Source organism: Zea mays, chromosome 3 (genome assembly GCF_902167145.1).
Source record: "Zea mays cultivar B73 chromosome 3, Zm-B73-REFERENCE-NAM-5.0, whole genome shotgun sequence".
Classification (NCBI taxonomy): Eukaryota; Viridiplantae; Streptophyta; class Magnoliopsida; order Poales; family Poaceae; genus Zea; species Zea mays.
The window spans coordinates 198,527,310-198,599,398 of record NC_050098.1 but is presented as its reverse complement, the minus strand read 5'-3'; the positions used below and the strand labels follow the sequence as shown (position 1 = coordinate 198,599,398).

The following is a 72,089-nucleotide window of genomic DNA, read 5'->3' as shown; positions in this document are numbered from 1 at the left end:
TTCTTCATAATTTTCTTGGTCTCAACATTTTGTGTACCTTTCTTTACATGGTTAGCTGAACAACAACTTCCATGATATTTTAAGCATTTTTTGCAAGTATTTGAACTAGAGGAGCTAGCATCAGAGTTCATTACTAAGGATGAAGTGGTGGTGGTCTTAAGAGTGTCAAGTTGCACTTGGAGTTCTTGACTTTGAACTTCCAAACATGATAAGTTTGTCTCAAGTGCCTCTTTGGCATTCGCAAGACCAATAATGGAGGTTTTTGCACAAGGGGGTTCACAATTTGTTTCCTCCTAGGTGACTTTGACTAAAGATAGTTCTTTAGTCAATGTCTCCAACATTTCATCCTTATTAATGATCAACTTTTGTAGCTCTAGGTTTCTCGCCTTTTCAAGGATGAGGAAGTCTTCTTGAGCCACGAGAGTTGCCTTTCTTTTTTTAGCTTCTCCATTAACTTAGTAATTATATTATAGCCATTTAAACCAAATTCATTAATCATTTTATTTTTCATGCTATGTTCATCACTATTACCATCAAAACTACTTGCATTAAATAAATGTACCTTCTCTCCTTTTTCCATGAGACAAGTAGGAGTCTCGAAGTCGTCGATGAGGTTGGTGAAGAGTCGTTGTCTCGATGTAGACCGTTGAATGGCAATACTTGCCACTCTCTCTTCATCTAAGCTTGAGCTTTCTTCATTAGAATCCCATTCTTCACCAATGTGTACTTGGCCATATTTCTTCTTTTTGTGATGGTCCTTGCTCTTCTCACCTTTGTTGTACTTGTCTTTCTTATACTCGCCTTCTTGATCTTTCTTGTTGGGACAGTCTGCTATAAAGTGGCCAGTCTTGCCACACTCATAATAGGCTATCTTATTGCCTTTCCTTTGAAACTTTTTGCTCCCTTTGGAAAACCTTTTGAACGTCTTGATGAACATAGCTTCTTCTTCATGAAGATCATCACTAGAGTTATCATCATCACTTGAGCTCTCAATGACTTTATTATGTTTGTGATCCTTGCTTAAAGAGGACTTCTTCATTAACTCCTGTTCATTTGCAACTAAGGCATTTGAATCCTATGCCTTTGTTGGGGCTTCTTTAGACTCATGATGTTGGATTTTGGCAAACAACTAACGAGGGGTCATTTTTTCATAATCATCCTGGTCTCTAATCATTCTTGTCAAACCCATATCTTTTCCTTTGTAAGCTCTCATGAACAATCTGGTGACCTTTGAATCATTCCAGTCCTCGCTTCCAAGAACCCTTATCTTGTTGACTAGAACCATCTGTCAATCAAAGTGTGACTGTAGTGACTCACCCTTTATCCACTCATACATTGCTACTTCACTTTCTAGGGACTCAATTCGATGTCTTTTTTCTTTAGGATCACCTTCATGTGACATCTTCAAAATACTCCAGATCTCACGAGCATCCTCTCGTCCCTACACTTTCTTGTATCCCTCTGCACTCAAACTTCCTTTAATTATGCTCATGGCTTGAGCATTCAAGTGAAGATCTTGCATCATCTTTGGGTCATCTCCTTAACAAACCTAGGCTTGCATACACGTACATTCACAATTCCCTAGAGACTTGGATGTACACCGATTAGATGAGACTTCATCTTATCGGCTCACTCATAATAATTCAACTCACTAAGAGTTGGAAGTTTTTCTGAGTGGTGCTGAAGAGAAGTTTGGTACAAATTATCTAGAATAATCAAATGGAACTTTATTGAATCCATAACTCTTACTCTTACTTGGTGACTCTTCAGTGTTGACATTCATTTTCCTCATTACCTTAGACATCAGGAGTTCAACCAAGTCGTCGTTGTAGTCGATCTTCTTGTTTCCTTTGTCTTCTTCCTTGACTTTTTTCCTTAATTCTTCTTCTTCGGCCTTTTTCTTGGCCTCGTCCTCTTTCATCTTGTGGAACATCTTTTCAGCAAGCTTCATGGTGATGTTGAGGATTTAAGGATCCAACTCCTCACCACTTGTCGTGGTCAACACTTCCTCGAGTAGGGGATCCTCGTTGTTTCTTGGAGCCGACATTATCATTTTCTCACACGGTTAAGCGCTATAAATGAGGTAAGAAGTTCTGATACTGTTGGGGGTCTTCTTCTCCATCGAAGGTCCCAAGACATAAACACCTTCGGCAAAATGCCACAAGAGGTCCGCCCTACTTCCGTCGAAGGTTCCCAAGACGAAGACCTTGGAAGGAAGCAGCAACACAGAATGCCGAAGCTCAGTAGCTTCGGCTCAGATCAAGCAAAGAAGGAAAAGACTAGATAGACCCTGCTAGTTCGAGATGCTTACAGACGATTGTTCAGGGGCATGAATGTAATTTTACCCGAGCTACGTCCCGTGCCTATAAATAGATGAACACCAACACCGTTCTGTTCATGCTGGATTGTAATCACTCTCTCGCATTCACGCCTTCGAGCAAGCCGAAGGTATCAATGTAATTGAAAGGGAAATGTGCCCTTGGGCCATTTCTAAGTATTTTGGTGATTGAGTGCAAACACAAGTGCTTAAATGTGAATTTATGCCCATGGATGAACAAAGTGCAAATCAAGAGTAAAGGTATGTTTCTAAGCCTTAGTACATTTGTTTTGTATACCAATATACTTGTCTAAGTGTTAGAAACAGAAAGAAGAAGAGGAGAAAAGAGGTGAAAAAGGCGTGGCTGTGTACAGCCAAGACTCAGCTCAGTCTGGCACACCGGACTGTCCGGTGGTGCACCGGACAGTGTCCGGTGCGCCAGGCTGACTCGGCGTGAAGTGGCCGCTCTCGGGAATTCGCCGACGGCGTACGGCTATAATTCACCGGACTGTCCGGTGAGCCAACGGTCGGCCGGGCCAACGGTCGGCCGCGTGATCTGCGCGGGACACGTGGCTGAGCCAACGGTCGGAAGGGGGCACCGGACTGTCCGGTGTGCACCGGACATGTCCGGTGCACCAACGGCTCCCAGATCTGCAACGGTCGGCTGCGCCGTTTAAGGAAAGAAATCGGGCACCGGACAGTGTCCGGTGTGCACCGGACTGTCCGGTGCACCCGACGACAGAAGGCAAGATTGGCCTTCCAGATTTACTCTCAACGGCTCCTAGCTGCCTTGGGGCTATAAAAGGGACCCCTAGGCGCATGGAGGAAGAGACTAAGCAACCTTAGAGCATTCTTGATCATCCACACTCAGTCTTTGCGCATTCGTTTGTCATTCCCAGTGATTCGAGCTCCGTTCTAGTGAGAACTCTGAGATAGTCTTTTGAGCTCGATTCTTGGTCGTGTGTGCGAATTTTGCTGTGGATTTGTGTGTGTTGCTTCCCTCCCTTACTCCGTATTTCTTTGTGAATCTCAAGTGTAAGGGCGAGAGACTCCAAGTTGTGGAGATTCCTCGCAAACGGGATACTGAAAGGCAAAGCAAAACACTGTGGTATTCAAGTTGGTCTTTGGACCGCTTGAGAGGGGTTGATTGCAACCCTCGTCCGTTGGGACGCCACAACGTGGAGTAGGCAAGCGTTGGTCTTGGCCGAACCACGGGATAAACCACTGTGTCATCTCTGTGTTTGATCTCTTGTGGTATTGTGTTTTGTTGAGACTCCTCTCTAGCCACTTGGCAATTATTGTGCTAACACTTAACAAGTTTTTGTGGCTATAAGTTTAAGTTTTACAGGATCACCTATTCACCCCCCCCCCTCTAGGTGCTCTCAATTGGTATCAGAGCCGTTCTCTTCAAGAAGGGACTAATCGCCCGAAGAGATGGATCCTAAGGGAAAGGGGATGGTGGTCGACAACAACGAGAAGGAGTCTATCTTCAACGAGCCGAAGAATGACAAGTCTACCGACTTGGGCTCAAGCCACAAGCGCAAAGATGGGAAGAAGAAGAAGACAAGGCGCATCAAGGAGATCGTCTACTACGACAGCGACGAATCCTCTTCTTCCCAAAAGGACGATGACAACGACTACAGGAAGACGGTCAATTCGAACTTTTCATTTGATTATTCTCGTATTCCACATAGTTCGAATTCGCATTTGCTTTCCATTCCTCTTGGCAAACCTCCACACTTTGATGGGGAGGACTATGGATTTTGGAGTCACAAAATGCGTAGTCATTTATTCTCTCTCCATCCAAGCATATGGGAGATTGTAGAGAATGGAATGAAATTTGATAGCTCGGATAGCCCTATGTTTATTAATGAACAGATTCATAAAAATGCACAAGCCACTACTGTGTTGCTAGCCTCTTTGTGCAGGGACGAGTACAACAAGGTGAGCGGCTTGGACAATGCCAAGCAGATATGGGACACCCTCAAGATTTCTCACGAGGGGAACGACATCACCATGCTCACTAAAATGGAGTTGGTGGAGGGTGAACTTGGAAGGTTTGTGATGATAAGGGGCGAGGAGCCAACCCAAACATACAACCGGCTCAAGACCCTTATCAACAAAATAAGGAGCTATGGAAGCACGTGATGGACGGACCATGACGTCGTCCGACTATTACTAAGGTCCTTTACCATTCTTGATCCTCATTTGGTGAATAATATTCGTGAGAATCCGAGGTACACCAAAATGTCGCCCGAAGAAGTCCTAGGAAAATTCGTCAGCGGGCGAATGATGATTAAGGAAGCAAGGTACGTGGACGACGCCTTGAATGGACCGATCAACGAGCCGCAACCTCTTGCTCTCAAAGCAACAAGAAGCAAGGAGGCGCTACCTAGCAAGGTGGCACAAATTGAGGCGGCCGGACTTAATGATGAAGAGATGGCTCTCATCATCAAACGCTTCAAGTCGGTGCTAAAGGGTCACAAGGGGCAGCCAAGCAAGACCAAGACAAAGGGGAAGCGCTCATGCTTCAAATGCGGTAAGATTGGTCATTTTATTGCTAACTGTCACGAGAATGAAAGTGACCAGGAACACGGGAGCAAGAGGGAAAAGAAGAAAAATTACAAGAAGGCCAAGGGCGAGGCACATCTAGGAAAGGAGTGGGACTCGGATTGCTCCTCCTCCGACTCTGACAATGAAGGACTCGCTGCCACCGCCTTCAACAAGTCATCCCTCTTCCCAAACGAGCGTCACACATGCCTCATGGCAAAGGAGAAGAAGGTATGTACTCGAGACGGTACTACTTATGATTCCTCTAGTGATGATGAATCTAGTGATGAGGAAATAGACTACTCTAGCTTGTTCAAGGGATTGGATAGAAATAAAATTGATAAAATCAATGAATTGATTGATGCATTGAATGAGAAGGATAAACTCTTAGAGAAACAAGAAGATTTATTGTATGAAGAGCATGATAAATTTGTAGAAGCTCAAAGATCTCATGCTCTAGAAGTTAAAAGAAATGAAATGCTTTCTTGTGAATTATCTTCTTGCCATGAGACAATTTCTAAATTAAGGAGCATTAATGATGATATGAATGCTAAGTTAGAGATTGCTAATAAATCCAATTCTTGTGCAGAACATGTTGCAATTTGTACTAGGTGTAAAGATTTTGACATTAATGCTTGTAGTAAACATCTAGTTTCAATTTCCAAATTAAAAGATGAATTGGCTAGTCTTAATGCCCAACTTAAGACTAGCAAAAGTGATTTTGATAAGCTAAAATTTGCAAGGGATGCCTACACGATTGGTAGACACCCCTCAATTAAGGATGGACTTGGCTTCAAGAGAGAAGCCAAGAACTTGACAAGCCAGAAGGCTCCCATCTCCGCCAAGGAGAAAGGGAAGGCCCCTATGGCTAGTAGTGTGCAAAAGAACCATGCCTTTATGTACCATGATAGGAGACAATCTAGAAATGCTTATAGGAGTTGTAATGCATATGATGCTTTTGATTCTCATGACATGTTTGCGTCTAGTTCCTCTTATGTGCATGATAGAAATGTTGGTAGGAGAAATAATATGCCTAGGAGAAATGTTGTTAATGTTCCTAGGAAAGTTAATGAACCTTCTACAATATATCATGCTTTAAATGCTTCCTTTACTATTTGTAGAAAGGATAGGAAGATAGTTGCTAGGAAATTAGGGGCAAAATGAAAGGGTGATAAAGCTTGCATTTGGGTCCCTAAGGAAATTGTGACTAACCTTGTAGGACCCAACAAGAGTTGGGTACCTAAGACCCAAGCCTAAATTTGCCTTGCAGGTTTATGCATCCGGGGGCTCAAGCTGGATTATCGACAGCGGATGCACAAACCATATGACGGGGGAGAAGAAGATGTTCACCTCCTACGTCAAGAATAAGGATTCCCAAGATTCAATAATATTCGGTGATGGGAACCAAGGCAAGGTAAAAGGGTTAGGTAAAATTGCAATATCAAATGAGCACTCTATTTCGAATGTGTTTTTAGTTGAGTCTCTGGGATATAATTTACTATCTGTTAGTCAATTATGCAATATGGGATATAACTGTTTATTCACAAACATAGTTGTGTCTGTCTTTAGAAGAAGTGATGGTTCACTAGCTTTTAAGGGTGTATTAGACGGCAAGCTTTACTTAGTCGATTTTGCAAAAGAAGAGGCCGGTCTAGATGCATGCTTAATTGCTAAGACTAGCATGGGCTGGCTGTGGCATCGCCGCTTAGCACATGTGGGGATGAAGAACCTTCACAAGCTTCTAAAGGGAGAACACGTGATAGGATTAACTAATGTGCAATTCGAAAAAGATAGACCTTGTGCAGCTTGTCAGGTAGGTAAACAAGTGGGAGGAACACATCACAGCAAGAATGTGATGACCACATCAAGACCCTTGGAGCTGCTACATATGGATCTCTTCGGACCCGTCGCCTATCTAAGCATAGGAGGAAGTAAGTATGGTCTAGTTATTGTTGATGACTTTCCCGCTTCACTTGGGTGTTCTTTTTGCAGGATAAGTCTGAAACCCAAGGGACCCTCAAGCGCTTCCTAAGGAGAGCACAAAATGAGTTTGAGCTCAAAGTGAAGAAGATAAGAAGCGACAACGGGTCCGAGTTCAAGAACCTTCAAGTGGAGGAGTTCCTTGAGGAGGAAGGGATCAAGCACGAGTTCTCCGCTCCCTACACACCACAACAAAATGGTGTGGTAGAGAGGAAGAACAGGACGCTCATTGATATGGCGAGGACGATGCTAGGAGAATTCAAGACTCCCGAGTGCTTTTGGTCGGAAGCCGTGAACACGGCTTGCCACGCCATCAACAGGGTCTACCTTCATCGCCTCCTCAGGAAGACTTCATATGAGCTACTAACCGGTAACAAACCCAATGTATCTTACTTTCGTGTATTTGGGAGCAAGTGCTACATTCTAGTGAAGAAGGGTAGAAATTCTAAGTTTGCTCCCAAAGCTGTAGAAGGGTTTTTGTTAGGTTATGACTCAAATACAAAGGCGTATAGAGTCTTCAACAAATCATCAGGTTTGGTTGAAGTCTCTAGCGACGTTGTATTTGATGAGACTAATGGCTCTCCGAGAGAGCAAGTTGTTGATCGTGATGATATAGATGAAGAAGATGTTCCGACGGCCGCTATACGAACCATGGCGATTGGAGAAGTGCGGCCACAGGAACAAGATGAACGAGTTCAACCTTCTTCCTCAACTATGGTGCATCCCCCAACTCAAGACGATGAACAGGTTCATCAACAGGAGGCGTGTGATCAAGGGGGAGCACAAAATGATCATGTGATGGAGGAAGAAGCGGAACCTGCACCTCCAACCCAAGTTCGAGCGATGATTCAAAGGGATCATCCCGTCGACCAAATTCTGGGTGACATTAGCAAGGGAGTAACTACTCGGTCTCGATTAGTTAATTTTTGTGAACATTACTCCTTTGTCTCTTCTATTGAGCCTTTCAGGGTAGAAGAGGCCTTGCTAGATCCGGACTGGGTGTTGGCCATGCAAGAAGAGCTCAACAACTTCAAGAGGAATGAAGTTTGGACGCTGGTGCCTCGTCCTAAGCAAAATGTTGTGGGAACCAAGTGGGTGTTCCACAACAAACAAGACGAGCACGGAGTGGTGACAAGGAACAAGGCTCGACTTGTGGCAAAAGGTTATGCCCAAGTCGCAGGTTTGGACTTTGAGGAGACTTTTGCTCCCGTAGCTAGGCTAGAGTCCATTCGTATCTTGCTAGCATATGCCGCTCACCATTCTTTCAGGTTGTTCCAAATGGATGTGAAGAGCGCTTTCCTCAACGGGCCAATAAAGGAGGAGGTGTACGTGGAGCAACCCCCTGGCTTCGAGGATGAACGGTACCCCGACCACGTGTGTAAGCTCTCTAAGGCGCTCTATGGACTTAAGCAAGCCCCAAGAGCATGGTATGAATGCCTTAGAGATTTCTTAATTACTAATGCTTTCAAGGTTGGGAAAGCCGATCCAACTCTTTTCACTAAGACATGTGATGGTGATTTGTTTGTATGCCAAATTTATGTCGATGACATAATATTTGGTTCTACTAATAAAAAGTCTTGTGAAGAGTTTAGCAGGGTGATGACGCAGAAATTCGAGATGTCAATGATGGGCGAGTTGAACTACTTCCTTGGGTTCCAAGTGAAGCAACTCAAGGACGGCACCTTCATCTCTCAAACGAAGTACACGCAAGACCTGCTGAAGCGGTTTGGGATGAAGGACATCAAGCCCGCAAAGACTCCGATGGGGACCGACGGACACACTGATCTCAACAAAGGAGGTAAGTCCGTTGATCAAAAGGCATACCGGTCAATGATAGGGTCATTACTTTACTTATGTGCTAGTAGACCGGATATTATGCTTAGCGTATGCATGTGTGCTAGATTTCAATCCGATCCTAAGGAGTGTCACTTAGTGGCAGTAAAGCGAATCCTTAGATATTTAGCTGCTACGCCTTGCTTCGGGCTCTGGTATCCAAAGGGGTCTACCTTTGACTTGATTGGATATTCAGATTCCGATTATGCTGGATGTAAGGTCGATAGGAAGAGTACATCAGGGACGTGCCAATTCTTAGGAAGGTCCCTGGTGTCATGGAACTCTAAGAAACAAACCTCCGTTGCCCTATCCACCGCTGAGGCCGAGTACGTTGCCGCAGGACAGTGTTGCGCGCAACTACTTTGGATGAGGCAAACCCTCAGGGACTTTGGCTATAATCTGAGCAAAGTCCCACTCCTATGTGATAATGAGAGTGCTATCCGCATGGCGGAAAATCCTGTTGAGCACAGCCGCACAAAGCACATAGACATCCGACATCACTTTTTGAGAGACCACCAGCAAAAGGGAGATATCGAAGTGTTTCATGTTAGCACCGAGAACCAGCTAGCCGATATCTTTACCAAGCCTCTAGATGAGAAGACCTTTTGCAGGCTGCGTAGTGAGCTAAATGTCTTAGATTCGCGGAACTTGGATTGAATTGTAGCATACATGTGGTTATGCCTTTGATCATGTTCATTCTGCATTTTGTTGCTTATTGTGGTGCTCAAGTTGTACAAACATTCCCTGGACCTCACAAGTCCTTGTGTAAGTGATGCACATATTTAGGGGGAGTTGGGTTACAACTTGACCCTTTGAGACTAACAATATGCTTGAGTTTGCTTGATTTAGTCTCGAAGGAGAATTGAAAGGGAAAAGGTGGACTTGGACCATGAAAGACTTCCACTGCACTCCGATGAGAGGGTAACTTATTCCAAGTTCATCTCATGAACTCTTATTGCCTTTGTATTCTTATTGAAGATTTCGGTGCGGCAATGGGGTTCTTGGGCCAAGATTAATCCCGTTTTGGTGCTTGATGCCAAAGGGGGAGAAAATAAAGGCCAAAGCAATAAATGGATCAGCTACCACTTGAGAGATTTGAAAATAGTAGAGTAGAACTTTTGGTTTGTCAAAACTCTTTCATTGTCTCTTTTGTCAAAAGCTGGCTTCTTGTGGGGAGAAGTGATGATTATGGGAAATAGGGGGAGTTTTTGAAATCTTTGATCGATCTCTTTTGGGATGACTCTCTTTATGCTTCAACATGTGTGTTTGACTTAGAGATAGAGATTTGAGTCTGATTTGCAAAAACAAATCAAGTGGTGGCAAAGGATGATCCATATATGCCAAAATTGAATCAAAATAAATTTGAATTTTTATTTGAAGTGATATTGCACTTGCTCTAGCTGCTTTATGTTGTGTTGGCATAAATCACCAAAAAGGGGGAGATTGAAAGGGAAATGTGCCCTTGGGCCATTTCTAAGTATTTTGGTGATTGAGTGCAAACACAAGTGCTTAAATGTGAATTTATGCCCATGGATGAACAAAGTGCAAATCAAGAGTAAAGGTATGTTTCTAAGCCTTAGTACATTTGTTTTGTATACCAATATACTTGTCTAAGTGTTAGAAACAGAAAGAAGAAGAGGAGAAAAGAGGTGAAAAAGGCGTGGCTGTGTACAGCCAAGACTCAGCTCAGTCTGGCACACCGGACTGTCCGGTGGTGCACCGGACAGTGTCCGGTGCGCCAGGCTGACTCGGCGTGAAGTGGCCGCTCTTGGGAATTCGCCGACGGCGTACGGCTATAATTCACCGGACTGTCCGGTGTGCACCGGACTGTCCGGTGAGCCAACGGTCGGCCGGGCCAACGGTCGGCCGCGTGATCTGCGCGGGACACGTGGCTGAGCCAACGGTCGGAAGGGGGCACCAGACTGTCCGGTGTGCACCAGACATGTCCGGTGCACCAACGACTCCTAGATCTGCAACGGTCGGCTGCGCCGTTTAAGGAAAGAAATCGGGCACCGGACAGTGTCCGGTGTGCACCGGACTGTTCGGTGCACCCGACGACAGAAGGCAAGATTGGCCTTCCAGATTTACTCTCAACGGCTCCTAGCTGCCTTGGGGCTATAAAAGGGACCCCTAGGCGCATGGAGGAAGAGACTAAGCAACCTTAGAGCATTCTTGATCATCCACACTCAGTCTTTGCGCATTCGTTTGTCATTCCCAGTGATTCGAGCTCCGTTCTAGTGAGAACTCTGAGATAGTCTTTTGAGCTCGATTCTTGGTCGTGTGTGCGAATTTTGCTGTGGATTTGTGTGTGTTGCTTCCCTCCCTTACTCCGTATTTCTTTGTGAATCTCAAGTGTAAGGGCGAGAGACTCCAAGTTGTGGAGATTCCTCACAAACGGGATACTGAAAGGCAAAGCAAAACACCGTGGTATTCAAGTTGGTCTTTGGACCGCTTGAGAGGGGTTGATTGCAACCCTCGTCCGTTGGGACGCCACAACGTGGAGTAGGCAAGCGTTGGTCTTGGCCGAACCACGGGATAAACCACTGTGTCATCTCTGTGTTTGATCTCTTGTGGTATTGTGTTTTGTTGAGACTCCTCTCTAGCCACTTGGCAATTATTGTGCTAACACTTAACAAGTTTTTGTGGCTATAAGTTTAAGTTTTACAGGATCACCTATTCACCCCCCCCCCCTCTAGGTGCTCTCAGTAATATTAATACTATTAAATATTCATATATGTTTTATGGGATGCAAACATAAATGAATCAATAAGATGCAGTTATCATCTTTATCCTTTCGCATTCCTATTCACATATTAAATAATGAAGGTATGTCCTTCTTGACCTTCGTGTGATGAGCATTATACCCATGTGAAGATAATGCTTCGAAAGACGAAGGTCCTTAATCTTTAACAATTGTGTTACCTTGTTCTTAATTCACGACATTTGAGAACAAGTGACCAACAGATACCAATTGAAAGTAGCCTAGAGAGGGGTGAATATGATACACCTACAATTCTCAACACAAACTTCGAACTTTTGTGAGAAACGACAGTTGAACAGGGGAGGCCGGTTCAACCATAATTCACCTGTTCAACTGCGAACTTAAATGAAATTTCTCAGATCTACCAACAATGACACATAGAGGAAGAGTTGAGTTAAAACCAACTAGATAGATCAAAGATATGAGATGATGAGAGACAATATCACACCCACAAAAACACACAAGGCACATGATTTTTACTGAGGTTCGGTCACACCACCAAGGTGCCCTACTCCTCGTTGAGGTGTCCACAAAGGGTCAGGTCTTTCTCAATCCCGTTCCTCGTTGCCGACCACACAGGTCAAGACGACCCCTTACTCAATTTGCCCACAAAGAGTTGATGATACAAAACGTTGTTGGGTTCATCCACAAATTTGGAGACTCCCAAGGCAAGATTACAAGCGCACAAGGAACAACATGTTCCAAGAACAAAGCGATCGCAAGTTAGAACGATTTGCACCAACTAGAGATAGATTGAAGAACTTGAGTCAAAACGCATTATAGAATCGAGAACTTATCTCATACCAAAGAATCTTCCTACCGATCGAAGGGGGAAGGACTTAGGGCGCGAGATCAAAGTTGAAGTGCTTTGAAATGAAGGAGAGCAACCGTCACAGGGTTTAGGTTTGAGTGTCTTAGGGTTTTGAAGTGGGGGAGGGTTTTATAGCCCCCACAAATCAGATCTGGCTGATTTTGGGCGACTGCATAAATCTCATTTGAACCAGCCTTGATCCCCGTTGAAATGGTATTCAATAGAGAACTCTCTGTAAATTTTCGGTTGAACCTGAATTTCAAATTTTGGTTGAACCTAAAATTTCCAGAGAAGAACATGATGAATCCCGGTTGAACCGGCATAGAACCCGGTTGAACCCGTATGCACAGAAAAACTCAGATTTTGAAGGGAGAGGTGGAGAAAGCAAATGTCGACTTCACAACTTTTGAAAACAAGAATTTTGAAGTGGAGAAACATAGTTGATACATACCATCCTTACCTCACGAAAGAACTAAGCATACGAAGATCCCTATTACTAAGATAGGACAATCAAAACACTTGGGAATCTTCGCTAGAAATCCTGTAGATCTTTACTTTTCATCGCTTGGTTTCCTGTTAGCTCATTTATTTCATTCCCGTGCATCCTTTTTATAATTTAAAGCTGACATACACTAGGAGCAAACTCATTAGTTTATTTTTATTTGTTTTGTCCATTAATCACCAAAAACCGCAAGAGGTTGATTTCACACACAACCACCAAGCGACAGTTTTGTGGGTTTTGCCTCAAAACATGGTAGCGCAATTCTAGAGGGAACTAGAGGCAGCACGTGGAACAATCATAGAGGGTGCATCAAGACAAAGCAACTCCGTGAAGGGAGTGTGGCAGTTAGATCATCAGGACGAGAGTTAGTCCATTTTGTGGTCCATTTTGCCCTGGCTGAGTGAATAAGCTCTATATCTAGGGGTAGTTTAGGAATCTAAAACCCTATATAAATAGATAGGAAGGGATACACCAACCATCTCTCTAGCTTTTGTCTTACTCTCTTTTTATTTTGTTAGGCGATCCTTATGTGCTTTGTGTTTGCTGCATCGAAATGCTTGCAATTTTGGGAAGTGTGGACTTAACCACACCATGTTATCTGGTAAATCCATGTGCAAGTCTGATTGGTTTTGATGTTGATGTGTTTTCCCTCTTTAAGCTCTTTTGATTGGTCCTTTTGAATGGATTCTTGAAATTTGAGTTTGTGAGGGATTTTTATTTGGATAGAGACTTGATAAACAATCCTAGAATCATTGCCACCTCTAGTATGGGATGATTCAACTCGTACACAAGTCTCTAACGAAATTGCACTTCTTTGAGAAAACCCCAATTGGAGTTCAAATTTTATGATCTTATTCTCTAGATTTGATCTTTTGGTGCTCAAAATTTTGGAACATATTTGAACTCTCTCTTCTCACTACTAGTAAAGTTTTATTCCAATCAATAGATTTTTATTGAGTGGCAGTGTTGCAAAGGTTGAACGACACTGTTATCCCCCTACACTACCGATAGAGTATTGTCGCTCTAGTTTAAGAGGTTTTTTATTTGCCTCTTCCCATATTTTCTAGTGTCCATTTTGTTATTCAATTGTTTTGAGCGCCATTTGTTCTCAAGAACTTGTTTAATGTATCCAACCATCAACTGGTTGAGGTGTTCTTGGTTTTCAAACTTTTTCAAGAACTTTTTGTGTTTTAGAGGTTTGGGCTGAATTTTTAGAAATCAAGCTAAGATTTTCTAAGCGCAAAGAATTTTTATTGGCTTCCATTCACCCCCTTTGGTCACTTATTTTGATCCTTCAAATGGTATTAGGGTAGGTTAAGGATCATCTCACCTTAGTCAGTTATTGATCTAAGAAGGCGACATAGAATGTGGTGTTGGCAAACCACCATTATTAGATGGGTTAAATTACTTATACTAGAAGTTCTGGATATCAGAATGTATTTATAGCATCACCTCGTAGGTCTAAAAAATTTGCCTCAATGACACATGTGTGGTCTTATAGGTTCAAGTGGTGGCACAGTCCTGAGGAGCCTATGAGGTCTTACCATTCTTCGTCTTGGTGTCACCCCAAGAAGGGGTGGCATCTACCATCCCTAGTTAGGTAGCATGGGGAGCATGCCACGCTGACCCTTAAGCTCATGCACACTTCTTTGCTAGAGAGAGAAGGTCACCAACATCCTGGACGTTGCATGTGGCTAGCTTATCCATCATCTTCTCATCTCATGTGCCTTAGCAGAAAGTGACGATGATGGAGGCCATGAAGATACATAAGATGGTGTTTCTCACCCGGTAGAAACACTACATGATGGCACACAATGTCTTGTCAAGCTACTGTTGGATCATGGAGGTATAATTATGTGTCGTGCCGAGAGTAAGTGCACTTAAAGTTAGGCACAAATTGCTGGTAGAGCTCCTCCCAAGACCAAATAGAGGTATTGGGAAGATTCATGAGCCAAGATCAAGCAAGGATGGTCAAGGTCGTATGAAAGTAGTTTGTCATCACCTTTTGTCTCCATCAATGATGAGAATATCTGTGGTGTAGATTTGGAGGAACTTAGTGGGATTTATAGCCCCATGATCCCAACGTATGTCTTTGGTAGGTGAGGGTGGAACTTTTGTGGTTGCGCCACTTGGAGGAGTGATGGTATAAGCAACATGCCCCTAACACCAATAGGGTGGACCAACTGAGTAGAGTGACTTACAAGTGGAGGTTGGACTTGATGGTGTGGTAGGGTATCGACCCCCTTGTTGCAACGGCTTCCACACAAGGGCTCTATAATGACCCTCGTGTTCAATGGACCATGTTGTTAGTGTAGATGGCACAATAGGTCTTGATGTTGGGGTTGAATGTCAGACCCGGTTTTGGAAGGCAAACCGAATGCGAACCATGTACATGCCAGGATCAGAACTCACGTACACAACGACTACATAATTGGACATCATCACACAATGCTCAAAATAAATAGCGGAAAGGTACTTTAATTACATCAAGATGTCCAAGACATCCACAGAGTCTAACACATAGCCATAGTCTTCAACATTAATATCAAAGTGCGGAAAACAAAACGTAGAAGATAAGCCTACACAGGCAGCTGACTGGGGGTTTGCCACTAAGAAAAACTAGAACTCGTCGTAGTCCTGGAACTCCTCAAAGTCCTCCATGTTGCCAGCATCTCCTCCTAAGCACTGAATACAGTGGGGACAACCTGGGGTGGGGGTGGTTTGTAAAGCAAGGGTGAGTACACATCAACGTACTCAGCAAACGCCCTGTTTGGCTAAAGTGGACTAGCTGTATGTGGAGTTAAGGTTAAGCAGTTGATTTTAGTTGGTCAAGTTTTATTACTATAAGTAGAGTCAAATTTTAGTAATAAACCCAGTTATTACCTAGAAGCACTCCCTCCAAGAGGAAATACCAGAGATCAAAATTATAACCATCATTGCTAACCATCGTCATAAAAGTAACCAAAGTTCTTCTAATCAAAGGGGGTCCCAAGGCCGCTCTTAACCGTGAGCTCGGCTGATATACCAGTTTCTAACACTCTGCAGAGGTTGCACACTTTACCCACGAGTTGTGTTCCCTTCCTAGCCGGGGATGTACATACCCGATCGTCACTACCGAGGTGAATGGCCAGGGATACACTACGTATCCTTTACAAAGACTGCCCTGGTGCATAGTTGTTCGTTAGGTTTCGCCAGTCATACAAACGCAGTACACCTCCCCAAGGTGGGTGACTAACAAAACCAAATCAAATGAACCTCTGCACCCCTCCTTGGCAGAGCGAGCACCACGCCCTAGCCCCCTTTGACGGCCCTCAGGCAAAGCCAACTACACCCCAGGTTACTACTCCCAACCTGAGATCCACCAATCTTGTGTTTCCTGTCCTCCATCCCCCGACGCTTCCTTTCAGTCATGATTACTCTGTTGATCAAATGCTGAAAGGTACGGAAAGTGTGGTTCATCAGCTGGTAGTGGAGGGGATCAACCAATCCTCTCAGGAAGCGGTACTACCTCTTGGCATCCGTGTTGACATCTTCTGGGGCATAACGTGACAGGTGCAGAAACTTGTCCCTGTACTCACTGACAGACAAGGGAACTTGGTTCAAGGCGAGAAACTCCTCGTTCCTCACTATCATCAGTCCCTCGGGCACATGGTAGCGACGGAAGTTGTCCCTGAATTCCTCCCAGGTGATGGCTTCAGGGTTGGCATGGGTGGCGAGGTAAGACTCCCACTAAAACTGTGTTGCTCCCCTTAGTTGTCGAGGACCATACAACACCTCCTCACAATCGTTGCACTGGGCAGTGTACAACTCACGTTCCACGGTACGTAGCCAATCTTCGGCGTCCATGGGATCAGCAGAATGGGCAAAGACAGGAGGATGGTGTCGGTGTTTTGGGTCCGACCGCACACCCGGGGTTGCCCCTCAAGGTGTTTTTAGGAGTAGGACGGTGTCAACAACTGTAGCAAAATGGTTCGTGCCGATTGCACGAGGGACAGTGGACAAGGTTTACAGGTTCGGGCCGCTTAGAGATGCGTAACACCCTACGTCCTGGTGAGTATGCTTGGTGAACGAGGTTACAAGAGAGCTCTCTGAATTGAGAATGCAGAGAGTTGATGTGGTGGCTAAGTAATAGGGCCGATCGTTCTGAAGGGGTGCCCCCTAGGCCTTATATACTCGACCGTGGGGCAATACATGTGGATATGATAACAACGAGTAGCTAAAAGATAGCGAACTGCTTGAGTTTATCTCCATGTAGTTCTGCCGACTTATCCTCGCATGGCTCCGTTGCATGGGGGCTCCAGCGCGGGAAAGTCGGATCTCTGGTGCGGTCACTCGCTCGACGTTGTGGGCCGTCCGGGTTTGCACCAATCCAGCCTCATGTCGATCTGCTTTGCTAGTTGTCTCTCCCCAGGCCCACGAAAGAATGACCTTACGATTTATTGGGCCCTTGGGCCTTTCGTGAGGTCTTTTACTCTTTTAGTGGACCCGGGGGATATCTATCCCCCACAGATGGCCCCTCATGAATTCTGCCCGCTTGTCTTTGGGCACCTGTGGCATCTAGATTTGCACCTGAGGTTGAGGTGGGGGTGGCTGCTGCTGCACCTGCTGCATCGCTGCTAAGGTTTGACCAATTGCTTGGACTGCTTGAGTCTGCATCAGGAACATTTGCTCAATGGTCATCGGTGGTGGTGGTGGCAACTGCTGCTGAGCTGCATCTTCCTAAGGTGCCTGCTGTTCTGGCTGAGCACGCCTTGCACCTCTGCGCCAGTTCTTAGACATCTGTAGAAAGCACACACACATCAGATCTGACTCTACAGTCTTTCCGCATAAGAAAAGATGTATAGAAAATCTTCACAGCACTAAACAATTGATCATCTTCACTGACAACTTCTCAGATAAAGAGGAAAGTGGAAATAAATGGGTTACCCAACTAAATAACTGACTTTATTAATAACTACACCAAGTTGCAAGGGATACCCACACCTTGATGACAATCATTACAAAGATCCAACTTCATTACATGTTCATCATGACAAGCATTCCAACAAATGATAAGCAAACTAACTCTAAATAAGACTGACTAAGACTAAGATACTGAATTAACATTATTACAGACTCTGACTCTGTCGATCTATGGATCCAAATCTATCTGGGTCCTGCAGTCAGGGGGTTACCATACTCGAAGCGACCATGGGGTGGTGAGCGGTAAGGGTGCTGAATCCCGACAGGGGCGGGAGAACCACCATCTAGATAGTGGCGTGTTGCGCACTTAGCACGCAATTCCGCAACCCCCGCCCAAACCTTGCCCAACTCGTCAAGGGCGTGGTCCAGCTCGGTGTTGAGCACGGCGGCCAGGTTGACCATGTTGTTCAGCCTAGGATTGCCCTCACCAATAGGCAAGACAATCACACTTCCAGCACTGCCGGTCGAACGGCGAGGGTAGTACTTTAGGTCAAGGCCATCAGCCACCCCGCTGAACAACGAGCAATACTGAGAAAGTGCACATCATGCTGCATCTTGCATGGCTGCCTCGGCAATATCCCTCTTAGTGGTAGAATAGTGCTCTGAGAAGGCCTCTGCACCCCGGAGATCATCGTCCGGATGGCGCACCAAGCAAGTAGCCTCCCACTGGTCCGGGTATAACCCGCGACGATGCTGGTAGACTACACAATGGTGCTCGATGGACCAAGTGTGTCGGTCGAAGGTCTGACGCAGTAAGGTGTCAAGAGCGTCATGGAAGTGACACCCACGAGCGGCGTCACGAGTGATGGGTCTAGCGATCCACCCCTCCGGCTCCGGCTCCTCCAAGAACTCCGTGTTGTGGCTCGAACTGCCACCAGCGTCGTCGTCGTCTCCGTCTCTATCAGGGTCTCCTCCAGCAGTCGGGATGCCCTATGGTGGTGTAGGGGGAATCTCTGGCTGAGGTGCAGGGGAAGGCGGCCTCCCAGACTCCACCTCTTGCTGAGGCGAGGGGGAAGAGTCCTACTGCTCCTGCTCCTGGCGTCGGTGCTCCTGCTCCTCGTGCAAGCGACGATGCAGTCTCTCCAGGTGACTGGACTAACCTGGCACCGTGCAACACAGTGGACGCTCCGCCAGGCGAGAAGGCAAAAAGGGGATCACAGACTTACGTGCAGTGCACCTAATACGAGCCATCTACAAAAGACATCGTAAGCACAAGAGTGAGAGTAGAACTATAAGACCAAAAGGTAAATAGAAAGAAAAGTGAGACAAAATCTTTTGTGAGATAAGTAGATAACATAGAATTGGTCAAGATGACCAACTTCTGAAAGGACACTAAGGTCAAGGTAAGCGTAGAGGTCTATTGTCCTTAGTGCGACCATTCTAGTCTAGGTTAGCGGTCCTACAGTCAGCAAGGCTTTGATACCACTTATGTCACACCCAGTTTTGGAAGGCAAACCGAATGAGAACCATGTACGTGCCAGGATCAGAACTCACCAACACAGCGATTACATAATTGGACATCATCACACAATACTCAAAGTAAATAACCGAAAGGTACTTTAATTACATCAAGATGTCCAAGACATCCACAAAGTCTAACACATAGTCATAGTCTTCAACATTAATATCAAAGTGTGGAAATGAAACGTAGAAGATAAGCCTACACAGGAAACTGACTGGGGGTTTGCCACTAAGAAAAACTAGAACTCATTGTAGTCCTGGAACTCCTCAAAGTCCTCCATGTTGCCAGCATCTCCTCCTAAGCACTGAATACAGTGGGGACAACCTAGGTGGGGGTGGTTTGTAAAGCAACGGTGAGTACACATCAACGTACTCAGCAAACGTCCTGTTTGGCTAAAGTGGACTAGTTGTATATGGAGTTAAGGTTAAGCAGTTGATTTTAGTTGGTCAAGTTTTATTACTATAAGTAGAGTCAAATTTTCGTAATAAACCTAGTTATTACCCAGAAGCACTCCCTCCAAGAGGAAATACCAGAGATCAAAATTATAACCATCATTGCTAACCATCATCATAAAAGTAACCAAAGTTCTTCTAATCAAAGAGGATCCCAAGGCTGCTCTTAACCATGAGCTCGGCTGATATACCAGTTTCTAACACTCTGCAGAGGTTGCACACTTTACCCACGAGTCGTGCTCCCTTCCCAGCCTAGGTTGTACAGACCCGATCTTCACTACCGAGGTGAATGGCCAGGGATACACTACGTAGCCTCTACAAAGACTCCCCTAGTGCATAGCTGCTTGTTAGGTTTTGCCAGTCGTACAAACGCAGTACACCTCCCCAAGGTGGGTGACTAACAAAACCAAATCGAATGAACCTCTGCACCCCCCCTTGGCAGAGCGAGCACCACACCCCAGCCCCCATTAACGGCCCTCAGGCAAAGCCAACTACACCCCCAGGTTCATATAATTAATCAGCTAAGGGGGTCCCATTCCACCCTCATGGTTGCACTGTTATCCCGGGTGGTCGCTCCACGAACAGGTCCTTATGGAGAGGTACTCAGGAAAATGGCCTGAGCCCCTTAGAGTATCACAATATCATCATCGGATAACATCATCATATCATAAATAATCACATCATGTTCATTGATTAAGTTAAAGCAATAGCATAAGCTAACCATGATTAACCCAAAAAGGTAAATAAGGATAAGGTAAATACAGATTAGTCAATCCTTAGGTTTCAATAACGTAATGCGGAACAATGAATTATAAGTAGATAGGGCATAATGGGTTAGAGGACACTTGCCTTCACCAGGTTGTTGCTCAGGAAGATCTTCAACAACACACTCACGAACCACGGACTGCTCGTTGTCTAATACTATTCATTTTATTGAGACCTAAAAGTTAAACCAGAGATTAATTCTTATATTACACATTATTAAACTCACAAGATTAATCATACTTTTATCTCTAGGGTTTTCCTTTTTATCTATTTATTAAGGGAATAAATCAACATACACACTAACTTATAGTCTAGGTATAAAAATTAAAGTGTACAGACTATAGATGAACATAATTTATTTGGACAGAGAATATTCTTATGAACATTTTGCAATTTGAACCACTAAATTTGGAGTTCATATGAAAAAGATATGAAATAAACAAGTCTTGAAATTTAAAATATGAAATTAGGTCTAATTCTGTAATAATTTAAAAGCACTGGGGGCTGCTTAAAAGAACACAGGGGCCTGCGCGCAAAAACCATGGACATCGAGTTCATTTCCTAAACCCCGAGGGTCTCTTAATCAAAAATACACACGAAGGGGTATCAAACGATCTCAACCATCGGATCGCAGATCAACGGACACGATTAGATCCCGCGGACACGCGCGCGGACGCAGGCGCGCAGCGAGCACTGACAGGTGGGCTCGGGGTGTCAGCGAACCAGGGCGGGGCTGACAGGCCGGGCCCAGCGACAGGGGCACGGGTGAGGGAGAGAGAGGAGAACGACCGGATCTAGATCGGAGGGCTGAGATTAGGTCTACTCTGATTAAATCTAGACCACCAGATCTCGGACAGACGCTCGGGATCCAACAGCTGATAGCCGGACACGGGCGCGGTGGCGTCGCTCGACCCCACGGCGAAGTCTCGCCGAAGACGAGGGGGACGTCCACTATGGGGCTCCAGGGGCTTAGGGAGAGGGTCAGCGTGTTCAGGGCGACATGGCGAACTCGACCGTGGGTACCACGCCGGCGCAGGGCCACCGGGGAATGTGGGACACAGCGAGGCGGGCTAACGGCGGTGCGGATCAACTCCGACGAGGAATTGCGCAAGCACAAGGACAATAACGAACTAATTAAGGGCATGGGACAATTGCTTACCACAAGCGCGAACTCAGGAGCGCCTGGAGGACGGCAGGGAGGCAGGGAAGTCTCGGGTTGCAGCGGCGGGCTCCAGCTGCGCAAGAAGTGCTCCGGTGAGCGCGGACCAGGCAAAACATAGAGGGAAAGGGTAAACCGAGGGGTGTCCCAAGTAGCTGACGGCGAGGCGGAACTCACCGAGGCAACAGACGGGGAGCAGGCTCGACGGCGGTCGCAGAACGGACGACGGTCTCCAGTGAGCGGCGACAGAGCTTGTCTGGTCGCGTGCGCAGGGCAAGAGAGGGGGCGAGAGAGTTCAGCTGAGGGCGCAAGTGAGCGAGCAGCGTGTGGCTTCTAAAGGGGCACGGGCTCGAGAACGTGGCCGGAGAACGCGCGGTCGTGGGCGGGAGGTTGGGGACGGACTGACGGGTGGGGTCCGCGGGACAGAGAGAGAGCGGGCGCGCGTGCGAGAGGAACGACGCCGACAGGACTGGCCCACTGGGCAACGAGAGGGAGAGAGGGGAGAGCGCGCGCGGGCGAAACAGGCTGACAGGCGGGGTCAGCGCGGGCGGGCGCACGGGCGCGCGAGAGCGGTCTGGGCCTGCTTGGGCTAAGTAGACCGAATTGGCCTTTTTCTATTTTCTAGGGATTTTCCAATTGCTTTTCTATTTATTTTCTCTAGGGTTTTCAATTCAAATTCAAACCAAGTTTCAAACTAATTCAAACATGTGCAACAATTCAATGGATATTTAAGTTCAACATGATGCAACATTTCATAGCTCATAATGTTTTGGAAAAAATAAATAATTAATTCCCTCCCTAATTAAACCAAATATATTCAAAACAAAGAGAGAGAGAGAGAAACTAGAGAGACAAGAGTAACACCTGAATTTGGTTGATAATTAGAAAGAAATTTTATACCCCCAAATTCGAGGGCCCAGAGATATCTCGCCCAAGAAGAGAGGGACAAATTCCATCTTAACTGACCATGCCTCACAACATGCTTTCTGATAAACCCAAAACTACCTTTATAACTACCCAGTTACGGAGTAGTATTTGATAGTCCCTAAGTAAGTCAATTCACGTCTTGAGAACATGCGACAATCTCAGGTCTAAGGATACAATATACATGTTGCAAAAATAGAACTATATTACAATATCTCACGTTGGGTTGGTCCAGCATCACGTCATACATGGGCCCACATTATTAGTTTAACATCTCCATGTCCATGATTTGTGAAATGTAGTCATCAACTAATACATGTTCTAGTCATTGACTCTGACTAGGGACATCATTTAGAATAACCATACAAGTAAAGAATCTCACAAACAATTCACATAATTGCTAATCAATACAAGGTGCCTTTCATGAATATTCAATTAAACAATATATATCACGAATACAAAGAAATATGCTCATCTCTATCATTATCTCTAGGACATATTTCTAACAACACACACAAAGAGAGAGCCTAGACCTAAGACCACTAGATTTGGGCGTTGAAATGGTAGATTACACACATGATTTTATAAAGGTGTAGGCTTGAGTGTAATACCATACGTCATATGTTTGGATAATGTTTAGATGTAAGAGTGGGCATAGATTACACGCTCAAATGATATTGATCCTGCCAAAGGAGAGTCCTAACTGTCGCTTACGATGTCTAATACAAGGCCAAACAAGGGAGCTCCTTTTGTTTAATAACTTGACTAGAACCAGTCCCTTTTATGCTGCTCTACACCTCTCTTTTATAACATAAAGAATGAGAGAGTTATATTTCTGCACAAATGGAGGGCTCCATCTAGCAGAGGTCCAACTAATACTATCTTGTCATAGTGTGGAGCCGTACATGGTGCACGCCTTTGATGTGCCACAATGTTGAGCATGTCGCGTCGTAGTGTCAGGTACAACAGTCCACCATCGAGTACGACGTAGCTGATATTGTATGTTAGCCACACATCTTTTATAATACTTGCAGGTACACTTGCAGCCCTACGCGTGGCTATAGTGACTGTTGTACTCTCGAGCACCATATAGTGTTTGCTGGTACACTTGTGGCCTCAAGCATGGTAATAGTGATATCTTTTGATTGTAATATTTCCCTTCACCATAAAGTATGGGAGTTTTATCTCAATTGTCCGGTGTCGCGAGCTGACTTGGTCAGGGAGCACGTGGTACCGGGACCGTGTCGCCCGGGGCGGTGCCATCTCGAGGGCGTTTTGAGGAGTGTCGGGGACCTTTGTAAGGTTTGGTTTTTAGGTCCATTAGCCTTCCTTTCACTATAGACACTCTCATAGTCCCTTTGTTGGAAGACAATGCTTCGCTTGTTTTGGGGCCATTCAGACCTGGATTTCCTGCCACAGAGGAACCTCACTGAAACATAATAGAAGACTACAATAGAACTACCCTACGACACATGAAATATGCATGGAGGCCTAGTGTTCTCTGTGTATTCAAGATAAATCAAATGAAGGATGAAGAAACCTATTGGGGGACAAAGTCACATTGTAAATTCACTCAACCTGCAGTTGTTTCCATTCGATAGTGTTGTCTTTCCAAAATAACCGTGAGAAGATGTATCTTGGTAATAGTGCATTCAATTTTTTTGAACCAGAAAAATGGCAGATGCTTCTCCACTGTTAGATCAACCATGGCAGTGAAAACTGGTGATTTATGGGAGTAGAGGTTTAGATATCTAAATCCACAGAAAGCATATATTTTTTTCTTGCATGTAAAAACACACATAGCAAACTGATGTCTTTTACAGATATATTAATATATACTAGCAGAGTGCTCGTAAGCTGTATAGTTTCCATTTATGTTTAAGTACACAAATACATGTGTATTCTGTTAGCTAGGTGGGTGTGAATGTAGGTTTGGAGCCAACAACTATGGTTTGAATCTCTATGTATACATAATTTTAGCTTTTTTACCACTTAGATGTGGGGAGCACAAAGACACTGGGTAAATGATGTTTTATATAGTAGAGAAGAGATGCCAAATCTTTACTTATTTTGGCTAAGGTTAAGAACCAGTAAACTTTAGATCATTTTAGCTCAATTGTATCAAGGGAAGTAACTATATGCAAATAATATTAATATATATGTCTAATGTTTTGGCTAAAGTTAAGAATGAATAAAACTTTAGACTATTTTAATTTAATCATATGATATAAAGTTTGTTAAGATCAATTAGACTTCATAAATACTCTTATTTTTTATTTAAAGTCTTGAAAGTTAAAGTGATCTTCGCTTCGTCCAAAATTAGTATCCATTTTATCTTTTAGTTTTTATGTCTATATTTAAATAAGTGATGATGAATTTAGACGTATATATAAAACATATACATTAATTATTAATTATTGTATGACTCTATTAAAGGCTAAAAATAATTTTAATTTAAAACAGAGATAGTATATAATTTAGACATTGGCTCCATAAAACATGTCTATTTATTGTGGGAAAACTGGAAACTACACATTCGCCACTACGCCCTCACCAAGTCGGCAACGACTGCTATGCAAGCAGTACTTCTGTGCAAGCGTGCAAGTAAACCATATGATCCATTAGATCGTGATCCAACCGTAGGTCACATTTAACCATGGTTATTAAAACGACATTTAAACGTCGTTTAAACTATAAAACACTGATAGAACAGCGAAATGCTGAAACATTTTACACTTCCTCGTAAAACGTCGTTTAAACGTCACGTTTTGACGTTTAAACGCGATATATAGGTAAACGCCACGTTTCGAGCGTTTAAGTTGCCTGCTTGTAAAATTTGGCCCAGCCCAATTAGGGATTCCGCCTAAGTTACAATTTTGTGCTTGACGACCTTGACATGGATGATGAAGAAGAAACAAACAACAGTAGTGGCCGTGGTGATGAGCAAGACAAGGATGATGTTGGTTTACATGATTTGGATGATGGTTATTGAGTGCTTGAGTAACACTTGTGTGCTATGGTTGTGGACATCGCATTCTATTTTAGTTGATTTTGTGCTATGTTTGTGATTGTGGACTATTAGACATCTCATTCCACTTTGTTTGTGGTTGTCGACTTGCTATTAGTTGAACTTTGTGTTATTGTGGTAATGTGGTTGTGGATATGTCATTTTATATTATTATGTGAACTTATGTTGGTTGTTTGGTATCTGACTTTATATAATTGTCTAAAATTATGATATATTGAAATTTCCCTATGTTGTTTAAAACTACGCTTAAACTTTGTTTAAACCGTTTAAAAGCTAAAACTCCACCCATGAGCGTTTCAACGTTTCGTCGTTTTAATAACCATGTATTTAACACTTAAACCCTTCTACCACCAACTCAATAATCTTTATAAAAAAATCCCTAACAAACCATGACTATATATATGGTTGGATCGTAATCTAATGGATCAGACGTTGCCTACCAAGTCACCTCTTTGCCCGGTTGGCCGCCGCGCCCAGTGGCCCCCTCCTAGCCTACCGCTCCCCGATCCAATCTGTGCCGTCCGTTCTCCCGCCGCAACCTTCGTCTTGTCCTCAAGGCCGGCGGCGGCCACTGCCCGCCTTACACCATGAAACCACCACGGCTCTTTCCCCTCCTCCGCCGCCACCTCTCATCCGCCGCCGACGCCACCGCCGACGCCGCGGAGCTTTCCAGCGCGCTATCCGTGGCGCCCTCCTCAGATGCGAAACGCGATCTTGCCATCCTGCTCCGCCGCCTTGGCGGCCGCGGTCTCGCCTCCGCCCTCTCGTCCCTTCCGGCTCCGCTTCCCGCCTCCTCCGCCCTGCGCCTCCTTCAGCATATTCTCTCCGACACCCACGCGTCCGCCTCCCGCCACGCCGAGGACCTCCTGTCTCCTCGCGTCTCTACGCTCCTCCTACCATCGCTCGTCGCCGATGGCGCCTCGCTACCGTCCGCGCGCCGCCTCATCTCACGCCTCCTCTTCTTCAACCCTCTTTCTGTCGCCGCAGCGGCTATCGCGGACTCCGACTGCACTGCCACAGCGGACCTTCTCGTCCGCGCCTGCCTCAACTCGCCTGCCCCCGGATCTCTGTCCTGTGCCGCCGATGCCTTTCTCGAGCTTTCCACACGTGGTGCATCACCGTCCATCAAGACATGCAATATCCTTGTCGAAGCCCTAGGTTGTGGTGGCCAACTGGACCTGGCCCGCAAGGTGTTCGGAGAAATGCGGGATGGCAACGCTGTTGCTCCTGATGTGTACACATACACGGTGATGATTAAGGCACTCTGCAGGGCTGGAGAGATTGATGCTGCTTTTGTGATGCTTGCGGAGTTGGAACGGTCTGGTATCCAGCCGACGGTTGTCACTTACAACGTGCTAATGGATGCATTGTGCAGGAGTGGGAGGGTGGAAGAGGCCTTTCAGTTGAAGGGGAGAATGGTTGAAGGCAGGCTGAGACCAAGCATTGTCACATTTGGCATCCTGATCAATGGTCTTGCAAGGGGCCAACGGTTTGGTGAGGTTGATGCAGTGCTGCAGGAGATGGAGGGTTTTGGGATCACCCCCAATGAGGTTATTTACAATCAGCTGATCGGTTGGCATTGTAGGGAAGGACATTGCTCAGAGGCGCTTAGGCTGTTTGATGAAATGGTCTCAAAGGGGATAAAGCAGACAGTGGTGACTTACAACTTGATTGCGAAGGCTCTGTGCAAGGAAGGAGAAATGGAACATGCTGAGCAGATATTGGATGAGATGTTGTTGGCTGGAATGACGGTTCATTGCAGCTTGTTTAATAGTGTGGTTGCATGGCATCTTCGCGGAACTGGAAGACTGGATGTGGTGCTAAGGCTTATAAGAGAAATGGTTGCGAGATTTCTGAAACCAAATGATGCTGTGATGACAGCTTGTATCCAGGAGCTTTGCAAAAGAGGGAAACACGAAGAAGCAGCTGAAATTTGGTTCCTAGTATTGGGTAAAGGTTTGGGTGTCAATATTGCAACATCCAATGCGTTGATTCATGGGCTTTGCCAAGGTAACAACATGAAAGAAGCTACTAAGGTTCTAAAGGCTATGGTGGATAGCGGGGTTGAATTCGATAGAATCACATATAATATAATGATTCAATTCTGCTGCAAAGCCAGTAAAATGGAGGAAGCAATACAACTTCGTGATGACATGATCAAAAGAGGGTTTAAGCCAGACCTCTTCACGTTTAATACTTTCCTACGCGCTTACTGTAATTTGGGTAAGGTGGAAGACATCCTTCACTTGCTGGATCAGATGAAAAGTGAGGGTCTTAAGCCAGATATTGTGACATATGGTACCATAATAGATGGTTACTGCAAAGCGAAGGATGTGCATAAGGCGAATAAATATTTGATTGAATTGATTAAAAATGGGTTAAGACCGAATGCAGTCATCTATAATGCTCTTATTGGTGGTTATGGTAGGAATGGTAGCATTTCTGATGCAATTGGTGTTCTTGACACTATGAAGCATAATGGCATACAACCAACACCAATAACTTACAACAGCCTTATGTATTGGATGTGTCATGCTGGTCTTGTTGAAGAGGCCAAAGAAATTTTCGCGCAATGTATACTAAAGAACATTGAGCTTGGTGTAATTGGCTACACAATTATAATACAAGGTTTTTGCAAAATAGGAAAAATTGATGAAGCTGTGATGTACTTTAAGGAAATGCATTACAGGGATATACGTCCAAATAAGATGACCTACACCACTTTGATGTATGCCTATTGCAAATGTGGCAACAAAGAAGAAGCTTTCAAGCTTTTTGACGAGATGGTGAGCTCAGGCATTGTTCCTGATACTGTTTCTTACAATACACTAATTTCAGGGTGTTGTGAGGTGGATTCATTGGATAAGATTGTAGAAAGTCCCGCTGAAATGTCCTCATGAGTTTTGGAACAAGGTGGTTGTTTGTCAACGTTTTTGATAATGGATAACTACACCCTGGAGCCAGAGAAGCTGTGTCTAGTGTTGAATTATGTGTAACCAAGGTACCATCGAACATGTCTTGCACATTGATTTTTTGGTGGAAATTGATAAGTTAATCTTCCTAATGTTGGTTTACTGCTAATATATGTTGCTTGCAGTACCAGTTAGCAAGCTGACTGATTTATACAAAAGATGTGCCTAATTATTCTCATGACATGCAAAGAAACTATACTAATTCTGGCAGTAGTGTGTGTGTGAATATATATAAATGTTATTCGTCACCTTAGGTGATGATCAGGATGATCATCCTGAAATGACTTAACAAAATTAAGTTATTTGTGATCTTTGTAAGTCAATTTTTAAGTCTCACGGTAGCATATATATTCCATTTAAAATGGACATTGTAATGAATGTCTCACGGTAGTATATATATTGTATGCAGGAAGATGTAAGAAAGGAGACTCAAACTTTGAGCTTGATATATCACCCTAATGTCATCAGGTCTTAGCGCTCATTTGTTGTGGGTCAAAACCTTTGGGTAGTAGTGCTGTTCATGCTAGAAGGTTCATGTTTGCACCAAATGAAGGTTGGATATCTGATGGTTTTGAGGAGCCAGTTATTGCCTCTATTCTAAAGGAAACACTCAAAGCTCTAGACTACCTCCATAGGCAAGGACATATTTTCACCATGATGTGAAGGTTAGCTCTGTAGGATTTGTTCATGATCAGTTTTGGCACAGCTTTTTATCAACATATCATTGTTGCAGGCAGGATATCTTTATTGCCATCCCGGTGTAGTCAAGCTTGGGGACTTTGGTGTCTCTGCTTGCATGTTTGATAGGAGGCAAGGGGCTATGAATACATTTGTTGGAACACTGTGCTGGTAACTAAGTTTCTTTTCTATAAATTTCTTCTGGTAGTGGTTCCATAGAAATTGGTCAGTTTGTGCATAATTTGACATGCTTTTCTTATTTTACCTGATATTTAGGAATTAGGATGGCTCCAGAAGTTCTCCAGCTTCAAACTGGATATAATTTCAAGTATATGGTGATTCTACACGCACATGCTTAGTTCTGCTTGACAATTTGCATTTCTCGATAAACCTGAGATCGAGCAAACACTATGTTGGAATTTAGTTTTACTTTTTTGTGCTTAAATATGAGTGCAGCATATCATCAACATCAAGTTGGAACTTTTACTCTGCCCAGAGATTAGGTGATCACCAGATTCTGGTTGGTTCCAGTTTGAGGTTTCTGGGAAAACTTCCCTATTATCTTTTTTACTTATAATATAGCTTATATTTTACTGAAATAACAAAAATAAAAAAACCTGCATGCGGGGTAAGGCCGCCCCCACAACATTACATTAAGAAGATCTTCTCACGTAGGTCGACACCCCTCTCCCCCCGCGAACCCTTGCCCACCCATACACACAGTGGCAGAGGACGTAGAAAAATTTAGGTATAGCTCTACATTGTATAATATTTAGCATGCAACCAATTAAATTGTAGAATAAAAATACACAACATATATAGAACTAGAACATTATTTAAAATGAGAATAAATTGCTAAGAAACACGTGCACGGCAAATAACACATAATATAACGTTATACCGATAATTTTACTGGATACGTCTTGGAGACATAGGTAATTGTATTTGCTCATTCTTTTCTGAAATGCCTTCTTATATAATACTTAAAAGACGAGTTCTAACTTATATGATTTGTGATTGTTATCACATTTCTTAATTAAATGCATTTCCAATTAGGTATGGCTTGGGCTATATCCAGCCATAGTGGGTCCTCTGCCCCTGCATACACAGCGACACCATAGCCGATGTGAAAACAACTGCGACTGAAGCCAGATCATTAGACCTGTGCTTTGACATGGGACAGAAAAGGGGATTTTTTAACCACATCCTAAAATTTGCTCCAACGGGGAGTCGAACTCAGGAGTCAGGACCTAAGGAATGCTACTCAGACTAACTAACCAACTCATCTAGAATGATCATGTTTTTAACACGTTGACCTTTTTTATGTGTACTTTTACTTTTCATATTAGTTGCTATTGTAAGCGACATCTTCTAACAACTATCGACTCTTTGTACAGAGCTGATATGGTCTTTGGAATAACTGCACTGGAGGTGGCACATGGACATGCTCCCTTTTTGAAGTACCCTCCTATGAAGGTAATGGGTCATTTGGTCTTTGTAAATTAAGATTTTAAATCCTTTGTCCTTCTTGCTCTTATGGAATAGAGCAAGGTAATAATAGTTTCCAGGGAGCGTGGATGGTTGATGATTAATTGCATCGGTTTTATTTTATTTTGAAATTTTTATGAAGTGGCTTATTTCAAAGTTAGATTGCAAGCATATGTGGTCTTAATCATTTTGCTATGGGCACACTAGAAAAAGAGAGAAATCCTCGAATTTCTCCCAAGGGCACACATTCTTGTGAATACTTATTTAGACTTGCTGATTGACACCAGCTTGCTGAACTATTATAGGCGTCAGATAGTTTTATCCATGGAGTTAACTATCTAACTTTACAAACTTTCTGGCAATAACTATTTCCATAAAGTTCACCTAATCACGTGTGTGAATTCAGTGTTAACTGGTGATTTCCTTGGTGGCTCGGGTTCTTCTCATGACGCTCCAAAATGCTCTCCAAGTTGAATGCTTTCTGATTATAGTTTTCTGCCACAATCTTTCTATTCTAGAATTCTGTTTCAGTCATTATTTATACAGAGTCTGGTCTTTAGGTTAGATTACCGTGGTTGCACTTCTAATGAAATTTTTTCACTTGTAAAGTTGTAATCAGTCTTTCAGGGAAATGATTGCAATGTGCTTGGTGAAAGATCAAACAAAGGCCAACAGCCGATAAAATTAATTAAGCATTTTTTCAAGAATTCACAACCTCCAAAGCTAACTGTTAAGAGCTTTTTAACTGATTTGCCCCCTCATTGGGATCGTGTAAAAGCACTCCATTTTTGTTTCCATATACTTCTTTCGTATTTCTGTTTACATAATGTTTGTGATAGTTTTTCTTAGTTAATGACTCTATTTCCAGCTAAAGGATTCAGCTAGCTTTGAAGAGAATGCCTTCTTCAGAAATCAGAACAAGAAACACTTTTCATGGTTCGTGAAAGTGTACTTTGCCTTTTTTTTTCTCTACTCAAACTTTATTTTTTTCCTGAAGCAGGCTAGATGTGTCCATATTTATGAATCTTACACTTCATTTTATTTGGACCATGTTAACATTAAAAATTTGGCTTCAAAATTAATTTCATAAAGGATGTCAGTTATATATATATATATATATATATATATATATATATATATATATATATATATATATATATATATATATATATATATAATATGAGCAAAATGGTTGCTGTAAAAACAGAAAGTTAAACTGTGATAGTATTATGTCAATGGCCGAGTATGCTAGTATTTCCTTATGTTTATTGGTCAAACAAGGACTAGAAGAGAGTAATTAGGAACCATGCTACAAGATAAGACTCATTTGACAACCAATGTGATGTTAGTTTCTTAGGGATAAAATTGATGCTACAAAATGATCTCATACAAGCTATATGATGCAACTCTTTTTGTAGCAGATGACTGATAAAACATATTTTAGCAGAATCAATGGTTCATTCCTTTTCCACCACGGGTGAACCGAATTTCATTACTCATCAGCAACGGAATTACAAGAGTTTGTGGAATAAAACTGAGCCATCCTAGGAAATTGCCCAGTTGGGACTGGGATGAACGCAGAGGGTTCACCCAACCGGCACCACAACCACACCAACACAGCTGTACCAGACAATTCAGGCCCAACCGGCTCACATCACCAGAAACGTAAACACAGTTAACTACTTAACTACTAGTAACGATACTATTCTTATTACACGCCCATATTGGTGGTACCACTACACAGGCTGCAATCCAGACGTCAGAGCCTCCTGCATTCTTCACCAGACTTCGAGCTCATATTGCCAACCTGTTGTCTCTCCCATCCATCCTTCCTTGCTGATGAAAATGCAGAGCTATCTTCTTCAGCATCTTTGCTCCATGTTCCAGCTGCTAGGAGAAGCAATGGTTCATATTAAGGGCCTGTTTGGCATGGCTCCAGAGCAAAACTCCAAGGAGGAGCTGTCCAGAGCATGCCAAACACCCTAACTCCAGAGTTGTAAACTCTATGGAGTTTGAGCTGCAGTACAATTTTTTGGAGTACCTCTTTTGCTGCTCTGAAAACTCCAAAAAAGCAACCTAGTCATGGAGTTTTGAGTTATTTACCCGCCATTGCCACTGGTTATGAGAAACAATCTAAACTCTGGAGCAGAGCTGCTCCACCCAGAGTTTTAGAGTAGAGCTGCTCTGGGGTGGAGCAGAGCCATGCCAAACACACCCTAAATACCTATTTAGATTGTCAGGAAGTTGCAAACTTTTTTGTTCTGGGGAGACACTTCTATTCCCTGCAACCTTTTCAGAGAAGCAGAAATTTGAAGGCACAAACCAAGGGTGAAATCCAAAAGCTAAGCCCTTGAACACCCAAGATCTGTGACTCAATTATATAGATATGGCGATTGGCGCTCACATGACTATCGACTTCATTTCATATATAAACAATCAACTACATTATGTTTAGTTGCTTAGATATTACCATGGCTACTCACAAGATGTATTTTGCTTACTGTATTGTTTTGTTAGCACACCGTTATGTATTTTCATAGGCATAGACGCAATATTTACTTCCGTCCTTCAATCCACATATGTGATTTTCTGAAGGTTTGATGGTTTGTGTGACAGGGTGAGTGTTAATAAGGGGTCAGTGCATGAAACTTTGATATTGAGGATCTAAAAAGCCAGCCATCACTGGTAGGTTTTCTTCTATCGCAGTGACACTCTTGTTTGGGTACTCTAGTATTCACCCCAATCCACCTCAATACATGTGGATTGGGGTGAATACTAGAGTATCCAAATAAAACCTTACTCTATGTTCTGAAGTCAGTGTTTTTGCCTTACAAGTATGCTATATAACTTTGCAGATTTGCAATGATGATGCACCTGAAATAGAAGAACATGATGACACTGCTAGAATAACTGACTTCGATAAAGTTTGTTTGAGTCCTTTGTCTTTATTTTAAAAATGCCTTCGAGTCCTTTGTCTTTATTTTAAGAAATGCATTAGTCATGTGTACTAGGAATAATGACATAAATATGATGTAAGCTTCACAGAGTGATAGAAGAAATCATATATAAGATCATCATCTGTCACTAGGTGAGTACCCGTGCGTTGCAACGGGGACATATAATAACATAATAACTTATATATAAAATGTGTCTTATATTGTTATAAGAAAATGTTTCATAATTCATTTGTAATCCTAGTCATACATAAATTTTGTTATTTTAATTTAGCTGTTTCACTACTACATTACAACCACCAGTATCATGCAGACTTCGATATATGCCACGATTTGCATGGTCTCATCATTGAAGAGCACGTGCCACACCTGCCGGTAGAAGTTCTCTCGTACATTATCAGTCATCAGGTAGGCATCACCATACACGCTTGCTTAAACAAAAAAAACCAAATGTATATGTTTGCGAAGAGAATTAAAGGCAGGCTGGCACAAAAGCTACCCGACGATGACGAGTGGTCATTGCTGTCGGTCCTCTTCTGTGTCACCTCTGGCGCCAAGATGACGCCATAGTCCTTGATATAGTAGTCGTCGAACGCGCATGACATGGCGAGTACCGATGACTCTTGGTTGGGCTGCCAAACAAAGTGCACCCCGGGCTCATTAGCGAGGTAATATACCTAGCCCTTGCACCATCGGATGTGCTACTCCTCTACATACATCTTGTTCGAGGACACTCACACAATGTCAGCAACGGCCGTCGTCCCAGCGCACAAGAATTCATGGCCGATCAGTAGTGACTTACGTGGCAGGTTGAGCTTCAGGTGATGATGAGCTGGATGGTGTGACGACACCGTTGTCGGATGCGGTGCCCAGAACAACGCAAGAGTCGCCGGCATTGGTGACGACCATGAGGTCCCCCTGTTTAAGATGGACAACGCGTTGCAGCCGCTCTGGACCGCTCCAAGCGGCGGCTGTGGCGGAGCTTGCCGAACACAGCGATGCATGTGGCCACGTAGTACTGCTTCCAGAGGTCGAACTGGTAGTCGCCAAGCTTCTTCTCGTCGTCGATGAGCGATGCCAACGCAAGCGCCTCCTGGCAGTGGTGTTTGTTCGGGGTTTCCAAGTAAGAAACATGGATTCATCTTTAGCGTTGGTTTATGAAAATGACTCACAAGTCAAATCCATGGAAAAAATATTACGGAGAATAAATGTCACACATATAAAAAGGAATTTAAGTTGAAAACATTATTCAAACAAAAAGAAATTACATGCAAGGCTCTTCTTTAAATACTACTCCCTCCATCCAAAAATATAATTCAGGAACCTCGTTGATAATTATCTACCACTACACATTGTGCAAAAGTAGCAGGTAGGCTTTGGGAGAGATGTAGTAGATATTTTTACTGTAACAGATATTGACATAAACATACATTTGGTGTAGTGGTAGCTACGAGCACATTTGCTTGAGAGGTCGCAGGTTCGAATCCCATTGGGGCCACATTTGTGTTTTTTTAATTTAATTTTAGCTAGGCGTTGGATGCACGTGGGAATGAGATTTGCGGGGAGGGGGGAATGAGAAAGACAGTGACAGCCGGGAATGGGAATGACAGAACACCGGTAATGAGAATGGGCTTTGCGGGGAGAGGGAATGGGAATGGCAGAACATGGAATGGCAGCCTACCACGAGTAAAATTGTCGCTGCGTGTCCCAGCCCAGATGGGTTGGCGCGAGATGGAACACAAGGGGGGAAAACGCGGCTCGTGTTATCCTGCGCCAGGGGGATGCGCTTGCAGTAGGGAGGGTGAGCCTGTTCGTCAGCTCGTTCTCCCGCGCGATCCTCCCGCATGGAAGCCCTGGACCTTCCTTTTATAGATGCAAGGAGAGGGTCCAGATGTACAATGGGGGTGTAGCTATGCGCTAACGTGCCCGACAGAGAGGTGCCTGAGCCCTGTGTACATGCCAACGTGGCTGTCGGAGGGGTGCTAGAGCCCTGTGTACGCGGTAACGTGGCCGTCGGAGCAGCGCTGGAGTCCTGTAGAAGCACAACTGTCAGGGCTGCTGGGACCTTGCTGACGTCTCTTTGCTTCCGTAGGGGGCTGAGAACCGCTGTCGTCATGGACGCACGCGGGGAGCCATCATTACTTGTTACGGGGGCGATCCTGGATGGGACACCAGTCTTGTTCCCCCGTAGCCTGAGCTAGCTAGGGGTAGGGTAATGATGCATCCTCCGTGGTGCGGTCGGTCCGAGCCCAAGATCGGGCGAGGCGGAGACTCCTCCTGAGGCCGAGGCCGGGGTCGAGCGAGGACGCAATTCTTCCCGAGGTCGAGGTAGAGGCCGAGCCCTGGGTCAGGCGAGGCGGAGACCACCTTCCAAGGCCGAGGTTGAGGCTGAGCCCTGGGGTCGGGCGAGGCGGAGTCCTCCTTCCGAGGCCGAGGTTGAGGCCGAGCCCTAGGGTCGGGCGAGGCGGAGACCACCTTCCGAGGCCGAGGCGGGGGCCGAGCCCTAGGGTCGGGCGAGGTGGAGACCTCCTCCTGAGGTCGAGGCCCAAGGTCAGGCGAGGCGGAGTCTCCTGTTGCGCCTGAGGCTGAGCTTAGCTGTTGTCAGCCTCACCCTGGCGGGTGGCACAACAATCGGAGAGGGGCGAGCGGCGCTGTTTTCCTGTCAGGTCGGTCAGTGGAAGGACGAAGTGACTGCGGTCACTTCGACCTTGCCGACTGAGGCACGTGTGTCAGGATAAGGTGTCAGGCGATCCTCGCATTGAATGCGCCTGCGATACGATCGATTGGTGAGGCGATCTGGCCAAGGTTGCTTCGCTGCGAAGCCTGCCCGAGCTGGGCTTCGGGCGAGTCGAGGGTGCGCCCGTTGCTTGAGGAGGCCCTCGGGCGAGGCGAGAAGTCGTCTGGGACTACTGTTCCGGCCCAAGGCTGGGCTCGGGCGAGGCAAGATCACGTCCCTTGAGTAGACGAAGCCTTGACCTGAATCGTGCCCATCAGTCTCTGTAGCTTGCGCTGATGGTGGTTACCAGCCGTGTTTAGGAGTGTTGGGGTACCCCTAATTATGGTACCCGACAATAGCCCCGAGCCTCAAAGGGAGTGTTGGTACTCGCTTGGAGGCTTTGTCGCACTTTTTTGCAAGGGGACCGGCCTTTCTCGGTTACACTTTGTTCTGGTGGGTGCGCGCGAGCGCATCCGCCGGGTGTAGCCCCCGAGGCCTCGGAGGAGTGGTTTGACTCCTCTGAGGTCTTAATGCCTTTCGTGATGCCTCGACCGGTCTGGTTGTCCCCTCACGTGACCTGATTGTAGCCATGGTGCGTGGTCAGGTTCCGAGTTTTCAGGCTGGTTTGTTGACGCTGTCAACGGTTTGGCCGTAGCCGGGTTTGCGAGAGCAGCCCCCGAGCCTCTGCACGGGCGAGAGGACAATCAAGGACTGTCTCGACTTTTATCATACACCCCTTCGTCGCCTTTCCGCAAGGAGGAGGGGGGGGGAAGCGCCATGTTGCCCTCGGAGGGCGCCGAACATGGTGTCTCCAGTGAGTTGCTAACGGGTGACCCAAGTGGACTCCCGTGCTCCGTTCGATAAGGGTCGGCTAGTGGCCCAGAGACGTGCTCCAAAAGTACCTACAGGTGATTTGCCGGACCCGATCCCGTTCGATAGGGTCCGAGGGCTCGATGCCTCCCTCTGATGGGATTCCATTACAAAATCGCTCCTGCTGGTCTCAGAAATGTCCTAGGGTACCTCGGGAGCGTAGCCCGAGCCTCGGCCATGTAACGGACGTACCCAGAGTCATCCCTCGCTCTGCGTGCTCTGGGGTGGCTGTCGAACCCTTCCGAGGGGCCAGCCTTCGAACCCCTGATCAGTAGTGGGCGCGGAGCCCGAGTGCTCTAGGGCGGCTGTCGAACCTTTTCGAGGGGCCAGCCTTCGAACCCCTGATCAGTAATGAGCTTGAAGCCCGCGTGCTCTGGGGCGGCCGTCGAACCCTTTCGAAGGGCCAGCCTTTGAACCCCTGATCAGTAGGAGGGCTGGGGGCCCGCTTCCTTCGCGGAGAAGGATCCCTTTCAAAATATCCCCTTTCTCGATCCCTGTAGCAAGAGAGAGAAAGGGGAGGAGGAAAAGGATATGAATTTAAATGGCGTGGCGCACCTTTTTTGACGCGGTCATCATGGCGGAGGTGAAACGACGCCCGCTTCGCTTGCCAAAGGCGTCGCTCGCCCTGCCGAGGAGTTAATGCGACGGGACGGGCGATTCGCGGGGCGACCGTTGCGCGTGCGCGAGTTGTTCGAGGAACGGGCGTTTCGCCTTCGAGTTTGAATTTCGCGGTGGGTTCGGGCGAAGTGTTGAACGGATCTCGCCCGGGCCTTTATATACCCGGAAGAGGGGCCGGCGGTGGTTCTTTACTTTGCTGCTCGCCTTCTGCTTTGGTTTCCGCAACCCAAGAGAATAGCCAGAGAAAAGAAAACCGCGCACCTTGTCTCCTCTGCCTTCACCCCCTTCGTTTGGCGATGACCGACAGGGTGACCGTCGTTCCGCCGCACGATCCGTGGCCTTTCTCCACCGTCACGGTGGACGATCTGGAGGTCCTCGTCGCCGATGGTTTGCTCCATCCCCTCTCCAGTGACCCGCAGCCGGAGTGGATGGTCCCTACGAGCGAGGCCGACCCGACTCCGCCACCGGGGTATGTGGTTAGTTTTGTCTCCTTCCACGAGTGGGGGTTCGGAGTGCCAGCGAGTCGTTTCATGCGGGCGCTCCTGCACTACTACGGGGTGGAGCTGCACAACTTCAACCCCAACTCCATTGCGCACGCGGCCATCTTCGCGTCGGTTTGCGAGGGTTTTTTGGGGATTGACCCCCACTTGGATCTGTGGACCCATCTCTTCTCCGCGGAGCTTTTTGCCTTGACGACGGGGGAAAAGAAGGTCCGCATGGCGGTGCGGGCCGGTGGCTGCACCCTCCAGTTGAGGCAGGGGCGCGCGCAGCAGTACATCCCCGCCATCCTTGCATCTTCGAACAAGGGGTGGCAGCGCTGGTGGTTTTACCTCCAGAACGACGACGGAAGGCTCCTGTCGTTTTCTCAACGAGTGGTGACTGCCGCCGGCAGCAACTGGCGCTGGGGGGCCACGCGCGAGAAACAGGAGAAACTCCAGCCCCTTCTGGAGGCCTTGCAGAAGTTACGAGATGGGGGGCTCACCGCCGCGGGGGTGGTTGCCGGCATCCATCGTCGGAGGGTGCTTCCTTTGGCAGAGCGGCGGTTGCAGCTTTTGGAGATGAAGCCGGGGGTTGACTTGGAGGGTTTGCAGACGTCCTCGGCCTCCCTCTCCGCCGACGACCTCCGCAGGCGGGTAGCGGGCACGGTAGGGAGGCTGGATGCCGGCGCCCTTACCCAGCCTGTGATGCGTCCCGAGCGTGGGTACGTGCCCCTGGTGAGTGTCCGCTCCTTCTCCTATCTTGTGCCGGGTTGCCTTTGATTCTTACCGTCCGGATTTCCGTTCGTCTCCAGGGGTTCGGGTTTTACAAGCCCTCCCTGCCACCGGTCCCGGAGGACGCGGTGGACCGAGCCGCGCGGAGGGTCGCCACGGAGAAGAAGAAGGAGAAGAAGGACGCGGAGAAGGCCCGGGCTCGCGAGCGGATGCGGGCTCAGGATGCCTTGGAGAGGCGCCGTCGGAGGCAGGAGAGGGACGGGCTCCCGCGGGAGCCATCGCCGGAGACGCCTGACGACGACGATGATGACGATGATGACGAGGACGACGACATGGCGGCCCGCCTTGGCCTTAGCCCGGATCTGAGGCTGGGCCAGGGGTCGTCGAGCCAGCCTCCAAGTGGGCTGGCGCCGTCGGTATCTAGGGCCGGGACATCAAGGTCCCGGTCCGAGGAGCGGGGACAGGCTGAGGGGGTACTTGACCCCTTGGCCGAGGTAGTTGAGGTGACTCCGGGGAGTCAGGCCGATCCGCCTGTCCCCCAAGAGCAGTCGCCCGTGCCGGCTGTATAGGAGGTTGATCCTTGGGCCGTCGTGACGATGCCTGGGCAGGCCGTCCCTTCGGCGCTTCGGGCGCCCGAGGCGGGAACGGCGCCGAAGCCGGCAGCGGGACAATCCTCAGGCCCGAGGGGCCTCCCCGCAGGCACGATTGGCCTTGGTTCGGAGCGGGTAATTATCTGAGGATACCTCTGTTTTGGCTCTTTCTCCGCGTGTCCTGATCCTGCTTTATCTCTTCCTTTCAGCAAACAGAGGCAAGGTTTGGCCGGTCTGACCCCCCGGAAGGCCCTTAAGATGGTGCCGGCTTCTGCAGCCAGTGCCGCAGCGCGCCACGTCGATTGGCTGGCCTCCGCACAAGACGCCCTCGAGCGGGGGGCCTAGGCGGCACGAGTTGCCATGGGGCAAGCCTCCCAGGCTGACCCCTCCATCGGGGCAGCCATCGTGCCAGGGGAGGCTGCTGGTGTGGCCGCGGCCCCGAGCCCACCTGACGTGTTTCCGGCGCTGGCACCAGCTCATGCCGAGGCCGTCGCTGTTCTGCCCGTGGAGCCACCCGTCGCCACTGATGCTGGGATGGCTGAGGTGCCGCTGCTCGAGGTCGTCTCCGACCTCCCCAGTCTCGGCCATGAGGAGAGGGCGGCCGCTGTTGCCGAGGTTGGTGATCGGAAGCCCGCCTCCTTAGCCGAGAGGAGGCCCAGTACGTCGTCAGCGATGGTACCCGATGCGTCGACTGCAGGGGGTCCCAACGCCTTGGAGGAGGGGCGCGCAGAACCACGGCCCCTCTTGGGGAGCGGCGACCTTATCCCCGCGCGGCGCGACCCCAACGAGTGGCGTGGGCAGGCGCTCCGGTTCTGGACCTGTAACACCCACTTTGTAAATTGCTAGAAATAATACCAATAGAGAAACAATTCCTCTTTATGTGAGTTTGACCTTCATGCATCATCATATGTGAACACCATGTCCAAGAACAATTAATAAAAAGATATGCTACTAAATCATTGCATCATGCTGAATATTTTATTTTTGTGTGCATTTTGTAAACAAGAAAATATTAAAGACCAAAAAAGGGAAATTAAATCCTAAAAGAAATTCTTGAATATAGAAAAGAGAAGGAATATGAAAACATGAATAATATATTTGAATAAATATCCTCAAACCTAATACTTTTGATTGGACAAATAGGGTTTGAGAATGAACTAGTCACAAGTTTGAATTTAAATTAGTATTTAAATTTGAATTTGTGAAATAATGGAGAAAGAAGAAAATAAAAGAAAATAAAAGAAAAAGAAAAAGGAATACTATACCTGGATGGGCCAACAAACCTGAATTCGGCCCATTAACCCTTAACCTCCCACGCGGCCCAGCTCCTGGTGATGGCGCCGACAGGCGGGCCCTACATGACAGTCGCGCACGCGCTCACCGGCCATCTTCCCTTCCGCTGACGCGTGGGGTCCACTGGCAGTCACCTCGCGCGCGCGCCGTTTCACTTCCACCTGGGACCCGTCTGTCAGCACCATCAACTACCTCCGATAGTGGCGCTGCTCATGCGCTTCTGCTCGGAATCCGCGGTCCCGCCGTTGACCAAGCACGGCCGGGGTATATAACCCGATCAAGCCTCGCCTCTTGCTCAAACCTTCTTGTGCCGCCACTGTGCAACCCTAGCGTAGACAGAGAAAGGGAGTGCAGCGAGAGAGAGCGGGCGGTTTCCGTCGCCGAGGGAGCGCCGCCGTGGAGGTGCGGCTGTTGCCATCGTCCGACAAGGAGATGGGGGGAAGTGCTCGTGATCGTAGGATTTGCATCTGGCGGTAGAAATTAGGGGTCCTGTGACCGGTTCAGCCTGATTCCCCCTCGGCCGTTCGATCCAGATCGTGCGCGCTGGAATCAATCTGAGTATTTTAAATCCCGGTCGTTGATTGTTTGATCGACGACTCTGGGCGAGTACCGTTTCGATGATAGGGTAATGTAATCAGGGCCATAGGATCTAACCTGAACGGCTAGAATTCGGTCATACCCCTTCGCGCGTGCAATTTGCTAAAGAGCCCCCTGGTAAACAGATAATCAACCCGCCGTCCACTGCGCAGTGCGCCTGTGTCTCGGAAATCCTTGCGCAGGGACCCCTGGGTTTCTCTAGATTTGAGGCCCCGTCCAGAATAGTTTTAACCCGAGAATTTAAATTTCAAATTGATTTTCAATGTATAAATAATGTCTAGAACTTCAATAATTCATAGAAAATGCATATGAACTCCAAATTACTTCATTCCAGTTCCTAAAATTTTATAATTTTATTCTCTATCACTTAGAGCCTCTGTTTTGTCATGAAAACAGTAATAAATTTAATTCCTTACTTAATCCCATTTTAAACACATAAAACATTTGAAAATGCATAACTTAAAATCTATAAGTCCAAAAATTATGATTTCTGTTCCTAGAATTTTATTTTAATGTGTAGATTATTACTGTGTATTTTGCATATATGTTTGGTGTAATGTTAATTTTGCCTATACAATGCTTGTCTGTATTGCTACGACTAGCAGTGAGGTCACGAGTCATCTGAAGATCATCCTGGTACCTGGAATCTCAAGTCCTAGGCAAGTTGTGCCCTTGATCACTTCTTTTTACCCAGCCATGTTCTGATTAATCATAATGATCTGCATAGGTTAATTTTGATGGGACCCAATAGGTTACCCTAGTTTGATTATCTTTATACCTTGTTACCACTGAACTTTTTGGGTAGTACTTGCTGGTGCTTTATGTGGTTTTGGGTATGAAGATACATTACTCATGATTATACTTTTGTTATCCGTTGTTATTTATCGTTCATGATAAGATCATTATGTTAATTGGAACATGGAGCGACCACCCGGGAAAACAGTGCTACCACAGGGGTATAATGGGACGCCCTTGGCTGATTAATTAGGAAAGCTAGTGGAGGACTACCTTACCCGAAAGGGGCAAGGGCAGTAGGGGAGTGGTCAGTGTAGGGAGGCCCTCGGGAGGATTTTGCTGCGATGGCTGTCCTGCAAGGGATTCCTGCATTGGAGCTTCCTATAAACTGTAGCGGGTTTTCTGAAGCTAGTGGAACTTTGTAAAGGCCTCGTAGTGTTACCCTGCCTCGCCTCCTCGGTAGAGGTGTATGGGAAGTCGCGATCCCTTGGCAGATGGGTAACATGACTTGTGGGTAAAGATGCGCAACCTCTGCAGAGTGTAAAACTGGTATACTAGCCGTGCTCACGGTCATGAGCAGCTCGGACCCTCACATGATTAATTTATGGAACTTAAATTCAATTTGTCATATGCATTGCATCGCAGGTGATGTTGTTACTTCTGTTCTACTACTTAATTGGGTTGGTATTTACTTATACTTAGTAATTGCTAATAAAATTTTGACCAACTTTAAAAGCAATGCTCAGCTTCAACCATCTCCGTTGGTAAGCCTTACACTTCACGTGAGCTCCCACCTTTGGCGAGTTCATTCACATTATTCCCCACAACTTGTTGAGCGATGAACGTATGTGAGCTCACTCTTGCTGTCTCACACCCCCCCACAGGTCAAGAGCAGGTACCACAGGATGAGGCACATGGAGGATGCTGCGATGTGTTCGTGAGAGGTCTAGGTCGTCGTCTCCCAGTCAACTTTGGGTTGCTGGACCGTTGTCTCCTTATAATGTAATTATTTATTTATTTTGTATAGAACTCCTGTTATATAGTAAAGATGTGACATTCGATCCTGTGCCATGATTCATCATATGTGTGAGACTTGGTCCCAGCACACCTGGTGATTATGTTCGCGCCCGGGTCTTGGTACCCCGAAACCCGGGTGTGACAGGACCCGCGGCGCCTCAAAACCCCTCTTCGTCCTTGATGATGAGCTGGAGGAGCAGTCTCGGGATGAGCTCCGTGAGTATGACGAGGCGGCGTTGGGGTCGCTTCGGTCGACCATGGAGATCCTTTCCAGGGATGTTCCCAGGGTCCTCCAAGTAAGGATTTCAGGCATACCTTTCGCGTGACCAGGGCATTCTTTGTAACACCCTGCTTCCCTTCCTCAGGAACTGACGGATGTGAGCACCGCCAAGTCGCTGTTCATCTGCCACGAGACCGACGTCTGGGGTTCGCTGCGGTTCCTGAGGGCCGCGCTTGCCGAGGCTAATGAACGCCTCGCCCAACGGAGCACCGAGGTGGTGGACCTTCGGCTGCTCTGTGATGAGCTGGAGGTGGAGGCAGCGGCGGCGCAGGCAGAGGCGGCATCGGCACGGACGGAGGCGCAGCAGCGGCAACTGGAGCTTGGCCAGGTCATTGGCGAGCGGGACCAATCTCGGAGCCAGGCTGCCGAGGCTATAGGCCGGGCTAAGGCCCTTGGGGGTTAGCTAGCCGAGGTGTCTGCTCGGGCCGGAGCCCTTGCGGAGGACCTGGCCGTGGCCGTCGGGTCTGCTCAGTCCGCCCAAGCCGCAGCCTCGGAGCAGCGTGCCCGGGCTGAAGGTACGTTTCGGCCGCTTTGTGACTTCGATTCAGCTCCATTCTTCGACTCGTGTCTGAAGAATTCTATTCGGCTGTCTGCAGAGTTCGAGACAACTCTTAACGAGTCTGTCAAGGCACTTGCCCAGGCGGCTGAGCAGAAGGAGGCCGACCGCGTGGCCATGTCCGAGGCTATCTCGGCCTTCTGCCAGGTCTTTGGCCTCGATGACGTCCCCTCGGGTAGCTCCCCCCCAGAGTCGCCTGTGTGCCCTGGGCGGCCATGTGCGCATTAGACTCCACGGGGCGCTGCATCACGACGTCAGGCGGGCCTTCGCCGTGCTTGCTTCCCACTACGACGTGGATCTGGAGCGGGTCAGCGAGGGGTACTGTCTACCCGACAAAGATGAGGCTGCCTTAGCCGAGGTTCAGAGGCTTGACGCGGCCGTCGCGGGCCCAAGCGCTGTGCTGGCGTCCTCCTTCGAGGTGGAGATCCTTCCGCCCGCGTCGCCGTCTGGGGCCGGGCCAGATCTCGCCGAGGGTGGAGACGATGCCGAGGGTGCCGCTCCTCCCCCAGGCGATGTCTGATTCTGCTGGAGCAGTCTGTTTGGAGCATGCATGTGTTTTTCGCGGCCGCCGAGGCCTAAACACCTTATTTTCATGTTATAAAGCTGCGTTTCTCTTCCTCTTGTTTCGAGTATCCGGACTTGTTCGTCAGTAGCAGAATGGCTTATCCGAGCAAGAGTTACTTTTCGCGGAAGGTGACGAGTGAGGTATCCATATCCCGGAGGTGTGGGAGTTCCTCGGCTCGGTCGGCCTTGCCGCTTACGTGCACTCTTACTCGTTTTGCAGGATTCTGTTATCGACATAGTCGGAAAGCACGAAAGTCGTTTTGGTAGAAAACTTTTCCGAGGAAAATTTTGACGCAGAGGGGGTTCCCCCCTTCTAGCCCCCGAGGGAGGGTCGGGCTTCGCCGAGGCAAGGCTGACCCTTCCTTGACGGTTAGACTCTATTTGTGTATGTAAAGAGAACGTGGTATATGAACGACTTGAAACATCTTAAGGGTAGAAGCGACGTAGCTGTTGGATGTTCCAAGCATTGCTGTAGACCTCGCCTTGATCGTTGGCCAGCTTGTATGTCCCGGGCTTCAAAATCTTGGCGATGATGAACGACCCTTCCCAGGGAGGAGTTAGCTTGTGGCGCCCTCGGGCTTCTTGCCGCAGTCGAAGTACCAAGTCTCCCACCTGGAAGCCTCGGGGCCGAAACCCTCGGGCGTGGTACGTCGCAGAGACTGCTGATACCGCGTCGAGTGTAGTAAGGCCACGTCCCGAGCCTCTTCGAGCTGGTCCAGTGAGTCTTCTCGGCTGGTCTAGTTTCTCCGGTCGCCGTACGCCTTTGTCCTCGGGGAACCGTATTCTTAGTCTGTGGGCAAGATAGACTCGGCCCCATAGACTAGAAAGAACGGCGAGAAACCCGTGGCTCGGCTTGGCGTCGTCCTCAGACTCCAGACAACTGAGGGTAGTTCCTTCATCCACCGCTTGCCGAACTTGTTGAGGTCGTTGTAGATCCTCGGTTTAAGTCCCTACAGAAGCATACCGTTGGCACGCTCCACCTGCCCATTCGTCATGGGGTGAGCCACGGCGGCCCAGTCCACACGAATGTGGTGGTCCTCGCAGAAGTCTAGGAACTTCTTCCCAGTGAACTGGGTGCCATTGTCGGTGATAATGGAGTTCGGGACCCCAAAGCGATGGGTGATGTTGGTGAAGAACGCCACCGCCTGCTCGGACCTAATGCTGGTTAGGGGTCGGACCTCGATCCACTTGGAGAATTTGTCGATGGCGACCAACAGGTGCGAGAAGCCCCCGGGTGCCTTCTGCAAGGGACCGACGAGGTCCAGACCCCACACAGCAAACGACCAGGTGATGGGTATTGTCTGCAGGGCCTGAGCGTGCAGGTGCGTCTGTCTCGCGTAGAATTGACACCCTTGGCAAGAGCGCACAATCCTAGTGACGTCGGCCACCGCGGTCGGCCAGTAGAAGCCTTGTCGAAAGGCGTTCCCAACGAGGGCTCGAGGTGCTGCATGGTGGCCGCAAGCCCCCGAGTGTATTTCTTGCAATAGCTCCTGTCCTTCGGCGACGGATATGCATCGTTGGAGAATGCCTGAGGGGCTGCGGTGGTAGAGCTCCTTTTCATCACCCAGTAAGGCGAACGACTTGGCGCGCCGCGCCAGTCGCTGAGCTTCAGCCTTGTTGAGGGGTAGCTCTCCTTGGTGGAGATATTGTAGGTACGGGGTATGCCAGTTTCGATTAGGCGTGACCCCATTCTGCTCTCCCTCGACGCGCAGTGCCTCACCCTCGGCGGCCGAGGCCTGCTCGGGCTGGGCCGAGGCCTCCTCGGGCTCGGGCGTGTCGTCGGTCTTGACAGAGGGTAGATGTATGTCTCTGGAGAAGATGTTCGGGGGAACCGTTGTCCGCCCCGAGGCTATTTTAGCCAGCTCATCCACAGTCTCGTTGTACAGTCGAGCGATGTGGTTGAGCTCCAGCCCATAGAACTTGTCTTCCAAGCGTCGAACTTCGTCGCAGTAGGCCTCCATCTTCCGGTCGCGGCAGTGAGAGTTCTTCATGACTTGGTCGATGACGAGCTGTGAGTCGCCACGAGCGTCGAGGCACCGAACCCCTAGCTCGATGGCGATGCGCAACCCATTAACCAGAGCCTCACACTCGGCCACATTGTTTGATGCCGGGAAATGGAGGCACAACACGTAGCAGAGATGTTTCCCGAGGGGTGAGATGAAGAGCAGGCCAGCACCTGCTCCCGTTCTCATCAACGACCCATCGAAGTACATGGTCCAGAGTTCCGGTTGGACCGGAGCTGTTGGCAATTGGGTGTCGACCCATTCCGCCAGGAAATCCGCCAAGACTTGGGACTTGATGGCCTTCCGAGGAGCGAACGAGATTGTTTCACCCATGAGCTCCACCGCCCACTTTGCTATCCTACCCGAGGCCTCTCGACACTGGATGATCTCCCCCAGGGGGAAGGATGACACCATAGTCACCGGATGAGACTCGAAGTAGTGTCGCAACTTTCGCCACGTCAGAATTACTGCGTACAGTAGCTTCTAGATTTGCGGGTAGCGGATCTTGGTCTCGGATAGCACTTCACTGATGAAGTAGACCGGCCTCTGGACGAGCAGTGCATGCCCTTCTTCTCGTCTCTCGACTACGATCGCGCCGCTGACCACCTGAGTGGTTGCGGCTACGTAGATCAAGAGGGCTTCTCCCGCAGCGGGGGGCACAAAGATGAGCGCGTTTGTAAGGAGCGCCTTTAAGTTTCCGAGGGCTTCCTCGGCCTCGGGGGTCCAAGTGAAGCGCTCGGTATTCCTTAAGAGGCGGTACAAGGGTAGGCCTTTTTCGCCGAGGCGCGAGATGAAGCGGCTCAGAGCCGCAAGGTATCCCATGACCCTTTGTACTCCTTTCAAATCTTTGATAGGCCCCATGTTGGTGATGGCCGCGATCTTCTCTGGATTGGCCTCGATGCCCCGCTCGGAGACGATGAACCCCAGGAGCATGCCTCGGTGGACTCCGAAGACACACTTCTCGGGATTGAGTTTCACACCCTTCGCTCTCAGACACTTGAATGTCGTTTCAAGGTCAGAGAGGAGGTTGGAGGCTTTCCTCGTCTTGACTATGATGTCATCGATGTAAGCCTCGACCGTTCGGCCGATGTGCTCTCCGAACACGTGGTTCATGCACCTTTGGTATGTCGCACCTGCATTCCTCAAGCCAAATGGCATAGTAGTATAGCAGTACATGCCAAAAGGTGTGATGAAAGAAGTCGTGAGCTGGTCGGACTCTTTCATCTTGATTTGGTGATACCCTGAGTAGGCGTCGAGGAATGACAGGGTTTCGCACCCAGCAGTGGAATCCACAATTTGATCGATGCGAGGCAGAGGGTAGGGAACCTTCGGACATGCCTTATTTAGACCAGTGTAGTCTACGCACATCCTCCATTTCCCACCTTTCTTTTTCACAAGCACAGGGTTAGCTAGCCATTCGGGATGGAATACCTCTTTGATGAACCCTGCAACCATCAGCCTGTGGATCTCCTCGCCTATGGCTCTACGCTTTTCTTCGTCAAAATGGCGCAGAGGCTACTTCATGGGTCGGGCCCCAGCTCAGATATCCAGCGAGTGCTCGGCGACATCCCTCGGTATGCCCGGCATGTCCGAGGGACTCCACACAAAGACTTCGGCGTTTGCGCGGAGAAAGTCGACGAGCACTGCTTCCTATTTGGGGTCGAGCTCGGAGCCGATCTGGACTTGCTTGCAGGCGTCGTTGCTGGGGTCGAGAGGGACGGACTTAACCGCCTCAGCTGGTTCGAAGTTGCCGGCGAGGCGCTTCGCATCGGGCACCTCCTTGGAGAGGCACTCCAGGTCGGCGATGAGGGCCTCGGACTCGGCGAGGGCCTCAGCGTACTCCACGCACTCCATGTCGCATTCGTACGCGTGTCGGTACGTGGATCCGACGGTGATGACCCCGTTGGGGCCCGTCATCTTGAGCTTGAGGTAGGTGTAGTTGGGGACGACCATGAACTTGGCGTAGCACGGTCTCCCCAGCACCGCGTGGTAGGTTCCTCGGAACCCGACCACCTCGAACATAAGAGTTTCCTTTCGGAAGTTGGAGGGAGTCTCGAAGCAGACGGGCAGATCGAGTTGTCCAAGGGGCAGGACGCGCTTCCCGGGGATGATCCCGTGAAAGGGCGCCGCACCGGCCCGGATCGTGGACAGGTCGATTTCCAAGAGCCCGAGGGTCTCGGCGTAGATGATGTTGAGGCTGCTGCCTCCGTCCATGAGGACCTTGGTGAGCCTGGTGTTGCTGATGACGGGGTCGACGACGAGCGGGTACTTTCCTAGGCTCGGCACGCAGTCGGGGTGGTCGCCTCGGTTAAAGGTGATGGGCTTGTCGGACCAGTCTAGGTAGACTGGCGCCGCCACCTTTACCGAGCAGACCTCCCGGTGCTCCTGCTTGCGGTGCCGAGCCGAGGCGTTCGCCACTCGCCCACCGTAGATCATGAAACAGCCGTGGACCTCGGGGAACTCCTCTGCCTTGTCGCCCTCCTTTTTGTCGTTGTCTTGGCCTTTGCCACCTTCCGCCGGGGGCCCGGCCTTAAGGAAGTAGCACCGAAGCATGACACATTCCTCAAGGGTGTGCTTGATGGGGCCCTGGTGATAGGGGCACGACTCCTTGAGCATCTTGTCGAACAGGTTGGCCCCTCCGGGAGGCTTCCGAGGGTTCCTGTGATCGACAGCGGCGACAAGATCTGCGTCAGCAGCGTCGCGCTTCGCTTGCAACTTCTTTTTCGCCTTCTTCTTCGTGCCGCGCTGGGCGGACGCCTCGGGGACGTCTTCCTGCTGGCGTCCCTGAGGCTGCTTGTCCTTCCGGAAGGTGGCTTCGACCGCCTCCTGACCAGAGGCGAACTTGGTGGCGATGTCCATCAACTCGCTCGCCTAGGTGGGAGTCTTGCGGCATAGTTTGCTCACCAGGTCGCGACAAGTGGTGCCGGCGAGGAACGCCCCGATGACATCCGAGTCGGTGATGTTGGGCAGCTCGGTGCGCTGCTTCGAAAACCGCCGGATGTACTCTCGCAGGGATTCCCCTGGCTGTTGGCGGCAGCTTCGGAGATCCCAAGAGTTCCCAGGGCGCACGTACGTGCCCTGGAAGTTTCTAGCAAAGGCTTTGACCAGGTCGTCCCAGTTGGAGATCTGCGTAGGAGGCAGATGCTCCAGCTAGGCTTGGGTGGCGTCGGAGAGGAACAGGGGGAGGTTGCGGATGATGAGGTTGTCATCGTCCGTTCCACCCAGCTGGCAGGCCAGCCGGTAGTCCGCAAGCCACAGTTCCGGCGTCATTTCCCCCGAGTACTTGGTGATAGTAGTCGGGGCTCGGAACCAGGTCGGGAACGGCGCCCGTCGTATGGCCCGGCTGAAGGCTTGCGGACCTGGTGGTTCGAGCGAGGGGCTCCGATCCTCCTCGCTGTCGTAGCGCCCCCCACGCCTGGAGTGGTAGCCTCGGCGCACCTTTTCGTCGAGGCGGGCTCGACGGTCGCGGCGGTGGTGCTCGTTGCCGAGGCGACCCGGGGCTGCATGCGTTGCGTCCCGCGTGCGCCCGGTGAGTACCAAGACTTCCCGCATGAATCGGGAAGTCGCTGCACGATGCTCCGGGGGGCACCCTTGCCTTCGGGAGGTAGAGCTCTCGGCCCGTCGGACCGCGGCGTCCTCTAGGAGATTCTTGAGTTCTCCCTGGATACGCCGCCCCTCGGTGGTGGATGGCTCTGGCATCGCTCGGAGTAGTATTGCCGCTGCAGCCAGATTCTAGCCGACCCCACTGGAGGCTAGGGGCAGCCTTGCCCTGGCATCGTCAGCGATACGGCGCTGGACATCCCGGGCCTGATGACATGCTTCTCCGGCGAGCGCTCGGCCTGCCCACTCCTGCTCGATGTTTTGCCGGAGCTGCACAAGTTGTCCCGCTTCCTTATCGAGCTTGGCCTGCATCTCGCGGATTTGCTCGAGCTGTGTGTCCTGACCCTCCGCAGGGACTGGGACCACAGCTAGCTCCCGGAGGATGTCAACGCGAGGCGTAGGCCCAGGGGGATCGTCATCCTCCGGCATACCAAGGTGGTTGCCTTTGTCGTGACCCCCTAGATCGACGTGGAAACATTCGCGACTTGGGCCACAACCCTCGTCGTCAAGGCTGTGGCCATCATCGGAGCAATCGGAGAGGCAGTAGTCGCATGCGGTGATGAAGTCTCGCATGACACTGGGATTACCGAGCCCGGAGAAATCCCAACAAGAGTCGGGCTCGTCTTCTTCCTCGGAACTCGGGGGCCCGTAGGTCGAGACGGCCGTCAGTCGGTCCCAGGTTGACCACATATGGTACCCCGGAAGGTTAGGATATGCCTTTATGAAAGCGCTCACCGAAGCGGGGTCGCTTGGTGGATCGAAGCTGAATCTAAAAGGCATAGGGTGGAAAACGGATGGTACCTCTCGATCGATGGACGGTGACGAAGTCGCGTCGGGGTCGGACTGCACCGTCATCTCAGGTACGATGCTAACGCCCAGCAAGCCCTCCGCGAGTGTGCTGGCGTCATTTGTCCGCTTGGGGTTGGCACGTTGCGGGAAACGACACTCGTCATCGTCTCAAGCGCGAGGACAACGCCCGACATGTCCCTCGCTGGGGTGCCAGTGTCGTCGACTCGCTCGACAGCCGACGAGGTGCCGCCTTTTGCCTGGCCACGATTGCCCCGTCTCCTCCTCCTACGACGAGGAAGGCAACGGGACAAACCCGAATGCTGCTCTTCCGCCACGGGGGGAAGACATCGTTGAGTCCGCCTCCGCCGGGCGAGCTAACGGCCATCGTTGTCGTTGTTGCGCTGCGGGGGAAGGAGCACCATGTCGTAGCTGCCGTTGAGGGACATGAACTCGAGACTCCCGAAACGGAGCAGCGTCCCAGGCTAAAGAGGTTGCTGGAGACTACCCATCTGGAACTCAACGGGAAGCTGTTCGTCAACACACAGCAGGCCCCTACCTGGCGCGCCAACTGTCGGCGTTTCGACCCCGGGGGGTCCCTGGACCGACGAGTAAAATTATCGCTGCGTGTCCCAGCCCAGATGAGTTGGTGCGAGATGGAACACAAGGGGGAAAACGCGGCTCGTGTTATCCTGCGCCATGGGGATGCGCTTGCAGTAGGGGTTACAAGCGTTCGCGAGAGAGAGGGTGAGCCTGTTCGTCAGCTCATTCTCCCGCGCGACCCTCCCGCATGGAGGCCCTGGACCTTCGTTTTATAGATGCAAGGAGAGGGTCTAGGTGTACAATGGGGGTGTAGCTATGCGCTAACGTGCCCGACAGAGAGGTGCCTGAGCCCTGTGTACATGCCAACATGGCTGTCGGAGGGGTGCTAGAGCCCTATGTACGCGGTAACGTAGCAGTCGGAGGAGCGCTGGAGTCCTGTAGAAGCACAACTGTCGGGGCTGCTGGGACCTTGCTGACGTCTCCTTGCTTCCGTAGGGGGCTGAGAACCGCTGTCGTCATGGACGCACGCGGGGAGCCATCATTACTTGTTACCGGGGCGAGCCTGGATGGGACGCCGGTCTTGTTCCCTTGTAGCCTGAGCTAGCTAGGGCTAGGGTAATGATGCATCCTCCGTGGTGCGGTCGGTCCGAGCCCAAGATCGAGCGAGGCGGAGACTCCTCCTGAGGCCGAGGCTGGGGTCGAGCGAGGACGCGATTCTTCCCGAGGTCGAGGTAGAGGCCGAGCCCAGGGTCGGGCGAGGCGGAGACCACCTTTCGAGGCCGAGGTTGAGGCCGAGCCCTGGGGTCGGGCGAGGCGGAGTCCTCCTTCCGAGGCCGAGGTTGAGGCCGAGCCCTAGGGTCGGGCGAGGCGGAGACCACCTTCCGAGGCCGAGGCGGGGGCCGAGCCCTAGGGTCGGGCGAGGTGGAGACCTCCTCCTGAGGTCGAGGCCCAAGGTCGGGCGAGGCGGAGTCTCCTGTTGCGCCTGAGGCTGAGCTTAGCTGTTGTCAGCCTCACCCTGGCGGGTGGCACAGCAGTCGGAGAGGGGCGAGTGGCGCTGTTTTCCTGTCAGGTCGGTCAGTGGAAGGACGAAGTGACTGTGGTCACTTCGACCTTGCCGATTGAGGCACGTGTGTCAGGATAAGGTGTCAGGCGATCCTCGCATTGAATGCGCCTGCGATATGGTCGGTTGGTGAGGCGATCTGGCCAAGGTTGCTTCGCTGCGAAGCCTGCCCGAGCTGGGCTTCGGGCGAGCCGAGGGTGCGCCCGTTGCTTGAGGAGGCCCTCGAGCGAGGCGAGAAGTCGTCTGGGACTACTGTTCCCGCCCGAGGCTGGGCTCGGGCGAGGCGAGATCGCGTCCCTTGAGTAGATGAAGCCTTGACCTGAATCGTGCCCATCAGTCTCTGCAGCTTGCGCTGATGGTGGTTACCAGCCGTGTTTAGGAGTGTTGGGGGTACCCCTAATTATGGTACCCGACAAAAATGTTACCATGTGTTTTTCAAAAAAAGGAGAAAATAGATCACCTTATGTTGGATTCAGACAGTAAGACATGTTTAAGTGGGGCTGAAATGGTTCTGTATCGATCTATGGATGTGTCTCTGGATTTCCTCCACTGGATCCTTTTTTCTATCAAGTGAAACTCTTTTATTTTATATTTCACAGTTTTTTTACTATTTCTCTACTACATATTAAGGTTCTAAGGGTAGCCTGCCGTTCTACCGTTACGCAATCTCAGTCGTCTGTTGTGCCATTATGCAATCTAAGTCGTCAGATTTGCCCACCATCAGAACGATCCTGCGCGTCCAAACCAACGCCTCCATCCCCTGCAAGGCTGCAACCCCTAGCCACGATCCCTAGGGTTGGGCATTCGATTTTTTTGAAATTTCGGTTCGGTTTTAAAAAACTTCGGTTTTCTAGACATTAGAAACTAATCGGTTTTCTGGAAAATGAAAACCGAGAACTTCGGTTTTGGTTTTTTACTTCGGTTTTTCGGTAAAAACCGAATACCAAACTTATACTCAAGACAACACATACAACAAGTTTATATAATAGATTACACATAATTTTAAAAAGTAAAAATTATATAGGTACAATTATTTAGAGATACATCATACATCACATATAAATATGTGAATAACAATTTAATTGCTTCACACATTTAGTTCACATAATCGAAAAGTCAAATTTTAGAATTGTAAAGTTTGTTATTCGTTTTTTTGGTATTTCGGTTCGGTATACGGTGAAAACCGATTATGATACCGAAAACCAAACTTCTGAAATACAAAAACCGAAACCGAACCGAATTACCAAAAAAACCGAAATTTCGGTTCGGTTCGGTTTTCGGTTTATGGTAAAAAGGTGCCCACCCCTAACGATCCCTCAGCAACCGTAGCTCCGATCCCGTAGCCGACGCCCTGGCCTTGATTTCACAACGCCGCCGCCTGCTATGTTCGCCTTCAGCAGGCAACATCGCGCAGCAGCCTAGATGCCATGCCGCCGTGCGCCAAAAGAATGCGGGGTCCTTCGGCGCTGCCAGCTCCGACCTGGGTGCTGCCACCACATCTGTTTGCTCCTCTCGGTGGTTCGACGAATCTCTCGGCGACACAGCCATCACCCGCAACCAAATCTCGCTCCGACCGCGATCCCCACACCGCTCTCCCACGTCAGCCACCAGCCGACGGGATCTCGATGGCGAGCTCCGTGTAGCAGAAGGACAAGAGCAGCGCCACCAGGTCCCCAAACCATGTTATGATAGGTATAAAAGGTAAGATTTGATATCACTTTGAATATTTATTTGGATTGATGCAAATACTAAAGGTGTACTCAGCAGGTTGACATCCAAGTAGCACTCACATTCTTGATTTCTCTCTTAGCGCACCCGTATCCCGTAGTGCTTGTTTGAACCAAACCAAACTGCAGTGAAGGTCATATATAATCTAGACCAAAATAATTACTGCTCACGATATGTTCTGTTCTTCATTGCTATTTATTGATTGAGTAATGCATGGCCAGATTATGTTGTTTGGCCATTGCGAGACAAACTTTTTCTGCATTTCTAGGTCATATATGAATTCTTATTCATGGAGAACTCCCATCTTAAAGTGTTTAGTTTGCAGTTCAACCTTTATTGAAAGATGGCACTGACAAAAAAATTACTGCTAACTTATTCTGTCTTTGAATTTATCCATGATTCTAAATCATATTATTTTTACTTTATCTATATCACCTTCTTTTTTCCCCTATATAAATAGTGTCTATAAAGTCCGGTATGAAAACACGAACCTACTGCTTGGTACATAGTAGTATTAAATGTGGGGAACCTAATTGGCCCTTTTTTTGCTTTGATTTCGCTTATTCTTCTGATAACACCGATTTAGTTAGATATAGATCTTCTGTTCTACGGTCGCGATGTGTTATTTAAATCCTGCTCCAAATTGCAAATGCAATTCTGTTATTGGAAGGTTTTAATTAAGATACTCGTTTTTGAATCAAACTGCTGCTCAGGTCCTGTTCTTCAGCTGAAGATCATACTTGCTGTGGAGCCTTTGATCCCTTCAGAGGGACCAAGGATTGGAGAGCACATTTTCGGTTACACGGTCAGTACATAATCTATTTAAAGGTTCATTTGTCTCACTCTCACCAGTATTTATAATCTGTCTAGCTGTCCTGATTTATATTCGTCAAACTGTGCGAACATAGTTTTTCATAAAGACAATGTTTGTAGCGATTAATGGTGTTGTCTGAATGAACTTATACATGCGTTTTCTTCGATCGTACCAGGAATCAAATGTTGCTGGTTAGATTCATTTATGTTTTGTTCGTGCTCATGGTGTCTTGTAGAATAGATAGAGTGTATGTCTGTGTTCTCTTCGGAAAGTGTATTTTGGTGCAACAACCCTATATTTTGAACTCAGGTTGATGCTTTTTTTGAATGTTCGCTACATATAATGAATATGGGTTGGGTTTAGAAGGTGCTAGACAGAGACGGGAACACAGTTTGGGGGGGGGGGACATACTAACCTGAGGGGGTACTATTACATAATTCATAGAGATAACTAATAAACCAGTGGCCCTCTTCATCATTTTTCTCTGATGCCTCCTTTGTAGGGATGGTAGCGGGTCGGATTTTGTTCGGGTATAATAATACCCGACCTGAAATTGTACCCGAGACTTCTACAAATATCCATACCCACCAAGCCAATCGGGCGAGAAACTGTACCCGTACCCGTGCCCATCGGGTATCCACTGGGTATCGGGTATCCGATGGATATGTTACCGTAGACTAAATAACATTCAGTTAGTGTTAAAATAAATACATAAAATATTTTAGTTTCCATCTAAGCACCAGTACAACACGAGAATGACTATATTTGGCTACACGTCGATACAATATCTCAACTCATAATTATCGCATCCAATAGATTTAAATTCGAGTACAGAGAATAAAAGCTTAATGATTTAATGACAGTCATAACATTGTCAATGTCTCATTGGTCTCTAGTACATTACAGTTGACTGTTAGCACAAATTAATATTCATTAATCAACAACACATACACCATGATAAATTGATAAATAAAAACAACATGGAACAACTAGCTCCAGCAGCCCGTGACATGGTGTATAGTAGCAGCAGCCTGCCGCCAGCAACAACAGCCCGTGGTCGTGCCTGTGTCCATGGTGAAGTAGCAGCAACCAGCATGCAACAAAACCAGGATTGCTGTGTATTTTTGGCTCCATTCTATTATGGTCCTTAATTTTTAGTGGATGTAGCACATTTAAAGAGGTATATTGATATCTTGGATATCCACAGGATACCCGCGGGTAAAGTATTTTACCCATACCTGTCCTGATATATTTCGGGTATCCGACCCGATAGTACCTGCGGGTGAGTTTTTCTACCCGTATCCATATCCACCGGGTACGAAACCCGCGGGTATCCATACCCACGGGTCCAACTGCCATCCCTACTCCTTTGTCGCTTCTTCATCCGCCGTGTTCTTTTCGAAAATAAAGGGTTTACTGCTCTTTCCATAATTTACTGCTGTCACATAGTCCCAATTTCCATGCCAACCACTTTTGACATAAACCTTGTGGTTGATTTTTTATCATGTGCATTATTTTTTTGGCATTTGCTCAATGTAGCTCTTGTCCTCCCAAAATTCTTTGTACATTAATATTTGGTTGGACAAAAGGTACACTTCCTTTTCCCAAAAAACAAATCTGTCTTACGTTAATGTTTTAGGTCGCCTATTTCAATAGCTGGTTATTATATTCTCCATAAATAGCAAATTGAATTCAGCATCTTAGTTAGTTTGGCGATATATATCAGCTGGAATATTTTGTCAAATATTTGAAATCTGATATTCAGATTGTAAACGATCTTTAGTAGAGTTGCAACCATTAGAGTTAGAGTCGATTGGTAGCCTTGTAAGTTGATTCTGGTTTGGTTTGTTTCCTGTGACTTATGACCAATGTCAAAAGAACCATCGATCTAATGGGTACAATAATCTAGGCACAGATAAACCAATGCCATCTTCTTTGTGCACCCTCCCGTGGTTTGTCTTCGTTTGGACTTGTTGCTCTTTAATTCTGCCTTTCCATGTGTACATGTTAATGTGCAATCTATTTTGGTTTCTTCATGACTGTACTATCTGACCAGAGTCAAATTCTTCACTTTAGCTTGTGTATCTGCATATGTTTGATATATGCTTGATCATGTTTAGGACATTAGAACTGCATGCTTGCTTGTCTTGTATGGTTGTATACGACCCTTCTTAAAATTCTGACTGAAATGGATGTTCTTTAATAAAAACATAAGCTGTCAAAGTTCCTTCGTAAAGAATGTGTAATAATGTTAGATTCATTTATGTTTTGTTCGTGCTCATCGTGTCTTGTAGAATAGATAGAGTGTATGCCTGTGTTCTCCAATTAAACCTGTGTTCAAATTAAACTTTTACAACTTTAACCAAGTTTATAAACAAATATGTTAACATCTACAAAACGAAATAAATATATTGCCAATGCATTTACAAAACAACTTTGATGCCTAGCGTCCTTTGTTGATTTATATTCCTTGCAAGGTGGCCAATGGGTTCAGATTTGGTGCTCTTGTCGCGTGTTAGTCTTGCGGATTGTAACCTTTCCTTATCCCTTAGTTCAATTCATGGATACATTTTTGTTTTAGGCTACTCTTTTGCTGTGTTACATTATTACAAAAAACAACTTGGTTTTGGTTCATTTCTGACATGAAAGTAGCCTCTTGCTGTTCTTATGCTTCCCCTAATATAACTTTTATTTTTTGAATAATTTCCCAGCTTGTCGACAATTAGAGGCTCTTCCATTCTTGGATCCACTGAAGCATTTTAGAGGTGCTCTATTCTACTATCAAAGGTTAGCATGATTGTTTTTGCACATCTCCTACTCCGTTCTTTGCTTAGTCTCTACTACTTATTAAGGCTCTAAGGGTAGCCTTCCGTTATGCCGTTCTGCGATCTCAGCCGTCCATTCTACAGTTCTACAATCTCAGCCATCCGATCCTGCCCACCCAATTTTCTACCCCCGCGTCCCGATCCCGCCGCCCAAGCCCCGAAGTCATCGCGATTCACTCCCTGCCTCCTCTTGCCCAATTCCGTCGCCGCCAACCCCGTCCTCACCCTCACCCCACGCCGCCGGATGCCGCACGCTCTCCTCTGCCATCTCTCTCAACGTCTTGCGTCCAGAGAACACTATTTGTTCTGTTGTTCCCAATCTCCGCCTTCACTCCGGTCGTCGATCCCGCCGGGTGCGCCTACTACGGCTAGCGCGCGTCGCCGGGGCCCTGACCGTGCCCGCTGCGCCAGGCGTGGGGGTCGCTCGACGCGCTCATCGGCCGCCTGCGCGGCATACGAGGAGAGCGGCAGGACGACCGAGTCCAACCCCTTCGCGGCGCGCGCCGTGCAGATCTACCTCCGTGAAGTGCGCGACTCGCAGGCCAAGGAGCGCGGCATCCCCTACGAAAAGAAGAAGAAGCGCACGCAGCAGGCTACGGAGCCTTCGACGAGCTTGTCTGCTACTACCACCGGGAGCGGCAGGGCTACAGCAGCAGCTGCTGCGGCGTCCGCTGCTCAGGCTGGAGGGAGTAGCGCTGCACCGAGCTCCACATGAGAGTACAGTAGACCTGCAGATCTTTGTTTAACTATATTACCATCTTCGCGTGTATCACAAGATTAAGGGGGCATTGCGGTGGATAATAGGCGCCATGGCATCACGCTCCTTGCTCAGGAGGATTGGGATCCAACCGGCCTATCGTCTTTCTGGCGACCACTGTGGCCCGCGACTGCTCCGCTTCAGCGACGGTGAGGCACACCATCGTTTGATTCCACTAACGGGGGATCAATCGGTATGCGGCAACACGTACGGGTCGCCAAGCAAGACGGATAGCACCAGGAGCATGGTTTGTTCTCTTTCCTATCGTTTCTAAGAAGCCACCGAAGTCGACGGCCCCCGTTAGTGGGGGGCTCCGTGCATACCGTGGTGGAGCCGATCGAGCGCTTCAAGCTGCTGCTGCAGACCTCTTTGCTATCGCATGTGTCGTTCCATCCTCAACCAATTCTTCATTGCAGACTTTGTTGCTAAGATCTGGGTCTGTTCATTCTATTTTCAATGCAACCAATTCCCTCAACCCTAACCATCGATCTCAGAAAATAATCTCTCTGCATAATTCTTTCCTCAGTACACCACCATCGAGTACATATCTTTAACTGAAACTGGTCCTACAGTTCCACCGGTATTCATTTTTGTTGTAGATACTTGCATGATTGAAGAAGTCAGCTATTGCCAGATAATTCTCATGTTGGATTCATTACGTTCGCGACATATGTGCAGGTAAAAGCCCATTGTTTTCTTTCTAATGCTCCATATAATTGTTCTTTTTGATACGTAATTGGTTAGTTTAGTACATGTATACCATCTGCATTTTCATGTGTCACTTCAGCTTTTAGCTCCAGTTGTGTTGGTTCTTCGTGAAGCTATGTCTGTTTCTCCACCACAAGAAACAAATGTCACTTCTGGAATGATTTTGAAGGATGCTATCTATATAGCTACCAATCATGTTTATTATGAACTTTTGAACTACCTCAGTTTTAATAAATGGTAATTTACTAAGTTTGTGACTTCATGAGTTCTTAATGAAAACAATATTTGTCTTTGTAGAGCTGTCGGTATATGTTCTTACATGTTTGCAATTTGCGTGCTAGCATCCTGTGTTGAGCATATTGATTAAGCATTATTGGAAAGTCGATGGTCATAGTGAGTTCTAAATGATTGCTTCCTTTATATTTTTCTCTATTTTCTACAGGTTCCATGGATCTATATATATTGAATTTTCAAATCATCACCCCAATATGCTTTAGTTGATGTTCTGTATGCAAGCAACAATGGATTTCTAAGGTATGTTTTCTCTAATATGATATGATTTCAGAAAATCATATATGTCATAGTTTACTCTCCGCACAACATCTAGGCTTAGTGGTTTAATCTATATTTGGGCTCCAACATTTGTGGTTGGATTGATATAGGATAATGACATAGTCGTTGAAGTATGTTCTATCTAGATTTGTGTACAAAATTACTCTCAATCCTTGGGAAATCATTAAGGCCGACTGAAGCACTTCGCTTTTTCACCATCATGCAGGTAGACCTTTTTCTGTACAATTAAATAACAATTCAAGTTGTTTCCACCAAAAAAATATAGAAAAACTAATGGCTTAACATTTTATTTTTGTTCCATAATTTACATTAGGGAGATGCTCAAATATACCATGATATGTTTGCATACCATTGTATTGTTGTTACTCTTGGCTGAGCTGGTATTCTGAAGGAGTTAATCAAGATTATTGAGAATATGATATGAGATAGAAGCCCTCAAAATGAGTAATGAGGATGTGGCACAAGGATTGGGATTCTTCATTGGAGCCTGATGTACTTGTTTATAACTTGGTGAGGATTGCCTCTTGCCCTTTTATTTTTTTTCTTTTTACCTAATTTCCTATTTGCAGTAATATTTTCCTTAAAATATATTTTCTTGTCCCTTGATTTTGTTGGTGTTTAGTGCACGTGTTCTGTCACAGCAGTGGAAAGGCGTATTTTGGGTGTTCTAGCAAATGAGAATTGGTGGTTTACCATCTGCAGCTACAGGAGCAACATTTGGGTTGGACATGGAAGTAAGCTTCATTTTTTGTAAACAAAAAACTACAAACCGACTGAAAGCTTTATGCTGCTTGCGTTGCAGTCTTGCTGGGTTGTGTTGTTGCTGCTTGCTCGAGCGATACTACATCCGCTAAGGAGGATGACATAGTGTGGTGAAGTGCTGCTTGGAATACACATGTAGTGTGGTGAGTGGAGACATGCTGTGTGCACTCTATGAGGCAGGGTTGTGCTGTATTTTTGAATCATTTAAATATTTGGTTCCTTTACTCTTATCTTTACAATTGTGTGCCTGGCATTGGAATGGACACAATATTTACCTTGGTGTATGATGTGTCAATTTTTGGCTTGTTATTTCTTTTGATGCTCTTTCTAGAGGTTTGACCATTGTCGCGTCTCATGGTCTCCATGCCCCTCTACAACAGTCCCAGTCGGCCCCTCCGCTTTCGTTCAGTTCAATTGGCACTTTATTTAAAGTTGCATTGCCATATACATCCTCCTTTTCTATTGTACGGTGTCACACAATTCTATCATGTTCCATTTGTTATTTTCTCCACTTATTCAGGCACTACTGTCAGGGTGGAGTATGGTGACGACACAATTGCAACTGACTTGTCAGGCGCTCATGTGATCAACCATGTGTTCCCTCACACCTATGGGTAGCCCCTTGCACATTTCCTCAGGAAGACCATTGTCGTGGTCAAGTACAATGCCTTGCTAAGGTCATATCTTAACACCCGGTGGTCAGGTACATCTTTCGTGTTCTTGTACATGAAAAATCTTTTGCCTCACAAAAATCATCTTTCTCAAAGATCTAATCCCTTCTGTTCCAATTGCAGGGTCGGCATTGTCTTCTATGGCAGGCAATCCTCAGGAGGACACAGTGTTGTTTGGAGACTCTGAGGCTATCAAGGCCCACTACCAAAACATCAAACTCACTGGTTTCCTCGGTGAGTAATTTGCTACTTTTCAGTGATCACGTAGGAGCATCATATTATCTACATTGTGTTCACTTGTTAATTCCATTATTTCCTGATTAGCACATGCTTCAACGCATGAGTCCTAATAAAAACTTAGTGCGTTTGATTGTCACTGAAATTTTGTAGCAATGGCTGTTGTTTTGGCTCATACAAATAACTTTGTTTGAATTAGATTAGCAGATATGTATTGTTTTGTGTTTAGTCATAAATGTGAATGGCAATTGAAAATACTCAACCCAACTTTCATGGGTTCATTTCATTCAAACTAGCAGCATATGCAGGCATTTATTAGTTTTGCAGTCCGAAGTAGATGGCATCATTGATATGCATATAGACACTAACATATTTGTCTGCAGTTTTATTCCTTTGAGCCATGATGTGCATTTTTGATGAATTATTTGTCTACAACATGTCACAAATGAGAGAACAACCTTGGTCAAGCAAGCATACAGCTGCCTCCAACCTCTCTATCAATAGTTGTTTCGTGTCCTGTTCTGGCCCTATGTATTTTGTAGCATTTATCTCTTGCAATGTCATGTAAAATAGCTCCACTTAGTATTTTTGTGCCACCATGTAATTTCTTGTCATGTAGGAGTGACTGCTTTGTTTTCTTCCTTGTATGTATTGGCTTTGTAAAAATGATGCTTTATAGTAGTGTATATTATGTTGTCAAAGAATTTACGAGATATTGAGCTCGATGATAATATATGTTGTTTGTTTTTATAATTATTTTACATTAACATATTATTAAATATTTTGTGTACCGTTGCTGTTGATTTTTTGCACAGGGTGGGCCGCACAGCCAGAGCTGGTCAATCTGGTATATTATTAAATAATTTGTGTACCGTTGCTAAGATGTGTAGAAAATACTGAGTGATTTGCATTGTATTCATGTATTGTCTCGTAGGGTGTTCAGAAGCACGAAGAGGTTAGTAAAGTCGAGGATGACATTGTTCTCAGGTGTGTTTCTTACGCTTACTGTACAATTGATTACTAGATGGACCTTATGCCACCTAATATGCTAATTTGAGTTGTTATTGTTTCTAAAGATTTTACGCGTGTAGATACCAGTTGATACTTCTCATTTTGCTGAATATAAGTGAAATTTTTTACTTTGTACTATTCTAAAAAGGGTAAGATACATTTTCTATTTTAGTATGATATACATTTGAATGATTGCAATTGAAATATGTTCAATTATCTTCATGCGTAATATTATTATAAAGGTTTGGAACATATTTGAATAACTTACCTAAGTGATATACAAACCATAGCAACGCATGGGCACGCAACTTATATAAAGATGTAATTGTTGCCTTTACATGAAGCGAAAGTAGATAAAGGTAACTACTATTAAATAGTGCAATTCTAAAATGTGTACTTATTTTAAAACAAAATGTCTATCTCTACTACTATGAAGAAGGTAAAGCGTAGGCTACCTCCCGTGGTTATGTCCCACATGTTCTGCCCCCAAATGTCGTCTCCCCGCCCCTCCCCCGGCGTCGAGATCCAACACCCTCGACGACGACGACGAGCGTCGCACCCCCTGGCTAGATCCACGCCCCACGAGGACACCGCCGATGGAGAAGCTCTTGGCGTGTCCCCACCCACCGACCCCCCCCCCCCGCTCGGTGCCATGGCACCCAGATCCCACGCCCCACTCCACACCCGCGATGAGGAATGAAAATGGGAATCAATCGGTGTCCTAACTTGTGGTAGAGAAGCAATGCCAGAAGAATGATTTTTTTCACCACCTAGGGATCTCAATCAGAATTTTAGGCTCATTCATACATTCACTACAATGCTTTCGAACTCGTGAACATTTATATGTGGTTCCATTGTGGTGGGTTACACAAGTAGAGTTTTTGCATGTTCTTCGTTTCATATGGTGACATACTTGTTACTGTGTGCGACATTGTTTGATGGAACCCTTGCGACATTGTATTGTATTGTATTGTTTGTTTGTTTTGTTCTATATAGTCTTAATATTTTATCAAATAATTTATGTATTGTCACAACACACGTGTATTGTACTATTGTATTTAGAAGTCTGCATGTTACTGATGGTTATGATGTAGTGTTCCCGTTGCATTGCACGGGCACTCAGCTAGTGAATTTTGAAATAGCAAAACACATCAGTTTGCTCTGTGTGTTGTTATATGCAGAGAAATATGTTTGCTTCCTGTAGATGTTGCAACAAACCAAGGGCTGATTTGATAGATAGGGAAATGGAGGGATCCATGGGCCTCTCGTTATTCAACACATGGATCTCCTCTATTTCCCTGTCCACCAAACCAACCCTAAACGTTTTTTTCTCGCTCCTAATGATGGATAGGCTCAACACTTGGAACATTCGGAGGAAAAAGCTCAACTGGAAGGCAACAACTGCAATTGTGTCCTAAGCAATATGAATGTTGAAGAAATGACCTGTTTGTTTCGTCTTCTGGCTAGATTCTAGCCGTCAGAATTGTAACGCCTCAAATTTCTATTTTAGAATTTATAAGTGTTCTCCAAAGATTTAAGATAAAATGACTCCTATAAATAATTTTCTTCCTATATAAAACATATATCTTTAACTTAAATAAATAATAATAAGTAGTAAATGTTGAATTGTGGAAGAACCTTTAAATTTATATTCAAAATGGTATTTCCTAATAATATGTACTTCACATTTGAAACATATATCTAAATAAGTGAATAAATAATTAATATATAAATAAAATATACATGCTGGGAATTCTTTGAATGTTGCACTTATATTTGAATTGTTAAACTTCAATTTGAAGTCAATGTGAATTCAAAAATTTTAAATAGGGAATTTAAAAAGGGAATAAAAAAAGAAAAAGAAAAATAAAATGCATACCTGCGCCTGGACTATTTTCTATACCATTCGGTCCAGCCCCACCCCTTTACCCTGGCCGAGTGGGCTAAGAGTCTCCTCGTGCGGCCCATCTTCTTTGGCGCTCGCGCACTCCCTGGCAGGTGGACCCCCTAGCGTCAGCTCCTTCTCTTCGTAATAGAATCTCTCGCGAGCGCCATGGTTCTCGGCGAGTTGTTACTACGCCATGGTTGGTGCGGTCCACCCAGCTTGTTGGCGACCTCCCTTCAAATAGCTGAAACCAAGCCCTTCACCTGACCTCTGCTCCATTCGCGCAACATCCAGGCTAGGCTGTGAGTCCGGAAGCTCTGCACCGGGAGAAATTGCGCCGCCAGGTGTGCATCACCGTGCCGCGCCTGCGCGGGGTCATCGGCGAAGTGTTGCGGGGTTCCGCTAAAGCGTGCCGTGAAGGTTTTCTGCCTAAGGTTAGTTCTTCAATTCAAACGACTAACCTTAGGCAAAGTGAGGCATAGTTAGACACAAACCAAACAAGCCCTTAGTGTCTCGCCGCGGGGGGGGGGGGATCTTTGACCGGAACACCGGGAATTTCTCGCCGTTGGGCGGTGCTGCTTTTTCCCGTGGTCGGGGCACACTGCATTTCCACCGTGGGTAAGTAGCTTCATGACCTGTTCGTTTTGACCCCCCATGGCGTAGACCGTAGTAGTAGATGGTTTGCGGGCGCTGGATGTCGGCGGGACTTCTACGGTGGGCGTCCCCGCCATAGTTGGGCACGCCGCCGTGGCCTGTATGCGCGGGGTAGAAGAAGGTCCGGGAATCGTTAATCTGACGATGAACGGTGGAGATTGGATCAAGGGTACCCCCCTTTCGCTGCATAAAACGTGGGCAGTCGGATGGGGATCGGGCGATACCAGATTGGTGCAGAACGTGTGAGCCTCGCAGGCCTTGGATCCACGATCCGATGGCCGATGTAGGTTCTGGGTTGAGTTGTAATCAGGGCGGTCACTCTTCATTCGGACGACCGTGATCGAATGATACCCTTTCGCCCTGGCAAACTCTATAAAGATCCCCTCGGTTTTATAATATTAAACCCACAGTCCCCCTTCCGTGGGATACTCTTACAATGGGGTCCCTGGTTTTTACAAAACCACCCCGAAGTTTATTTTATGCATAAAAATGTATATAAAAATGGATAAAAACTTAGATAATCCATATCTTGATCATTTTTACTCCTTTTTGATCAATTCCAGTTGCATTAAATTCATATTAATATTGTTTATCATCTAGTAACATTATTTTGTTATGAAACATAGGTTAAAATTATGCACTTAATTTGTTTTATATCTAACTCCTAAATATTCAGAAAATCATAACTCTTTAATCGTAACTCCTAATTTAGTGGTTCTCGAACCTGCGATCTCGTTACGATGTGTAGATCATTATTATGCAATATGTTCTCATGATTGGTGTGATGTTAATTCTGCCTATACCATGTTTGTTTGTATTGCTACGAGTAGCAGCGAGGTTACGAGAAACTTGAAGATGAATTTGGAGAAGTACCTGGGGTCTCAAGTCTAAGGCAAGTTGTTCCCTTGATCACTTTTCTCTTTACCTAATAATGTTTCTGTTAATCACTGTGATATGCTCAGGTTAATTTGATGGGACCTAATAGGTTTCCCTAGTATTGTTTATCCCACACCTTGCAAACAAAAGAACTATTGGATAGATTTCCTTTTGCTCTACCTGGTTTTGGGATTAATGTTACATTTTAATTATGATCATGTTCCAATTCTGCTGTTGTTTTAATTATTGTTCATGACAAGATCATTGTGTTAATTGGAACATGGAGCTTAACTTGAGATAACTGTGCTACCACAAGGGTGGAATGGGACGCCCTTGGCCAAGTAATTAGGAAAGCTAGGGAGAGATTACCTTACCCGAAAGGGGCAAGCAGGGAGGCATTGCTACAGAGTATAGGGAGGTTCTTGGGTCGAACTGCTGCGATGGTAGTTCGGACGAGGGATTCCTATGCTTCCTTCTTCCTAAAACCGTTGTTGGTATTCTCGAACTAGTGGAACTTTAGAAAAGGCCTCGTAGTGCTACCCTGCCTTGCTTCCTCGATAGAGGTGTATGGGGTCCATACAACCCCGTGGCAAATGGGTAACACGCCTTGTGGGTAAAGATGCACAACCTCTGCAGAGTGTAAAATTGGTATATCAGCCGTGATCATGGTCTAGAGCGACTCAGGACTCTTGCATGATTAACTTATTGTGATATCCTGGCCCCTGGGATGGTGATTTCCTGGACCAAGGCTTAATAGAATTAATAGAGCATCCATACCAACAAGGTGCATCTTCTTTTTCGGAAGCCTATCTCGAAAGAACCTCCAAGTTAAGCGTGCTTGGCTTGGAGCAATTTGAGATGGGTGACCAACCGGGAAGTTTTCTCGTGTGCGCATGAGTGAGGACAAAGTGCACACAAAAGACTCGTGTTGGTCTGTGGGGACAATAAATGATCCTAGAGAGCTGCCAGGAGTAAGTACCGTCGGTCCAGGGATTGGACGGGGTGTTATAAGTGGTATCAGAGCCGACCCTCGAGGTTTCTAGGGTGTCGGGTATATGGCACATGGCGCATGTGGGCCCGGAGTGGTCACATGACATGGCATTTTACGACACTGGACACACAGACGTGACTAAGAGGGGAGGTTCCTGGATTGGGGTTGACCAACGAGGACGTCGGTCTTCTAAGGGGGGTGGATTGTGATATCCTGGCCCTTGGGATGGTGATTTCCTGGCCCAAGGCTTAATAGAATTAATAGAGTATCCATACCAACAAGGTGCGTCTTCTTTTTTCAGAAGCCTATCTCGAAAGAACCTACAAGTTAAGCGTGCTTGGCTTGGAGCAATTTGAGATGAGTGACCGACCGGGAAGTTTTCTCGGGTGCGCATGAGTGAGGACAAAGTGCACACAAAAGACTCGTGTTGGTCTGTGGGGACAATAAATGATCCTAGAGAGCTGCCAGGAGTAAGTACCGCCAATCAAGAGATTGGACGGGGTGTTACACTTATGGAACTAAACTTAATCTATCATATGCATTGCATTGTGGGTGTTATTATTAATTGCGATCTCTTATTTATTTGGGTTGGTATCTACTTATACTTAGTAACTGCTAATAAATTTTTAACCAACTTTAAAAGCAATGCTTAGCTTTAACCATCTCCTTTGGTAAGCCTTACACTTCACATGAGCCCCACTGTAAGTGAGCTCATGCACATTATTACCCACAACTTGTTGAGTGATGAACGTATGTGAGTTCACCCTTGCTGTACTCACATCCCCAGGTCAAGAACAGGTACCGCAGGATGAGGAGCATGAAGGATGGCACGATGAGTTCGTGAGAGGTCTAGGTCATCGTTTCCCAGTCAATTTGGGTTGTTGGATCGTTGTCTTTATATGATATAATTATTTAACTATGTTGTACAGAACTCCATCATATATTAAGGATGTGACATTCGTTTCTGTACCATGAGTCATCATATGTGTGAGACTTGATCCCTGCAAACATTTGATTCGTGCCCGGGTTTGGCCCTTAAATCCGGGTGTGACAAGAATCGGCTTGCTTCTGGTAGCCAAACATTTTTCTTCTCGTCTTGCTTCTATGAGACTCACATGAAAATCGTTTAAATCAACGTGAATATAGAATTCACTGGGTCGTCGTGACGAGGGAAATCTGTCGTTTTCTAAATCCTAAACTGTGGAGATTCCTTTATCTTTCTCTGTATGCAAGTACTGTGATATCTAGATTTTCGTGACAATTAGATTATTAATGAATTTAGATTTCTAAAAAAGCTATTTAGAAAAAAGTTGTCCCATACTGGCCTGATATATGCCAAACAAGCTTTTCCATACCCTTTCGTCATGGAAGTGTTACATTATCTCTAAAAGCAGTTCAATAACTTCATTTTAAAAACGGACCTTCCGTCCTTCTTGGAGATGTCTCAAACATGAAGCTCGACTACAAGGGTATATGATTTCTAAATAGGATCTGAAAACAAGCGATCTATTTTCCTCTCCTAGGTTGATTCCTGTGTATAGTGGTTCTTTGTTTTTCTTCTTGTTCTAGCCTCACTCGGGAATAGCTACAGTGTTTCCTTTTTTTGTACAGTGTTGTTTTTGTATTTTAATAAAATCTAAGGGCTAGTTTGAAAACCTAATCTCCACCGGGATTCCTAGAGATCGAGGAGGAAATTAATTTATTTTTCCCTCAAACATTGGGAATTCGAGAGGGGATTTTAGTTTCCAAACTAGGCCTAACAGTGGGGAAACCCATGCTATTTGTCTGGTTCAAAAAAGTTTTGAATGCACTTTACCAGGATACATCTTCCGAGGAATATTTTGGAAAGCCAGCACTATCGAATGGAGATAACTGCAGGTTGAGTGAATCCATAATGTGCCTTTATTCCCAATAGTTTTTTTCATTCTAATATTTATCTTGAATATAGAGAGACCACACCATGTTAGCTGGCGCATAAGGTACCAAGGTTGTTTCATTTTTGCCCCTGACTGTACTCGGGTTCAAAAGGGTCCTGCAGAGGGGTGTTTGGAGCCTTTTTCTGTGAGGCAGCGTCCCTGGAGGAGCCCTACGGGTGTTCATCTCGAGAAGACGAGGCCTGTCGTGGCTTACAAGTCCCCACTGCCTTTCGGTGAGGTGAGTGGTTGAACATTGGTGTCTTCAGAATTCTTCATACTGTACCTATGTTCACCCGGTGCACACCTAGTTAGGAGCATGCATCGAGTGGCCAAAGAATTATAAATGTGTTAGCCTCACACAGAGTTCCATGTTACCTCTAGATTGTGGTGCGGTACCGTCGAAGATTCTTATCGGGTTTGTACAACCTAAGTTGACTTAGCTTAGAGCGTCAGAGGTCGGGACTGACCTGGTTAGGGTGACTAGGTTAGGGTTGCTTTAAGGCGCTCAAGGTCTAGGGCGACTTGGTCGAGCTGATCGAGGTCGAGACCAATTTGGTTGAGGTCTTGACCTAGTCAGGGCGACCAAATCAGATTCGTTATGGTCGTGTTTGACCTAGTCAGGGTAACTAGATTTGGTGAGCTCTAATCGGGGTCGACTTGGTTAGGGTAACCAAATCTACTTTATTTGGAGCCAACTTAGTCGGGGTAACTAGGACGGGCCCCGCCCTAGTTGGGGCCACGTTAGATGGTGCTTTTAGAGTGGGTTTTCGGGTCATCTTAAGATACCCTAGTATAGTGAAAGGGAAATAGGATTAACCTTTTTCCAGTATTAATTTTGGTGGTTGAATGCCCAACACAAATATTGGACTAACTAGGTTGCTCTAGATTACATGTCCTACAGGTGCATAAAGGTTCAACACAAACCAATAAAAGATTGAAGTTACGGATCAAATTCAAAGGAGCAAAGAAACCTAGTGTGCTCTGGTCTGGTGCACCGGAAGGTCCGGCGTGCCACCGGACAGTGTCCGGTGCACCAGGACCGTACAGAGTCCAACTAGCCGCTCTTGGGTTTCTTCTGGCACGCCCCGCTATAATTCACCGGACTGTCCGGTGTGCCAACAGACTGTCCGGTGTGTGTGGCGGAACTGCCCGAATTATTCCAACTTAAGTGCCTAAGTCCCGCCTTAGAGGCTAGACCACACTTAAATGGGAATAACCCGTCAATTCTTCGGATCTAGTCCGACGAGGCCACTGGCAGGATCAAGTACCACAATCTCACTCGATGGTGAGTCACAGAGCAAATACAATAAAGCATAAAACCATACATTAAGGAGTATTAAATTATTACATCATCATCGGAGTTTTTGCAAAAGTAGCCGTCATTGCTCGAAGTGCAGCGGAATGAAACTAACGATAAATAAACAGAGAGATGGGGAAGCCTGTCCCATCACTCCTCCTGCTCCTCCTCAGCCGAGGCGGGGTCCCACTCGACAGTCCAACCCGGTGGCAAGATGGACGACCAAGTCACTCCAGCAACCATGTCCTCCAAAGAACCTGTAAAATTTATGCCACAAGCAAGGCTGAGTATACTAATACTCAGCTAGACTTACCCGGTGTGAGGAGTCTACTCCTCTACCTCTAGACATGCAACTGTTTGGCTGTGGGGTTTGGTTGCCAAAGGCACTAGCTGAGTTTGTAAATCAAATTTTAGCTTTGTCAAGTTTAAGTGTGACTCTCTTAAGGCTAAATGTGTATTATCTACTCATACATGGTATCAAACATATTTAGCAATCAACATATTGTATCATCTCATCACATTTTCACTTGTTACTCAATGCAGTACAATGGATCAAGCAGTCTCATTAGCTACGAGAAGCAGACGATTCGAATCGAGTTTTTATCCTTGCAAGGTAAACCTAAACACACGACGTGGCGAGGCACTCCGTTCCCACATACATCAACCGTCCCCATCGATTCCCTGGCAACAGATCAGGGCTCACCGTCTTGGCGTACAATGCCTCACTGACCCCGACTGCCGTCGTGCAGTGACCGCACTTGTACCCACCATAACCGGAATGGGAGACCACGTCTCAGGTCGCGTGAGGGGATATGTCTGCGGGCAGGTTCACTCAGGTACTAGGCTTACCGATTTACCATATTTCTCGGTATGTGTTTAGTACGTTCAAACGCTTGACACAGGTATCCGCACGTTAATCCTTATTCCAATTTTTCCATCTGGTAGACAACCAATCCCCATGGATTGTTGTCCACAGACCAGCATCATTATGATATGAAAGTGGGTACATCAAATTCCTGACCTCGCGCGAGTGCTAGAAAAATCACTCGACTTCTACCGAGATCCTAATTAATAAAGCAGCTACTCGACCTAGCATACTAGTATTCATCTCAACAAGATTCCTGAGATCATGCAACTAGGGTTTCAAACAACTCCTACACTTAAGTGCACATTCAATCCTACAATCATTAAGTGTAGTAAAATAGCATAAATAACAGGTTATGCATAAAATCGGGGCTTGCCTTCCAGAGCAGTGGCAGGCAGATCCTCTGGTGTAGGCTCTGGTGCTGGATCCGGGGCTACCTCCTGAGCAACTCCTTGCTCCGGCACGAGGACGTACTCTCCGTTAGCGAGGTTGCAATCTATTGAATGCAATGAATATGTAGGTCATGATTATGCAGGGTTTAACAACATTATGCTAAAGGAAGAAAAACTAAGTTAGTTAGTAACTTAGGGTTTCTTGGTCATACGTGGCTTTTAGTGGTTTATGCTTATCATTCTAGGTTTAGGTTTGGTTGAGAATAAGCATAGTGGATTTGTATTTTCCTTACATATTTCAGTGGGCAATTCAAAAAGGGTTTTGCTAGTGGGGTTAGGGTGACACAAGTTTCCATTATCAATTTCCCCTTTTATTCATTTTCTAATTATGAATTCTAGTGTGGGTTTGAACTACAACAGTGGTTTAACGTTTTCCAAAAATTCTGTAAAAATTACAGTGGGTTGCCATTGGTCACTATAGTCTGTTCTA

At 46.9% G+C, this 72,089-nt stretch overlaps 1 protein-coding gene and 1 pseudogene across 13 annotated transcripts; both read left to right on the top strand.

The window, feature by feature from the left end:
• Positions 1–25,983: 25,983 nt before the first annotated feature.
• Positions 25,984–33,728, top strand: LOC103651159 (pentatricopeptide repeat-containing protein At4g19440, chloroplastic). 13 transcript variants are annotated; one of them, XM_008676784.4, is made up of 9 exons: positions 25,984–28,507; positions 28,888–29,143; positions 29,212–29,327; positions 29,433–29,484; positions 29,613–29,659; positions 30,554–30,632; positions 31,513–31,580; positions 33,261–33,329; positions 33,500–33,728. In XM_008676784.4, the coding sequence occupies exon 1, from the start codon at positions 26,094–26,096 to the stop codon at positions 28,404–28,406; it is 2,313 nt and encodes a 770-aa protein (XP_008675006.1). In that variant the 5' UTR covers positions 25,984–26,093; the 3' UTR covers positions 28,407–28,507; positions 28,888–29,143; positions 29,212–29,327; positions 29,433–29,484; positions 29,613–29,659; positions 30,554–30,632; positions 31,513–31,580; positions 33,261–33,329; positions 33,500–33,728. The 13 variants fall into 13 exon arrangements, with proteins under 13 accessions (XP_008675006.1, XP_008675005.1, XP_008675003.1 ...); XM_008676783.4 differs by having other exon boundaries at positions 29,613–29,676; XM_008676781.4 differs by having other exon boundaries at positions 29,433–29,491.
• Positions 33,729–39,963: 6,235 nt separating this feature from the next.
• On the top strand, positions 39,964–58,719 carry LOC118476820 (protein G1-like7; annotated as a pseudogene).
• The last annotated feature ends 13,370 nt before the right edge of the window (positions 58,720–72,089 follow it).

What these genes read in the sequence shown, in the direction of transcription:
- LOC103651159 (XM_020550466.3), top strand. Translation starts at nt 26,094, where the DNA reads ATGAAACCACCACGGCTCTTTCCCCTCCTCCGCCGCCACCTCTCATCC.